The following is a 70,681-nucleotide window of genomic DNA, read 5'->3' on the forward strand; positions in this document are numbered from 1 at the left end:
GGAGTAGTTTGTGGCAGAGGTGAAGAAGGTTTTCGATGCTCCATTGTCCGGGAGAGAGGCTGCCCAAAAGTTATCCAGCTTTGGCAAGACTCCCGCAGTGTGGCATTGTGGATTTCCGCACATTGGCAGCTGAGAGTGCCTGGAACCCGGAATCACTGTTCGACACGTTCCTGCACGGAGTATCAGAGGAAGTTCAGGATGATCTAGCAGCCTGGGAACTACCGACGGATCTCGACTCGCTCATCGCCTTGACCATCCGGATCGATGGGCGGCTACGGGAACGTAGGAAGGAGAGAAGATCCGATTCTTCTCGCCCGCCCAAGGATTCCACCTCGCCTCCGAGGCATCCCGGAAGTCCCCGACGTCTCTGTTGCCGAGAGAACCCGAGGCTGCCCGAGTTTCCCAGAGAGTCTCCGAAGTCTGCCGATTCACCTCTTCCCGAGCCAATGCAAATAGACAGAGCTAGGCTGTCCCTTGCCGAACGTCTACACAGGCTTCACACGAAGATTTGCCTGTATTGCGGGACTACTGGTCATTTTGTGTCCACCTGTCCACTAAAAGACCAGTACTCTGGTGGGCCATACAGATAACTTTTCTTCTCCCTTACTCACACCCCTTTCCATGCCATCTTGCTGTGGGGGAACCAGTTGAAATCTCTCCGGGTACTCATCGACTCTGGGGCCGATGAGAGTTTTATGGACGCTACCCTGGCGTCCGAGCTGGGCATCCCCACTCAGCCCCTCTCCATGGCCTATAGAGTGCTGGACGGGTGCTCTATAGGCCGGGTCACCCACAATACCACCCCCATCAACCTACGAGTGTCAGGGAACAACAGCGAGGCTTCCCAATTCATGCTAATCAAGTCTCCTCAGGTTCCCGTGGTATTGGGATTCTCTTGGCTCCAGTGACACAATCCCTCATTGACTGGACTGCTGGTGCCATCATGGGCTGGAGCCCGTTCTGCCACGCCCATTGCCTGAACTCAGCGCAGCCTGCCCCGGGACGTCTTCCTGGGGGCTCAGAAGTTGCCCCGGACCTCTCCGCCATTCCCGCGGAGTACCAGGACCTTCGGGAGGTTTTCAATAAGGCCCGGGCCACTTCGCTTTCTCCGCACCGACCCTAAGACTGTCACACCCTGATCTGTTTCACCTGTCTTCAACTGTTTTTACCATTCTGCCTGCCCTGACCCTGAGCCTGCCTGCCGTTCTGTACCTTTTGGACTCTGTTCTGGATTACTGACCTCTGCCTGCCCTTGACCTGTCGTTTGCTTCGAAACGGTCTGCATCTGGGGCTTCTCCTGAGCCGTGATAGGAGCATATAAATGCCCACATCAGATTCAAGCTTCTGGGAAAAAGCCACATCGCTCATGGCGAAGGGATACATATTCAAACTGCGCAACAACCAACCAGAAACTAAGAAGAAACCGGGATGTTCTCAAGCGTTTTATCAACACCACTGTGTTTTTGGGCATGCAAGAATAGGCTTTTAGAGGACAGACTAACAAGTGCAACTACAAGGAGCTTGCAGTGGTAATTGCACGTTACGATGCTTTACTTGCTGATCTAACGGAACTTTCTACTGTCTGGGATTTCGAAATCAATTCAGAATTATTTGATAGCTTCCATCGCATCATCCATTAAAAGTTAGATTAAAGAGAGAGGTTGACGCAGCGCATTTTTTCGCGCATGCTCAAGTAGGCTTTTCACTTTCCCCCGGTATTTATTTAGCAAAGATGACAACACATAATCATTCAGGACAGACACAAGCAAAAACTCATGACATAAATGTTGCAGCAGCCTAGGCTACACCTAAACATCAGAGATCTGACATGCTGTATGGGATGAAAACAATACTATTTTTCACTCTGATCAACTGCAGGCTACAAATAAGAGCAGATGCATACAGCCTATGTGCCCTGTCCATCTGGTCAGGGTAAACTAATTGGTAACGTTATGTATTTATAGTCCATTTGTGTGTCAGGAGAAAATGTGAATGTGATCAAACATGGTTTATATTCTGAATTGAGCTGGCTAGGCTGCCTATACGTTTTCAATCCAAAACGGTTAACTGGAATTAATCAGTCAACATAATAGTGATGACAGATATGAGTTCATGTTTTTATAAGGTCTACAGTTGCAGAGGCCTGCGTGAAGCAAACATGCATAAATCAAGCTCAGCCCTGTGAGTTCTATTGTCTATCAGTTGTTGTCTCTGTGTCTGGGTAGAGGAAATCCCCCTCCTAATCCAGTCTAAATATAATCCATATGAACAAGTATAAGGTTGCTGCAGTTTGACAGGGCCCCTCCCAGGGCCAGGAGTTGAGTTTTATAAAACCATGTGACCTGATTAGGAAAAACTGGTCCCATCATAGCCCTTATAAAACCTTTTTACAACTGATTAATCACTGTCATACCTTCTAGGGTCCAGAGTTTTCCTGGTTAGGTTAACACATAAGGAAAAACTCCGGGCCCCAGGGGGTAAAAATTGCCCCCTCCCCCCCACTCTGGGACCTATGGTTCCACCAGTCTGCTTGCAGTTGTCAGCTATCGTCAGGTAGGTGGATGATCAGGGCTTTATTCTTGGGTTACTTTGATGTGTCAAGTGGGCGAGATGTGCAGTCTGTGTTTAACTTCATGGAGAAACTTGTTGTTCAAACCTACGATGGTGCAGCTGTAATGGAATGCATCTGCTATTTGTATTTCCAGATAAGTCCCTTCATGTTCCCTGAATAAGAGGTGATGACAGCTCCACTCCACTGTCAACTCTCTCCTGACATGAACTGAAGCCACGTCTCATGTGCCCGCTCATCCACTGGCACATTGAATGTTTCCTCTCCAAGCACTTTTGAGTACCCCTATCAATTTTCTCTCATTACTGTATGTAGAGTCAATCACATACACAATCACATTATTACACATCAATGATTTTACTCCTTGCTTGGACTTCCTCATTCTTAGCTCAGTCCTGTGTAGCTCAGTTGGTAGAGCATGGCGCTTGCAACGCCAGGGTTGTGGGTTCGATTCCCACAGGGGACCAGTATGAAAAAAAAGGTATGCACTCACTAACTGTAAGTCGCTCTGGATAAGAGCGTCTGCTAAAATGTGAATGTAGCTCTTTTGTCTAACTGTGTTGTGTTATTGTTTTTTGTCTTCCCAGTCAAATCCTGTCCTGCACTGAAGTCAAGCCTCTGAACACCTCAACTCATGCCTCATACCCTCATTCAATCACTGCTGTGATCCCTTCCCAACAACTGTGTAAGTAGCCCTCTCATTCCCATTCCCCATAATATTGTACTATAAATGTCTAGCTAGCTAAAGCATTTACTGCACATTGTAATGTACAATTTTGTAAGCTTGCCTTGCTGATATTTCCCATGCAATGCAGCTGAAGTAACGTAGCTAGCTAACTATTTTCTTGCTTATTGTGTAGTGGAGGATAAAAATACCTCTTTGCCTGTGGATGTGTAGCTAGCTATGTAGCCGATCTGTGCATGGACCCTAAAACGTTGGGTATAAATATTAGTTCAGAACCTAGCTATGAACTTCAGCTATCATAGCCGGTTGTTTCGTCTTCAAAATAGTCCGAATGGCTAATAATGAAGCCTATGGATTGAGTAAAATATAATATAACTGTATTGTGGCAAGGATGCAAGTCGTATATACATGTAGTTATGACCATGCATGAGATCCCCACATAGTAGCCTGTACATACAATATATTCACTGATCATGTATTCTACATTGGCAAATAAAGGTGCAGTTCAGGTATGAATGTCTGTGAGATTCTTTGAATGATGCTGTGTCTGCATGTATGTATTACAATTATACACTTCAACAGTGTTTACCAATCCTGGTCCTGGGACATCAATGGTTACACATTGTAACTATGCAATAGACTAGAAACAGGATTTCCTTCATCTGCACTGATCTGAGGACACAGGATAGGTGTAGTATTTTAATCAAATGAGAGACCTAATTTCAACCACTAGAGAATGTGAAACGCTTTATTGAAAGAAGTTAATTATCGAAGTGTTATAAATAAATACACAATACATGCAGTATAAACATCAAATGGCCATCCGGACTATTTACATTGACCCCCCACCCACCCACGCTGCTGCTACTCGCTGTTTATTATGTCTGCATAGTCACTTTACCCCTACCTACATGTACATATTATAATAATAATAATATGCCATTTGGCAGACGCTTTTATCCAAAGCGACTTACAGTCATACGTGCATACATTTTTGTGTATGGGGTGGTCCCGGGGATCGAACCCACTACCCTGGCGTTACAAGTGCCGTGCTCTACCAGCTGAGCTACAGAGGACGACATATTTCCTCAATTACCTCGACTAACCTGTACCGCCGCACATTGACTCGGTACCGGTACCCCCTGTATATAGCCTCATTATTGTTATGTAATTTTATTGTGTTTCTTTTTATTAAATGTTTTACTTTAGTTTATTTAGTAAATATTTTCTTAACTCTATTTCTTGAACTGCATTGTTGGTTAAGGGCTTGCAAGTAAGCATTTCACGGAAAGGTCTACACCTGTTGTATTCGGCGCATGTGACAAATAAAATGTCATTTGATTTTGATTTGATTAATACTGTTATTGCCCTTCCCTTATTGACATGGTGAATATAGGAAGACTATGCTTTCATTTTCAATTAAGACACAATGAAGACATTGTTAGAGATGTAATGTATAATTTTATATGGTTTGTATCTCTGTATTATAGCAAGTCAACTAAATATTTGTGCAAACTGGAAGTGAGACTTCTTTCCCAATGATTTCCTACGGCGGAGGTATTTTGTCAGTTACCAGTTAGTCCATGCCAAGGTTAGATGGGGCTGAATGACAACACCACACACAACTGCAATGCAACTAACTAGATGGTAACTTTAGAAGTAAAGTTGTGGGGCTTGCTAATGCTTTTAAACATTTTTTCTTTTGTGGTAGTGAAAAAAGTTTAAAAAGTTGTACTTTGATTATATTATTCAAATATTGAAATCATTTTTAATTTCCATCGATAGTAGATTTGGTCAGAAGTTCTGGTCAGTAGTAGTGGTCTAAAGGTATGTGGTTGTGGTCACTAGATGTGGTCAATAGTTTGGTTTGATATTATAAATACAAGTTCAATCTGTACTTCAATGCAAATCTGGTGTGTATAAAAACAGAGGAAGAAAGAGAAGGTGGGGACAGAGGTGTGAGAAAGAGGAGGTGGGGGGAGCGGTGTGAGAAAGAGGAGGTGGGGAGAGCGGTGTGAGAAAGAGGAAGTGGGGAGAGCGGTGTGAGAAAGAGGAGCTGAAATACAAAACTGACCTTGGATCATTAACTCTGACACTACTACATCTCTATCTGTATTTCAATGTAAAGCATCTCTTTAATAATACTTCCTGATGACCCGAACAAGTGACCTCTCACCTCTGATCATGCTGTGCCTTCTATGTAGCCAGTTCAGATGCGGGAGGGGTTCAACGACACAGCTGATACAGTGGCTTGCGAAAGTATTCACCCCCCTTGGCATTTTCCCTATTTTGTTGCCTACAACCTGGAAATAAAATGGATTTTGGGGGGGGTTGTATCATTTGATTTACACAACATGCCTACCACTTTGAAGATGCAAACTATTTTTTTGGGTGAAACAAACAAGAAATAAAACAAAAAAACAGAACTTGAGTGTGCATAACTATTCACCCCCCCAAAGTCAATACTTTGTAGAGCCACCTTTCACAGCAATTACAGCTGCAAGTTTCTTGGGGTATGTCTCTATAAGCTTGGCACATCTAGCCACTGGGATTTCTGCCCATTCTTCAAGGCAAAACTGCTCCAGCTCCTTCAAGTTGGATGGGTTCTGCTGGTGTACAGCAATCTTTAAGTCATACCACAGATTCTCAATTGGATTGAGGTCTGGTCTTTGACTAGGCCATTCCAAGACATTTAAATGTTTCCCCTTAAACCACTTGAGTGTTGCTTTAGCAGTATGCTTAGGGTCATTGTCCTGCTGGAAGGTGAACCTCCGTCCCAGTCTCAAATCTCTGGAAGACTGAAACAGGTTTCCCTCAAGAATTTCCTTGTATTTAGCGCCATCCATCATTCCTTCAATTCTGACCAGTTTCCCAGTCCCTGCCGATGAAAAACTTCCCCACAGCATGATGCTGCCACCACCGTGCTGGATGGTGTTCTCGGGGTGATGAGAGGTGTTGGGTTTGCGCCAGACATAGCGACAAAGCTCAATTTTTGTCTCATCTGACCAGAGTACCTTCTTCCATATGTTTGGGGAGTCTCCCACATGCTTTTGGCGAACACAAAACGTGTTTGCTTATTTTTTTCTTTAAGCAAAGCTTTTTTCTGGCCACTATTCCGTAAAGCCCAGCTCTGTGGAGTGTACGGCTTAAAGTGGTCCTATGGACAGATACTCCAATCTCCGCTGTGTAGCTTTGAAGCTCCTTCAGGGTTATCTTTGGTCTCTGTTGCCTCTCTGATTAATGCCCTCCTTGCCTGGTCTTCATGGTGCCGCTTGCCTGGTGGTGACACTTGCTTAGTGGTGTTGCTGACTCTGGGGCCTTTCAGAACAGGTGTATATATACTGAGATCATGTGACAGATCATGTGACACTTAGATTGCACACAGGTGGACTTTATTTAACTAATTATGTGACTTCTGAAGGTAATTGGTTGCACCATATCTTATTTAGGGGCTTCATAGCAAAGGGGGTGAATACATATGCACGCACCACTTTTCCGTTATTTATTTTTTAGAATTGTTTTCATTTCACTTCACCAATTTTGACTATTTTGTGCATGTCCATTACATTAAATCCAAATAAAAATCAATTTCAATTACAGGTTGTAATGCAACAAAATAGGAGAAACACCAAGGGGGATGAATACTTTTGCAAGGTACTGTATAACCTATAGGATTTAGGGAGAAGGGGGGAGAGGGAAGAAGCTCCCATTTTGAGCGCGTCACTTGTCTCCGTGCTGCTATGCTGTTAGTTGCTAATTGGCTACCTGCCAAACTTGACGGTTTTGACCATTTCCTAACAAAATCTTCATTTAACACCAACGTCTTAGTTTTATTTTATTTTTTCGCTCGACTTTTTTCATTAAACCTTTTCACCCCGGACGCTTTATCTGGACATGGTTCTACAGGACCTCCACCAGCCCAAGCTAAGTAGTAACATTAACACTATGCCATCTAATTGCAGTCGCTGTACTCATAATATACAGTAAAACTATCGCCTTATGGTGAGGATAGCCGTGTTGCAAGCCCAGCTTCAGATGCAATCGTTAGGCAAGGACAATGTAAGTGTAGGAAAGGATGAAACAGCGTCTGTGCCACCAGTAAATACAGATAGTAGTATAAATCCCCTCGCACAGTCCCCACAGCCGGACAATTTTCTCAAGGCTTCTGGAAAGAAATGCTGTCGGCATGCTCAACCGGTGTCGCTCATTCAGCCGACAGAAACTTTCAACCGGTTCTCCCCATTAAGCAATGAGTTGGAGTCAGAGGCCGAGCCTTCTCAGGTCTCTCCTCCACCCGTTACGGGGTCTGAGTCTGAGGCTGAGCCTTCTCAGGTCTCTCCTCCACCCGTTACGGGGTCTGAGCCGCCGAAGCCTCCCAACATTAGCTCTGACAAATTGAAAACCCTAGTCGTTGGCGACTCCATTACCCGCAATATTAGACTTAAAAAGAATCATCCAGCGATCATACACTGTTTACCAGGGGGCAGGGCTACCAACGTAAAGGCTCATCTGAAGAGGGTGCTTGCTAAGGCTAAAATCGGGGAGCGTAGAGAGTATAGGGAAACAGTCAGAGGTCACCAAGCGCAACATAGATTCAGCGTGTAAATTAGCTAGAAAGATGTGTCTGCATCGAGTAATTGTCTCTGGCCCCTCCCAGTTAGGGGGAGTGATGAGCTCTACAGCAGAGTCTCACAACTCAATCACTGTTTTCTGCCCCTCCCAAAAGATAGAAGTTGTAGATAATTTGACTTCTTTCTGGGACTCACCCACAAACAGTACCAAGCCTGGCCTGCTGAGGAGTGACGGACTCCATCCTAGCTGGAGGGGTGCTCTCAACGTATCTATCAACATAGACAGGGCTCTAACTCCTCTAGCTCCACAATGAGATAGGGTACAGGCCAGGCAGCAGGCTGTTAGCCAGCCCAATAAGACAGGGTGCAGGCCAGGCAGCAGGCTGTTAGCCAGCCCAATGAGACAGGGTGCAGGCCAGGCAGCAGGCTGTTAGCCAGCCCAATGAGACAGGGTGCAGGCCAGGCAGCAGGCTGTTAGCCAGCCCAATGAGACAGGGTGCAGGCCAGGCAGCAGGCTGTTAGCCAGCCCAATGAGACAGGGTGCAGGCCAGGCAGCAGGCTGTTAGCCAGCCCAATGAGACAGGGTGCAGGCCAGGCAGCAGGCTGTTAGCCAGCCCAATGAGACAGGGTGCAGGCCAGGCAGCAGGCTGTTAGCCAGCCCAATGAGACAGGGTGCAGGCCAGGCAGCAGGCTGTTAGCCAGCCTGCCAGCTTAGTGGAGTCTGCCACTAGCACAGTCAGTGTAGTCAGCTCAGCTATCCCCATTGAGACCATGTCTGTGCCTTGATCTAGGTTGAGCAAAACAAAACATGTTGGTGTTTGCCTTAGCAATCTCACTGGAATAAAGACCTCCTCCATTCCAGTCATTATTGAAAGAGATTGTGATGTCTCACATCTCAAAATAGGGCTACTTAATGTTAGATCCTCACTTCCAAGGCAGTTATAGTCAATTAACTAATCACTGATCATAATCTTGATGTGATTGGCCTGACTGAAACATGGCTTAAGCGTGATGAATTTACTGTGTTAAATGAGGCCTCTCCTCCTGGTTACACTAGTGACCATATCCGTCACGCATCCCGCAAAGGCGGAGGTGTTGCTAACATTTATGACAGCAAATGTCAATAAAATAATTGTTTTGAAGATTGCTTTTCATCTTTTGAGCTTCTAGTCATGAAATCTATGCAGCCTACTCAATCACTTTTTATAGCTACTGTTTACAGGCCTCCTGGGCCATATACAGAGTTCCTCACTGAGTTCCCTGAATTCCTATCGGACCTTGTAGTCATGGCAGATAATATTCAAATTTGTGTGCAAGTACAGGCAATGTTCTTTCAATGCTTCTGTTATGTCACAGACTCTGAGACCTCTGTAGTCAAAGTCACGGGAAGCTTAATGTAGGAATGCTATAGACAACAAGTCCTCTTCTTTGTACACCTTGTGGTGTCATTTGATAGTCCGCGTAAAAGCTGTTTGTGCAAGAACTAGCAGGTTTGACATTTTAAGTCTCCATGCAGGCAATCACACGTTGCCCCCAAGGCCTTGTCAGTGACTCAACAGGAGCTTACATCCTCAAATGAACTAAGACAAGCATGCAAGTGTGAGAACAGGGGAAAGATTGTGACCGACATCTTGATTGTTCTATGAAATTATTCGTGACAAACATACAGTATGTTATCTTATACACTTGTACGATGTCACATCAATTGTCACGATCGTCGTTAAGAGAGGAGGACCAAGGCGCAGCGTGATGAACGAACATGTTTATTTATCACGCTGCGCCTTGGTCCTCCTCTCTTAACGACGATCGTGACAGAAGAACCCACCATACAAGGACCAAGCAGCGTGTCCAGGAGCAGGCAGACTGGACATGGGAGGAAGCGCCGGGAAAGGAGATGGAGAGGTTGGCGATGGCCCAGGTGGGCAAATCGTGGTCCTGGGAGGACATGCTCGGGGGCAAAGGGCCATGGGCTAGGATTAAGGCCCTGGCGAGAGAGGAGCAGCGGCGTCAGCAGTGTCATCGTCGGACGGACGAGAGGCAACCCCAAACATTTTTTAGGGGGGGGCACACGGCATGGGCGGCTGGGCAGCAGGAGGCTGCCACAGGGCGATTTGGAGAGGAGGCCACCGGGTTTGGGGGGCCAGAAGGCAGGTTGGCGGAGCCTGGATGGAGAGCGGAACCAACTTCCCGTACTCAGGCATGGCAGCATGGGACTGGGCAGGTTCCGCGGTATGCGGAGCGGCGTTCTGTGCCACGAGTGGTCCGGCATAGTCCTGTACGTCCTGTGCGAGCACCCCGCACGTGTCGTGCGAAGGTGGGTATGCAGCCAGGACGGAGTGTGCCGGCTCAACGCTCGTGGTCTCCAATGCCTCTCCGCGGTCCCGGATATCCTGCGCCAGTGTCACGTGCTGTTATGCCAGTACGGGTACACAGCCCTGTACATCCTGTGCTGATGCCTCACACAGAGTGTGTGAAGGTAGGCATTCAGCCAGGACGGGTTGTGGCAGCTCTTCACTCCAGGTCTCCTATCCGTCTCCACAGCCCGGCCCGGCCTGTCCCTGCTCCTCGCACCAAGCCTACGGTGTGCGTCGCCAGCCCGGTCCGGCCTGTTCCTGCTCCTCGCACCAAGCCTACGGTGTGCGTCGCCAGCCCGGTCCGGCCTGTCCCTGCTCCTCGCACCAAGCCTACGGTGTGCGTCGCCAGCCCGGTCCGGCCTGTTCCTACTCCACGCACCAAGCCAGGGGTGCACATCGTCAGCCCGGTCCGGCCCGTTCCTACTCCACGCACCAAGCCAGGGGTGCGCATCGTCAGCCCAGTCCGGCCCGTTCCTACTCCACGCACCAAACCAGGGGTGCGCATCGTCAGCCCGGTTCGGCCCGTTCCTACTCCACGCACCAAGCCAGGGGTGCGAGTCGTCAGCCCGGTCCGGCCCGTTCCGGCTCCACGCACCAAGCCAGGGGTGCGCGTCGTTAGTCCAGCACAACCCGTGCCTGGGTCACCGGTGCCTGGTAAGGTACCGGTCAACTGCTCCACAACGGAGCTGAAGCTAACCGCTCCTGCTACGTCCAGTTCAGCTCCAGCCAGCGGGGCCAGACCGGACCAGGGGCGCTATGGGGGGATTATTGGAGGGTGGTGGGCAAGGCCGGAGCCAGAACCGCCGCCGAGGAGGAATGCCCACCCAGCCCTCCCCTGTTTTGCTCTAGTTGAGGCGCGGTCGCAGTCCGCGCCTTTAGGGGGGGGTACTGTAACACCCTGGCTCTGGGACTCTATATGTTGAGCCAGGGTGTGTTCTTTCTATGTGTTATATTTCTATGTTGGGAGTTCTAGTTTTGTTTATTTCTATGTTGGCTAGAGTGACTCCCAATCAGAGGCAACGAGTGTCAGCTGGGGCTGGTTGTCTCTGATTGGGAGCCATATTTATACTGTCTGTTTTTCCCTTTGTGGTTGTGGGTTCTTGTTCCGTGTTGGTCTATGTTACCTAGGACGTTACGAGTCGTTTGTTGTTTTTGTTTACTGTCCGTGTTTATCGCTAATGATAAATAAACATGTTCGTTCATCACGCTGCGCCTTGGTCCTCCTCTCTTAACGACGATCGTGACATCAATGCAGGTGAAAACCTGGAAATTACCATTAGTTATTTATTTAGTCAGTTTATCGTATATGTTATTATCAAACATGGACAGTAGCAGGATAGTAGTATGATAGTATCATAGTAGGATGATTCATTTAAATTGTTATTTAGGTAAAAATAAAAAAAGGCTAAAAGTTTCAGAAATACAAGACAAGCTTTAGACGTTCCACCTCATTTTATGTGACCAGTTTTTGTTTAGGGAGGAGGCCAGCGATAAGCGGAGCACATTTTAATCAAATAGCCTATTACATTTTAAAACATGCAGAACAAGTTTATGGTACATGAGTATGGTTGTGAGCATTGTAGTCCTGGCAACATCAGGTAACCATGCAATAAATACAACATTACAAAAGTATTAACTTTCTGTGTTTGTGTGTTTTTTTTTTCTCCCATGGCATTTTCTCTAAAATGCAAATCATTAAAATGCCCTCAGGAGAGTGAGTCAAGTCTTGCTGAAGGAAAAAAAAAAAAGATTAGCCCATGCAGGTGAGCAAAAATATGCCTAGAATAACATCTGCTGCCTAATGTGATATATTTCACAGGATCAAACGACTGACTGTAGCCCAACTAGTACCCAGTGGGTAGGCCTTCACTGGATTATTAGCATTTTACAACCTGTATTTTTATTCCCAAGTTTACACATTTAAATAGCCTATCCTACACAGTATTTATATAGCCTATCCAATTCAGCAACAAACAGTAGTTGTGGCATTTGCCCTTTTCAAGTCTTGTGAACCTATTCTCTCTTTCAGTATTTTCAGAAGAATGACTAAACAAGATTTGCCACTAGCCTATCCAATGGAAAGCTATGGTCAGTGGCGGCTCCTGAAAAAATTCTCAGGGGGGGCAATTTTTCTGATGATTTAGGTGACCTACACACATTTTGTAGGACACATGTCCAGCAACAACATGAAGACAGGGGCAGCATATAAGTCAATACCAGAAGCATTTATTGACTGATCTCAAAAGTGTTGGCTTACAAAAGCAAAATAAGTTATCACAGTAAAAATAATCAAGGGTGTTCTTTCACATTCCTCAACACTGCATAAACAATATGCATTTCCATAAAACACCTCATCTAATTGTGCCACAAAGTTGACAAGTCCAAGAAAAATACCAGGGTTGGTGGAGCCCTCAGTTTCATCTTTGCCTCGCAAAGCTAACTCAAACACTCCGCAAAACTTCACACACTGGATTAGCCGGCTGAGGATGTGGCGGTTCTTGCTAACCTCATCGTTGTGGCGGCGGACAGCTAGCCTGTATCCCTCATCCAGTTGAGTGGCAATGTTCACTCTCCCCAAAGCAGACAATCTCAAACAGCTATCCTTGTGGGTCTTTGACAGCTCATGTTTCTTAATCTTTTCTGAAAGATGGTGCATGTCCGTTACACCAGTCGCTGTCCAAGCGGTGCTGTCTGCCGTGCCGCCTTCAGGGTGAAAGAGTAAGCAGGGGTAGCAGAAGACTGCATTAGCTACATCACAGCCTGCTAGCCAGGTTTTTCGTTCGTACCAATTTTTGGAAAATCCTCGGGTGTAGGACTTTCCCCCTTTAGTAGAAACATGTTGAATTATTAAATTTGGTCTGGAAGGTCCTAATTGTTTCGTTGCCAATTTATCTTGATTTGTTCGCCGACAAAAAGGAACTTCTTTCAAAGAGACAATCGAGTTGCACTGAACGTTAGCCATCTTGACAGTAGTACGTGAATTGATTGACGCTGCTACCCGCTCTTTTCTTAGTTACGTTCATGGTTATGTTACGTATGACGAAAGCGCGTAAGTGCAAGCCCTCCCGGAACCCATAGAGATTGTATTGAAAGCTCTGATATTTGAAAAAAAAAAGATTTTACATGAGAGTCTATGAGAGACTTCTGGGGCGATTTTCAACCTGACTGAAATCGCCCCAAAAGGGGCGGGGCCATTTGAAGCACGACTTTAGCCTGATTGGACATTTAGTGGCAGATCAGACGTCTAGATTAGAACACTGTTAACTACTGTTGCCGTGATATAATTGATTAGAAAAAAAATCCCTTCCTTTTCCCGTTTGGCAGTGTGTCGCCCATATCGCCCTAATGAACACACCGCCCCTGGCTATGGTAATATGAGAAGCAGTGTGTAGACCTACTGTGGGCGTGGCGTATCCACAACATATTCAGTAGCCTACAGTACAGTACAATACGTCAGCAATCTCTGGAGCCTTCAGGTATATAAGATGACGATGACCTGAATTAGTTTCTAAATGATTGAAACCTTGAATACAACACCCATTCCTGCGATATTCTGAGGTGAGACACTTTAACTGACTCTGATTTGTAGCCAGTGTTATTAATGGCTTGTTTAGGCTACAGGTGTCTGAAACAGACATGTTCATGTTTCGTTTTGCCATGGCTTTATGTATTCATGTGATCTCTGAGTGACTCAAACATTACAACAAAATCCACCAGAGGAAAAATATTTTCTTAATCTCTGATGAAATATGGAGATCTCAATGTTGTATTATTTAGTGATCACTTATATCTGAACTGTTTCTCCTGATGCCCCTTTAGCAGCAAGGAGGAGATGAAAAAAAAATATATATATATATATTGAGACTTTCATGAGACAAATGAGCTTGGATTGAAAGGAAAGGGAAAGGGGGTCAGTTGTAAGGAAAGGGAAAGGGGACAAACCTAGCCAGTTGGACAACTGAATACATTCAGCTGAAATGTGTCTTCCTCATTTATATTGAGACTTACATTTGAGAAATATGAGAAATGGATGAGATCTTATCATTTTATCCTCATGAGCATATTCATGCCTTATCTATTATAAATTAGACATTTCTGTATTTCAATTTCAATACATTTGCAAAAAAAATGTTTCCTTTGTCGTTATGGAGTATTGTGTGTAGATGGGTAAAAAATATATATATATAAATATTTAATATATTTTGTAACACAACAAAATGTGGAATACATCAAGGGGTAGGGCTACTTTCTGAAGGCACTGTACATTTAGAATGTCGTTGCATTCATGCATTGTTAAGCCTCCAACCAGTAGTGTAGTGGAGGGAAGCTACAGTGCCTTCGGAAAGTATTCAGACCCCTAGACTTTTTCCTCATTTTGGCACGTTACTGCCTTATTCTAAAAAGTATCAAATATAATTTTTTCCTCAACAATCTACACACAATACCCCATAATGACAAAGCGAAAACAGGTTTTTAATAATTTTGCAAACGTGTTAAAATAAAAAACAGAAATACCTTATTTACATAAGTATTCAGACCCTTTTCTATGATACTCACAATTGAGCTCAGGTTCATCCTGTTTCCATTGATCATCTTTGAGATGTTTCTACAACTTGATTGGAATCCACCTGTGGTAAATTCAATTGATTGGACATGATTTGGAAAGGCATACACCTGTCTATATAAGGTCCCACAGTTGACAGTGCACGTCAAGAGCAAAAACCAAGCCATAAGGTCGAAGGAATTGTCCGTGGAGCTCCGACACAGGATTGTGTCGGGGCACAGATCTGGCGAAGGGTACCAAAACATTTCTGCAGCATAGAAGGTCCCCAACAACACAGTGGCCTCCATCATTCTTAAATGGAATAAGTTTGGAACCACCAAGACTCTTCCTAGAGCTGGCCGCCTGGCCAAACAGAGCAATCAGGGAGGTGACCAAGAACCCAATGGTCACTCTGACAGAGCTCCAGAGTTCGTCTGTGGAGATGGGAGAACCTCCCAGAAGGACAACCATCTCTGCAGCACTTCACCAATCAGGCCTTTATGGTAGAGTGGCAAGATGGAATCCACTCCTCAGTAAAAGGCACATGACAGCCCGCTTAGAGTTTGCTAAAAGGCATCTAAAGACTCTCAGACAATAAGAAACAAGATTCTCTGGTCTGATGAAACCAAGATTGAACTCTTTGGCCTGAATGCCAACCTGGCACCGTGGTCCTCTGTAGCTCAACTGGTAGAGCACGGCGCTTGTAACGCCAAGGTAGTGGGTTCGATCCCCGGGACCACCCATACACAAAAAAAATGTATGCACGCATGACTGTAAGTCGCTTTGGATAAAAGCGTCTGCTAAATGGCATATTATATTATATTATATTATATATATTATTATATATATTATATCCCCACGGTGAAGCATGGTGGTGGCAGCATCATACTGTGGAGATGTTTTTCAGCGGCAGGGACTGGGAGACTAGTCAGGATCGAGGCAAAGATGAACAGAGAAAAGTACAGAGAGATCCTTGATGAAAATCTGCTCCAGAGCGCTCAGGACCTCAGACAGGGGTGAAGGTTCACCTTCCAACAGGACAACGACCCTAAGCACACAGCCAGGACAACGCAGGAGTGGCTTCGGGACAAGTCTCTGAATGTCCTTGAGTGGCCCAGCCAGAGCCCGGACTTGAACCCGATCGAACATCTCTGGAGAGATCTGAAAATAGCTGAGCAGCAACGCTCCCCATCCAACCTGACAGAGCTTGAGAGGATCTGCAGAGAGGAATGGGAGAAACTCCCCAGATACAGGTGTGCCAAGCTTGTAGCCTCATACCCAAGAAGACTCAAGGCTGTAATTGCTGCCAAAGGTGCTTCATCAAAGTACTGTGTAAAGGGTCTGAATACTTATATAAATGTGATATTTCAGTTTTTTATTTTAAATAAATTTGCAAAACTTTCTAAAAATCTGTTTTTGCTTTGTCATTAAGGGGTATTATGTGTAGATTATTGAAGGAAAAAAACAATTTCATCCATTTTAGAATAAGGCTGTAACGTAACAAAATGTGGAAAAAGTCAAGGGGTGTGAATACTTTCCGAAGGCACTGTATACTAATTTTTCAGTGGGCATTGCGTATACTAAATCCCCACAAAAGTAGCGTAGGTCTTCTGGTAGAAGGAAAGGCTTTCCCAAAAACATTATCAATTAAGTGTTAACTAGCTACAAAGTAGCCTATGCCTACCTGGCAGAATTGTATCATGATTATTTGTATCAATCCGGTGGCCATTTGTTTTGCTAACTCCATCTCATATGCTAGGCTACAGAAACACACAACAGTGCTAGGTGCCTATGAACTTGAATTATAGGGTAACTACACTCAAAAATATAAAAATATAAGATTTTTCCCAAACCTCAAAAGTGGTATTTTGATGTGGTTTATGCATTGTTATGGACTTAGAACAACCAATTTTGTTATTGTTCTATTAAAATAGTGTGACTTTGAGAGCAAAAACCTGAAAAAATTGGAAATATCTGAAACCTGTGAATTTCTGCCTCAGTTGACAGCCAAATGTATCTGTTTCAATAGTAGGACTACTAATAGCCTACTTGCACAATACAGCTTGGGCCTGACTGCGAAAGACCAATATAGGATTTATAATTTTAGGTAATTCAGAGCTTATGTCACTGTTTCACATATCGTCTTTCACAAAGGGCACTTTCCTTCGCTGGGCAGGCAATTTGGCAAATTTGGGGCAAATTAGAGTACAACTACACCACTGCGTTACCTAATGTTACCTCTGGCATACTGTAGCTAGCTAGCTAAACGCGCCTCAGCTGCTGTCAAAACAGTGGCAACACCACACTCTAGTTAGCTAGCTAATGTTAGCTGTGTGTAGCTAGCTAGCTAGTATACCACTATTTTCAACCCGCTAGTTATGATTTAGATAACTAGCTGCATTATTTTATTTTTATGTTAGTTAGGTAGATTCTTCAGCTCGCCCCGACTAACATTAGCTATATCTAAACTCTGTTAGCATGTGTAGCTAGCTAATGTTAGATAACTGGCTACTCAGTTTGATTTAGCAAGTTAGCAGGCAACCTAGCTGGTAAGAAATAGTTGCTAACAAAAATAATGCAGCAGTGAGACTATGTGAAAACTGAGCCATGTTTGAGAAGGTGCATCCAAATCCTTGGAGTCATAATACAGTCATTTCGAGTATTATTTGAGATGTAATTTCATTGTCTCATGCATGGAGACGTATACAGGAGAGTTCAATTAGACCTATTTAAGATAATTTAGAGATTTCTTATTTTGATCCGAATAAGACAAATATGAGCTTCTATGTGGTTGTTTCTCCTGAGCAGAATTAGAGAAATATGAGAAAATGCAATCTTATTTTGGTGTTAAAGAGGAACAAAGGGGGGAAAGATGAGATCTCTTGGATTTTGCTTTCCTATGGGAATGGTCAAAAAGCAAACTAGCAAAAAACGTTAACTGACATAGGCTAGTTGATCTAGACATTTCTGACAATATATAAATAGATCTCTAAGGTCTGCAATGAGTGACATGACAAGAGGAAAACTGCTGATGCACCACCCAATTTCGAAATTGCACCTTGTGCATTCTACTATTACAACTTTCAAGAGTAAGTTGAAAGCCCGACCGAGTTCCTTAAAAAAACAAAAAAACACTGTGATAAAGGATAATCTAGATAGCATTTGGAATCGTGCTGCAGCGCGCAGCACAGACAAATACACTACATGGCCAAAAGTATGCGGACACCTGCTGGTCAAACATCTCATTCCAAAATCATGGACATTAATATGGAGTTAGTCCCCTTTGCTGCTATAACAACCTCCACTCTTCTGGGAAGGCTAGGTGTATCGATTAGGCCTGGCTTGCAGTCTGCGCACCAATTCATCCTAAAGGTGTTCGATGGGGTTGAGGTAAACGCTCTGTGCAGGCCAGTCAAGTTCTTCCACACCGATCTCGACAAACCATTTCTGTATGGACCTCACTTTGTGCACGAGAGCATTGTCATGCTGAAACAGGAAAGGGCCTTCCCCAAAGCACTGAATAGTCTAGAATGTAATTGTATGCTGTAGCGTAATTTTTTTGGACAAACTGACTTGTTGGAAAAGTGGCATCCTATGATAGTGACACGTTGAAAGTCACTGAGCTTTTCAGTAAGGCCATTCTATTGTCAATGTTTGTCTATGGAGATTGCATGGCTGTGTGCTCAATTTTATACACCTGTCAGCAACGGGTGTGGCTGAAATAGCTGAATCGACTAATTTGAAGGGGTGTCCACAGTGTATAAAATCGGTGCAATAGGCAAATATTTGACATGTCATTGTCAACATTGACTTCATTGTCTGTGAAACCATTCCTAAGTTTGTATTTGTTAAATATAGAGTATTACACTTTTAAATACACAGCTGAACTTGCTGTATGCTATTCCTTCTTGCATTTTTTAGGGGCTTTTCATTTGATACATTGGATGTAGGCTAAATATTATGAATAAGATCTTTAAAATATAAAACAATATCTATAAAAGCGCTTTTTCAAAAATACTGAATGTACAATATGCTGAAGGAAATACTTTTTTAATACTACTGTTGAATAGTAGTTTTGCATATCTGTTATGTTGTCAGCACTTAATAATGCACTATGCTATTTATATTTCGGCTCCACCTATTAGTATTTCATCATTTCACCCTGCTAACAGATCCTGCATACAGTACAACAATGCCTCCTCCCGGTGTGTGCGTGAGTATAATGCAGGAGCGCCACAAGAAAGAGGGTGTTGGGAGCCTTGCCAACCCAGAGAAACACAGCAACCAAGACTTCCAGCGGCTGAAGCAATACTGTTTGGTCAGGGGGGTAAGGTATATCGATGAGATGTTCCCCCCAGACCACAACTCCATTGGTGATGGGCTACTTTCCCCTGATGACATGGGCAGGGTGGTGTGGTTGAGACCAGCGGTATGTTCAAGTCTTCATTCAGATCTGCACACATTACAACACAGGGTATTAACTGATTTTATTTGTAATTATGAATAGAAATTATAAATATTATTAATAGTTTTAACGTGTGTATTCACTCTTCCAGAAAATTGTACGGAATCCAGATTTTATTGTTGATGGAATTTCAAGGTTTGACTTTGGGCAAGGAATAGTTGGTAAGTGGATTTGGTTGTAAACAAGCGTCAACATATACCACACCGTGCCCCTTGCATTATAAATGTCATGATGTACAACATTTCTTTTAGGAGATTGCTGGTTTCTTGCTTCCATTGGGGCTTTGACGTTCCAGAATCACATCCTGGAGCAAGTAGTGCCCCTAAACCAAAGCTTTAAAGATGACTACTGCGGAATATTCCACTTCCGGGTAAATAACCTTGGGCTAAATAACTTATTAAAATAACTATCATCCTTTGAGGGTTAGTAATGTATTGACACAGAATATATTGCATTGAAAAGGTTCTGAGATGTATTGAGAACTATTGAATTGTAATGAATGATGACTGCTTATGCTGCGCATTTCTCAAGCCCCATAGAGAATGTTCTCTGTAGGAATCATTGTCCTCTCCTCCTATCTTTCAGTTCTGGAGGTTTGGGAGGTGGGTGGATGTTGTGATCGATGACAAGCTACCAACAGTTGACGGCAGGCTCATTTTCGTTCATTCAAAAACTCCCAATGAGTTTTGGCCCGCCTTGCTGGAGAAAGCCTACGCCAAGTATGTGAGCCACATCAGTTGGTTATATAAGGCACCTTCTGATATACACTAACACCACCTTAATTGTAGGACTTATTGACCTGTTTCTTCTGGCAGGGTGTGTGGCTCCTTCGCAGACATGAATTTAGGGACCACTTCAGAGGCTATGATGGACTTCACTGGAGGGGTTCACATCACGTTCAAGCTCACTGACGCTCCACCAAATCTGTGGGACCTCCTGTTCAGAGCTGCCAAGTCAAAATCTCTGATTGGATGTGGCACACCTCAAGGGGTAGCTTTGATGAAGCTTTGAACAAAACCGTTAGTAGGGCAGTGAGAAATGCATGTGTCAACTTACCGCAAATCATCCATTGATGTCAATAAAATATCTGCAGGGTAATATGAGTCATGTGGCGTAGTTGAAGTTAAAAGATATGTCCTGTAACTTTTAAACACAAAAGAGATGAAGGTTGTGTTCATATTGTTCATATTCAGCCATGTCCTATTTTGTGACTGAAACTTCTGTTATGTTATGGTCCGATTAGTTTACTTATGATACCTAATAACCTGTGTCTGTTGTAACGTAGGAAACATCAGCGAACACGGTGGCACCCAACGGATTAGTGAGGGGACATGCCTACACCGTCACAGGAGTTAGCCAGGTACTGTATGGAACTAACTATGTGAGGGAAATGCTTTGTCAATATCTGGTTCTTCCTGGAGGGAAATGGGAGCGTTTGTGTGGTTTGTGTGGTATGATTTTTTGCCCAACCCTAAATGAACCCTCTCCTCGTGTTCATTCTGGTTTCTTCCACAGATCATGAGCCAAGGCATGCCAGTGAATCTGATCCGCCTCTTCAACCCCTGGGGCCAGGGAGAGTGGATTGGAGACTGGAGCGATAAGTAAGGACTATACAGTATATTCTGATGGCGACATGTAATGACAGCAATTGTCTTCAACAGGTCTTTATGAAATGTCAGCTAATCTCCCTTACCTTTTACATTGCATTCAGAAGTCACTCACAAGCAGCCAAAGCATTAAAGATTTTGCATTGTTGTCTCTTGTTTTGTGTCTTTAACTTTAAATGTTAACCTTAAATGTTTTTAACCAACTGCGGAGAGAAACATTCCTAGTTTCCCTAAAGCTAATTTAATCCCCCCCTATTCATGAAAAACAAGTTGTTCTGTCAAAAGAGTGATAATCCAGTCTAACCTTTACATTTTCACTCAGCTGACCTTTGTGTAATGGTACTGTATGTAATGATATGTAATGGTACTATGTAATGGTATGCTACGTCATGTAAATGGTATGTAATGGTATGTAATGGTATGCTACGTCATGTAAATGGTATGTAATTGTACTGTATGTAATAGTATGTTCTGTCGTGTGAGGTCATAAAAGTCTGCCAAATATTTGCAAACAGCAAGGTTGATGGTGTTGCCGTCCCTCTTGCGCTTCTTACAACATGATCTTCCTGTCTGTGGCCAACAGCATAACATTTTAAAACTACTTAGACTTTTCTCAGGAGCCTTATCCCCAGTTCACCTATTGATGTTTGTTTTCCTGTCAGTTCCTCCCTGTGGCAAACAGTGAGTCCTGACGATCAGAAGATGTTTCTGTCAGTGGAAGAGAATGGGGAATTCTGGTAAACCATATTTGCTGAAATGTGTTTGTAGACCATGTTAATAAGTGGAACTGACACATGCAGTGTTTCAAGTACTGATATTTCAACACCTTATCATTCACAATTTGGTTGTCTTCTCAGGATGACAATGAAACATTTCTGTGAGAATTTCGCAGAAGTGGATATCTGCAGTCTGTGCCCTGATTTTCTCGATGGCAACCCCACTTGTCATTGGACCCCCTCATTCCACGTTGGCAGATGGGTTGCAGGAACCACTGCTGGTGGTTGCATGAATTTCCCAAGTAAATCTTATCTTGATTGACACGGAATGATATGCAGTTCATGATGACTACAACATTTCATGAATCTACAGTCAAAATATGTTTTGTCTTGTCTCCCAGACAGTTTCTGGACCAATCCCCAGTATCGGGTGAAGATTGGGGGATTGGGCGGGGACTGCTCTGAGACACAGGGGGACAACAACATGTTGGTGTCTCTGATGCAGAAGCCTGATAAAAGAAACAGACGCCTGGTCAAAAGTCTCCACATTGGCTTCTCCGTCTTTGAGGTCAGTGCCCTTCTTTGGTGCATAAGCCGTATAACACTTCTCACATACGACCCCTAATAATAAACCGTATAACACTTCCCACATACGACCAAGATGCACTGCATTTGCAGCTGAAAATGTGTATTTCTACCAAACCAATTAAATGACTAGACTTTAATCTAAACCAAGTAAAACAAGTTTATCTAAACTTTTATCCACAAATTTTTTTTTTTTATCATTAAAACATTTGCAAATATGATCCAGACCCAACTACATGTACAGTATGATGTCATCCCAGAAGAAGAAATTCAACAGCCCAGATATGCTATTGTTCCTGCAATTGAATTGTATTTGTTTTACTTTCTAACAGGTGCCTGCCCAAGTAAGTAACTTTTATACATCATTTTCACAAATACAGTTATACAAGAACTAATGAAATACGCTGTTGTCTAGATAGGCCTACGCATACTCCTTGGTCTGTAGTTCCTGTTGTACAATGTTTGTGCAACCTGGTCTCAGAGCATTTCGTATTATTCTGTATGTAAATCCGAGAAAACCATTTAGTATGATATGTTACGTTTGGTATGGTTACATACCAAGGTTGGCAAACGAAAGGAGGGTGGTTGGGTAGGCATATAACTTGAACGTCTAGCAACGGTTGTGTGTTCGAAACTCCTCAAGGACAATTTTAGATAATTAGCAACTTTTCAACTACTTACTACTTTTTAGCTACTTTGCAACTACTTAGCATGTTAGCTAAACCTTCCCCTAACCCTAACCTTAACCCTTTAACCTAACTCCTAACCCCTAACCCCTAGCCTAGCTAACGTTAGAGAGCTAGATAGTGGTAGCCACCTAGCCACCTAGCTAGAATTCGTAACATATTGTACGTTTTGCAAATTCGTAAAATATAATATTAATTGTAATTCTGTCACACCCTGATCTGTTTCACCTGTCTTTGTGATTGTCTTCACCCCCTCCAGATGTCGCCCATCTTCCCCATTAGTGTTCTCTGTTTGTCTGTTGCCAGTTCGTTTTGTTTCGTCAAGCTCCTGTCTTTTTCAAGTTCCTGTTTTCTGCCTGCCGTTCTGTACCTTGACACGCCACCTTGGACTATTGACCTCTGCCTGCCCTGACCCTGAGACTGCCTGCCGTTCTGTACCTTTTGGACTCTGATCTGGATTACTGACCTCTGCCTGACCTTGACCTGTCGTTTACCTGCCCCCTGTTTTTGTAATAAACTTTTGTACTTTGACACTGACTGCATCTAGGTCTTCTCCTGACACGTGATAAATTCGTAACATATCATACGAAATTGTCAAGAGTTCCTCCAAAGCTGCCTCCTCTCCTTGTTCCGGCAGGCTTCGGCGTTCGTCGTCACCGGCCTTCTAGCCACTGCCGCTCCTCATCTCATCATTCCATTTGTTTTGTCTTGTTTATTACACACACCTGGTTTCAATTCTCCTCATCAGTACCTGTATAAGTGTTCCCTCTGCCCCATTGTCTTTGTATGTGATTGTTTATTGTGGAGGTTATATGAGCTCGGTGGAGCTCCTTGTACTTTTATATCGACATATATACGGAATAAAACTTTATTCTGTGATTTACCCTCCTGCGCCTGACTCCGTCCAAATCACACACCACAGAATCACACACCTGCCATGGAGTCAGCAGGAGAATAGCCCATGCCTCGAGTTTTGGCACGGGTCCACTAGCATTCCAGGATTCTAGCCAGCTTGGGAGAAGCGATGGATCAGGGTCTGCAGGTCGTCCAACGCCTGGAGAGGAGAGGACCCGACCCGTCGGGACCAGCTGAGCGACCGGATCCGGCCACCCACACTCCAGCACCCCAAGGGATTAATCTATCCCGACCGAGGGAGTTTGACGGGACGGCTGCCCGCTGTCAGGGATTCCTCCTGCAGCTGGACCTCTACTTCGTGAACATCATCCCTGCTTTCTCCTGCCTCTCAGGGAAAGCCCAGGAGTGGGCCAACGCGGTCTGGAGAGAAGGAGGAACCGCGTTGGACAACTACGGGGAGTTCGACCACCCGCCCGAAGGACAAGAGGCGGGCGAGTGTCTAGTCCAACTGAGGCAGGGGACGAGGACCGCGCAGGACTTCGTCCTGGAGTTTCGGACCCTAGCAGCTTGGTGCGGGAGGAACGAGCGGGCCCTGATCGACGGATACCGGTGCAGCCTGCGAGAGGACGTCCGATGGGAGCTAGCCTGCCGGGATGCCATGTTAACCTTCGACCAGCTGGTGGACATGGCCATCCGGTTGGACAACCTGCTGGCTGCTAGAGGACGTCCTGGGAGTGGTTTTCCCATTTCACCCCCGCCCCCCCCAACTCAGAGTCCGTTCCGATGGAGCTAGGTGGGGCAGCGATCCGGGAGAACGGAGGAGGACAGCTTCAGTGTCACGCTGTTGTCAGGGTTCTTCCGGGTCTGGAGGCGGCAGGCAGGGAACTCTCGCATCACCCCAGGAAGCGCGAACCCACACTCAGTCAGAGCCTTCTACTGCACACTGCACCATACACGTCACCTTCCCTGCTACCCCGTAGTTTCCCATTGTAAGGCGCTGATCGATTCAGGCGCAGCTGGGAACTTTATGGACAGGTCGTTAGCTCTAAGTCTAGGTATTCCATTGGTTCCCCTATCCACTCCACTGCCCATCAAAGCACTTGACAGTCGACCATTAGGGTCAGGGTTCGTTAGTGAAGTTACAGCATCAGTCACAATGGTTACCCAAAGGACCCATAGAGAGCACGTCACATTTTGTATTATTTTGTCACCCGATTTCCCTGTTGTGTTGGGTCTTCCCTGGTTAGCACTACACAACCCCACCTTTTCATGAATGCAGAGTTTTCTCACGGGGTGGTCGCGAGAGTGTCAGGGTAGGTGACTAGCTGTTTCCGTTGGTGCAACCATGGTGAAAAGTCCAGACACTTCCCCCCCGAATACCTTGATTTGGCGCACACGTTTTCCAAAACACAAGCGACCAAATACGACCAAATTACCACCTCATCGGGGCCGGGGGGATTGCGCGATAAACCTACGGGTAGACGCTGTGCCTCCCAGGAGTCATGTATATCCCCTGTCGCAGGCTGAAACGGAGGCAATGGAGACGTACGTCTCCGAGTCCCAGCGCCAGGGGTTCATACGTTCCTCCACTTCGCCCGCCACCTCAAGTTTATTTTTTGTGAAGAGGAAAGACGGAGGTCTAAGCCCGTGCATTGATTACCGAGCATTGAACAAGGGGACATTAAATTAAATAGTACCCGCAGAACACCAGTCTCAACGTCAACAGTGAAGAGGCGACTCCGGGATGCTGACCTTCTAGGCAGAGTTGCAAAGAAAAAGCCATATCTCAGACTGCCCATCTTAATCTTTTATTTTTATTGGCCAGTGTAGTATACGTCAATCGTAGGTGTTACCATTAATTAAAGAGTCTGCTCATACTGAACGTCGATCATAAGGTTTATTCAGATCACAAGCTTCAGCATGAGTAACAGGTGACATGACACCCGGAGAGACGCCTCAGAATGGCTGCTTGCTCTAACCTCTCCGTCATTTCCCCCCCTATTTATAAACAATGATGCCCCCTCTTCTGGCCAATCACCAGTCTCCCCTGTCTACAACCCACCTGTCTGTGGTATGTGGTATTACACCTAAAACATTGCCTTCTGATACTAACCTAAACAACATTCCTTGTTCCTCCAAAATAGTCATAATCTCAATACACGACATATTCCCCCCTTCGAGACGAACTAAACGTCTCGAAACCAAACAGAATAGGATTATGACTAGTAACCATTTATCTCATTGAGTATCTTTAACATTAAACCAAACCCATTCTCCTCTTGAGTGTAAATACCTTTCTATGAAATACCTGTTTATGGAGTGTAAATACATTGCTATGACATATGAACAACTATTTATGAAGTATGAACACATTACTATGAATTATGAACAACTGTTTCTGAAGTATGAACACATTACTATGAATTATGAAGAAATCTCTATGGAGTGTGAGAGCGAAAAACTGTCCAGCAGCCATCCATCCATATCAATCAAGACAGTAAAATTCTCTCACCGTCCCTCTGCCCCAGGCAACCACCGTCGGTACTCCAGATAACCTCATAACTCATGTAAATGCATTTGAAACTATGATGTAATTAAATACCCATGTAAACAAAATCCTATCCATAAATATCCACTCTCAGGCTGGTCAACCCATAGGACCTGAAAGGGAATCTCTCCCTGCGTAACCCTCTGTCCCTAACCCCATCGAAATAAACAAAAGCATCTACGATCCTCATCTGCATTCAATAACATCAAACATAATTCTACTAAAATCAATACCTAAGAATATGACACAATTATGTATTACACATGTCTATATTTCATTGCAGACACTGGAATGTAGTCCACTACACTTCCTCTTCCTATAGTGTCCTCTTCCAATGGACTTGTTGATGATGGAATCAGCCACACCATCCTTGTTTCCTCTCCTCCAGTCATATTGTCTTTGTTTGAGTATTCCAATCTCCACATGCTTCTCCCACATGCTTCTAGAATGACAAGAAAATAAACGACCAAACAGTATCCTTTGCAAAACAACCACTTTCAAATTAAACCTCCATTTCACCTAAGAATTTAAAAAATGATACATAAATGATGCATGAATCACATTATCCATTCCCCCCTTTGATTCATAAATCATACTAAAAATCATACTAATATTGAAAAAACAATTTGAAAAATCATCAAATAATCCAAAATGATATTTATCCCTCAGTTCCACTTGTCCATCTTTATCCAGATCAGGAACAGTCCACACCGGCATCTGAGTGTTGTCTCCAGGCACCACTTCTCCAACCTATCTCAATCTCATAACTTTCTCAAAAGTCAGTACAAACATCACACAGTGTTATCAAAGCTTAAACTAGAATCTGACCCATCACTGCCCCTACTGGCCTAATTGATCTTGCAACCAAATCCTTTCAAATGCTTCCCTTATAATGCATCTATAACCCCAGTGATATTATCTGAACTATCTGGACTCACAGTAATACACTAATATTTATCAATATTATCTTCCCAAATGTTACACCATACCATGAATGAAGTCCCCCCTTCTCCCTTAAACTTATTCTTCAATGATAGGCTTGAAGACTATGACATGTCGCCATGTGTCTGCTAAATGACCAAAATGTAAATGCAATGTCACCCTTTTAACCCTAGATTTAGCTGTGTCCAATGCTATCCCTCTTATAATGGTAAAACCTCATATGGAAGCTTCAACGTTGACCTGTAACAACATCCTATCCCCATAGGGTAAGAATATACTCTATCATAATTTCCCCTTATCCTCTAAAATTCCCATAGTCACATTGTCAGTCAAAAGCTAATCTTTTAACCATCAAAGTCCTGCTCTTCTTACTACCTGATATATAAAAAGTAACCTATTATTTGTCATTACTACCCTTAAGGTCATGCTTATCCAAAGTTATCATCTAACATCCCAATCTGATCTTTCCATAAACATACCCCTTACCTCATATGTTTTATTAGAACAAACACAACTTTTAGCCCTCAATATTTCACCTGAATACTTAAGGTTTCCACTGTTACCTGACTTTACATCTAACAATTCCCATAGGGTAATCCATTTACCCAAGAACACTTAAACCCTACTGTTTTGACAACAACATTATTTTATCTGTCAATGACTGTTGCCAATTCCACAGTTATGACAAAGCTCAAAACTGATCCACACCTGACAGAGGCTGCGCAACCGTCTAACAGGTCCTGGATGGAATTCTCAACAGACATGGACCCTCAAGATTCCTCACTGATTCTTACAGAATGAGTTAATCTATCTCTAATTTTCACAACAGAGGAACGAGCAGCACTGATCAGATGCCCCCCCCCTCTGTCATCAAAATCAAAAGACCCCATACTGTAGCTTCCATGACGAATCTCTATTCTCCATTTCAGATTAATCTATATTGTTTCTATTAATATCGGCTCTCCTTTTATAACCCTATTCGTAATAACCTAAACCCCTGAGTCTCTCTTGCTGCCTCCTTCAATTTCAGAAAAGTTGTTGTCATCCTTCCTACATTTGCTATTACCATCGTATCATTAATCCCTTCCAAAGTTACCATTAAAGTAGTTGATTTAGCTGCTGTATTAACCCTAATTACTTCTAATGCAAAATTTCCCATATCCTATGTGTATTATTCACTGTTGGAGTGACTACTGTCCATTCAGTTCTACTCCTCCTGAACTCCCTCAATGACTGTGAAAACTTCTACAGACTTCAAATCTTCCATTATAAGCGTTACTTTATGAATTACATTGCCCTTTAACCATGAATTACATTGCCCTTTAACCAATAATTCCTAACTGAAATAAATTCTAATGCTTGCCCTAAATAAGTACTTTCTCTATAATATTACGCAACATAAGTGAACAGTCACTCCTAACCCTCTTCTAAACTATACCTCCTTTTACTCCTGGTCCTGATAACAATACTTATTCTCCATAATTATCTCTCCACATGAGAGAAACATCCCCAGCCTAAACCCTAATAAGTGTTTTCCCCTCAAATTGGTGCTGTATTGGTTCCCTTATAATCAAATGCGATATATTTATGACTTTAATACCTATCAATGTTGAAAGAGTTAAATTGCTTCTCCCTGTTGTTCTAATAAACTGAAGTGTTAATGTCCTTATTTACTCCTAGTTTTCCCATAAGACTTTGAACTCCTTCCTTGTACTTCCATCCATCCCCACTAGTGTCACTTTTTCCCCCTTTCAGTTCTACCTCTAAACTTTAAACCTCCTGATTATAACAAAATACACCTATAATGACCTTGATCTCCCTACTGGACAGTGTCATTCATTACTGTTCTCTCTCACTACTAACTTTAAAACTTAGCTTACTGTCTCAGAGTTCCTTCACCCCTAGTTCTCCTAACCTATTTTAATCTAATCTTTTCTCTCATAACATTTAAAACCTTTTCCCCTGACTTATTGACAAAATCTCTTACCACCAAATTTCAGAATATGTGATTGGGAAAGTTCCCCACCTGCTTCTGACTCATTACACACAGACTTGGCAAAACCGACTAAACACCTTTTAGCCTAACCTCAAATCTCTTAGTGTAAGAATGTAACCCAAAATAACAGTCACCCCTATTAAGTTTTTTCCCAGACAGATGGTCTAACAGGCAATCTAATACATTATCATCCTTCCTATGATATTATCTTTTAAGCAAATGGTTCCCAAAAAACCCTACTTCTTAAAATATTCTACCAGACAGTCAGTATGCCTCTGATTGAACACTTAAATTTACACCATGCATCTCTTCCCAACACTGCCATAACAGCATCTTCTAATATTAGTATGTCTCTTTTACTTCCTCTTTGACTTTTATAGCAGAGCTCAATTGATTCCCTAAGAGTAATTAAACTATTTTACTACTTCCAATCCCTATCCTAACCTAATTAGTTTATTTTACAGAGTGATATGTTTAACCTTTTTAGACTGAACCCCGATAAGTTTTTCCCCTATTCACTATCACTTCTAATGGTCAGTTGTTTCAACTGTTAGCTATTTCCTCTTCTTCTCTAATCGATGCTCTCAGCAATGCACCCCTTCCGGATATTCTCGGCACTCTAGAATATTTAGTGTTCACCTGAAGCACCGGTGATCTTCACTTGCTCGTTGATCTTCCTCTGTTTCTTCTTCTCCAATTCTGTGTCTGTCCAGAAACTGACAGTCTATATGGAACATCTGGTCCCCCCTTGGTTGGTACAATTGCCTTTGATATTGTTCAGTTGAAGCTGTAACAGTGATTGTTGATTTGATTCACTCTGATTCTTCATAACCAACACTTATTTTCTTCTTCTCCACCACCAGTTATAAGTTGTATTTGCTTGAGTTTTCTTCGTCCGGTTCTTCTCATCGTTGACATATCAGTATTCTTCAACCTTAGTTCCAAGTTCTGTCCTCGAAATATCATCTTCCATCATCTTCTTACTAGTGGGCTCTTCTTGACCTCAATGTGTTCTTCTTCAATTCTTGGGATTAAAAATGTTCTCCGCAGGTTTTCTCCTTGTCTCTTCTATATCTTCAGCGTCTCGAGCTGTTCCTCTAGCTCCCTTACCTCTCCCAAAGTCGTCTCTTCCTCCAGGCCTGATACGCCTCGGTCTATATCTCCTATTTCTTCTTTGCCAGTCATTGTAGGATAAAATCCTCTTGAACATACAACACCTTTAATCTCCAAATCTTCATCACTTTCTTCATCAGAACTCGAATCTCTTGTCTCCTTCGTTCAACTTTCATCAGAGATCAAGTCTCCAGTATCCTTCTTTCCTCTCTTGCCACTTCCTTCTGATCAGAGTCATATCCCCCCATGACCTCTCTCAATCACTCATCTTCATCCTCCTCATCTCCTTAAGTTCCCAGACATCCCATTTTCTTCCGTCTTCTGAATTCATCTTCATCGTTGTTTCTGCTCGTATTCGTCTTCATCTCTGATGCCATAATCACCCTGCTAGATGATCATTATAAGCTGAGAATAAACATCCCTAAGCTCTACTTTTTAAACCTATCTTATCGCTGACATATTTTATCAATTTTTGTTTGAGAATGAAGGGCAACTTTTGTTTCACTTGCCGGATAACCTAGCAACACTTTAATTAAAGGATTACCCCTATTTCCACCCGTGAAATGACTCTCATAGTCCTGATATCTTTTTCCCCATTGTAACACCCTTTTATATTCCTTTATTGTGAACTATCTTATTCTAGACTGTATAAGTTATATAGGCTTCCCCCCTTAAATTATTAATATAACCCTAACAACCTTCAAAAAAAAATAAAAATAAAAATAAAATTTTTTTTTTTTTTTTTTTTTCCCTCCTCCCAAAAAAAAATTAAATAAAATAAAATATGAATATTAAAAACATTCAATTAAATGCCTTATTCAAAAACCCTTTAATTAAAAATAAAACCCATTAAAAACTCAATTAAAAATTATGAATAAGTTAAAACCAATTTTTTATTCCTATATCACCAATTTATCAATTAGTGTTGAGTATATTACCACAACCCATCAAATGCAAGTAAATGCAAGTTAGTAATCTTCAGACTAAAATACCCATAAACAAAGCCTTTAACCCCTTGCTCTATAACCCCTAATTATCATAAATTTAAAGAATAATCCTCAATCCATCCTTGATTCTCAACACATCTGTAATCAAACCCCAGTGATGCACATAGCCTCCAAAATGCAATTTTTAATGAAATAGTATTTGCCAAGCCGATGTAAAATTGTCATAACATCACATATCTGGTTAGGATGATTTTGTGTACTAGCCTGATCCGATCCTCTCCTGCATCATGTGATGTCACGTCATGTGACGTCACCCCTCCTCTCTCTCGTCTCGCCATTCCATGTTCCTCTCATATTTCAAAAAACATAGAAACACACAAGATTTCAGCAGTTTATGCAATTAATCAAGTTATCCACATTCAATGCATTATACTTCGTCAACATATATTTAATTTATAAATTTAATAGGTCCCAAAACAAGTTTCATCTTAACCCACCGCCGTTTATAAACTTATAAGATTCGTGTTAAACTCTCCCTGGGCCTATTTGTTCCGTCGTCTGGGTTCCTCTGTCTCCCCCTGCAGTTTAACCAATGTGTTGTTTTACAGAAATCCCACGCATGCGCAAATATCCTTTATTACATAGATCGCTCCAAAACATTTCATTTAATTTTAATAGTCTTATTTTAATTAATTATACTCCGTCAACATATATTTGATCTATAAATGTACTACATCTCGCCAAATAGTTTAACGTTCACATAACAGTTACTTTAACGATTTTAAAAGAGTCGTGTTCACCTCTCTCTTCCGGTAGCCCTTAAACCCCTGAACAAGAAACCCCAAACAAACATATGACCTTACGCCACCATTTTGTTTCGTCGACCGCATGTCGTAGATTTAGTGCCATAAACCAAAACGTGTCCTAATCTCGTGTCATAAACTCCCCCTTTCTGTAGTGTAGTGTCGCAAAATTAAACGCATGCGCATAACCATTCAAAAATACTTTTCACCGTGGAAGAAAGATTCTCTCTTCTCTCTCCCCAAACATAATAACAGTCCAGCTGTAATTCCCATTTCCCCCTTATAATCAAACAACATTTACCAGCGCTCACAAAACATATAACCTGACTTACAAACACATAAACAAGTTTAAGAGACTTTCACCCGTCGCAACGGAATCTCTAAGGATATCCGTTAGCATATAGCCCGCAACACAATTAGCATTCAACCTTAGCAGTTAGCTTAGCCTACGGTACATCGTGACACAAAACACAATTAGCACTAGCATCCAGCCACCATGATGTAGCATGATTCACACTTTAGCCTTACAAAAATTAGCCTTTAGCCTCAAGCCTTAGCATTTAGCATTTCGCCACGATGTACCACGTGACCCGAACCATACAATCAAGCCTTAGCAACGAGGCACCACGTGGCCTGAAACAATCCAGCATTAACACCAACCTCCAGCTAACTGCAGCCTACTAGCTATACCAATGAACACCCCGCACCGCGGCCCAATCATTTTCCATGATTATCAATAATATCTCCTTCTAACTTTATGCTGCCTTGAAAGATGAATCTCATATCAAGCGGTTATCCCCAAACCAATTTCCCGTCGACCAGAGGCGGAGTATAACATAAATACACCAATTCACTTCATAATTCCCGCTTAAGAAATCAACCTGATTCAGTCTAACTAAGCCCAGGATTTGTAGCCCACTTAATAATAATAATAATAATTATTACAAGTCGCCTCGTTTCGAGGTCTTTTCCAGATTCACGGTGCCCTAAAAAGGCATACGTATTCCAACATTATTCTCTACCAATCCATTTGTACAATCCATTGTTGTAAACAGCGTTTACACATCAACCAAATTTAGAATATTTTCGTTCAGACTCCCAGTTAACAGCAACACCATACCTCAATAACGACCCAAGTACTTTTAACTGTACACCGTCAAAGCCCTCTCCCCAATCAACGAAATGACTAGTGTCCAAAGTTTGTGAATAATCTCACCTTTAGCCGGCTTGAACAATAGTCAACTCACGAATCCAGGAAAGGGACCAATAACGATGCAATCAATATCTCAGCGGAGCCTCCATTTGTAGTATACGTCAATCGTAGGTGTTACCATTAATTAAAGAGTCTGCTCATACTGAACGTCGATCATAAGGTTTATTCAGATCACAAGCTTCAGCATGAGTAACAGGTGACATGACACCCGGAGAGACGCCTCAGAATGGCTGCTTGCTCTAACCTCTCCGTCATTTTCCCCCCTATTTATAAACAATGATGCCCCCTCTTCTGGCCAATCACCAGTCTCCCCTGTCTACAACCCACCTGTCTGTGGTATGTGGTATTACACCTAAAACATTGCCTTCTGATACTAACCTAAACAACATTCCTTGTTCCTCCAAAATAGTCATAATCTCAATACACGACACCAGTCTGAGATATGGCTTTTTCTTTGCAACTCTGCCTAGAAGGTCAGCATCCCGGAGTCGCCTCATGACGTTGAGACTGGTGTTTTGCGGGTACTATTTAATGAAGCTGCCAGTTGAGGACCTGTGAGGCGTCTGTTTCTCAAACTAGACACTCTAATGTAATTGTCCTCTTGCTCAGTTGTGCACCGGGGCCTCCCACTCCTCTTTCTATTCTGGTTAGAGCCAATTTGCGCTGTTCTGTGAAGGGAGTAGTACACAGCGTTTGTACGAGATCTTCAGTTTCTTGGCAATTTCTCGCATGGAATAGCCTTCATTTCTCAGAACAAGAATAGACTGACGAGTTTCAGAAGAAAGTTATTTGTTTCTGGCCATTTTGAGTCTGTAATCGAACCCACAATTGCTGATGCTCCAGATACTCAACTAGTCTCAAGAAGGCCAGTTGTATTGCTTCTTTAATCAGCACAACAGTTTTCAGCTGTGCTAACATAATTGCAAAAGGGTTTTCTAATGATCAATTAGCCTTTTAAAATGATTATTATTATTATTATTATTATTATTTTTATTTTATTTTTTATTATAAACTTGGATTAGCAAACACAACGTGCCATTGGAACACAGGACTGATGGTTGCTGATAATGGGCCTTTGAACGCCTATGTAGATATTCCATTAAAAATCAGCCGTTTCCAGCTACAATAGCCATTTACAACATTAACAATGTCTACACTGTATTTCTAATCAATTTGATGTTATTTTAATGGACAAAAAAATAAATGCTTTTCTTTCGAAAACAAGGAAATGTCTAAATGACCCCAAACATTTGAACGGTAGTGTATATACGGAATAAACCTTTATTCTGTGATTTACCCTCCTGCGCCTGACGTCCAAATCACACGCCACAGAAATGGGTGATGGACCTCGACAAATTAACACATACCATACCAAACGTAACATATCATACTAAATGGAGTGTCTCGGATTTACTTACAGCAAAATACGAAATGCTCTGAGACCAGGTTGGGTTGTTGCACAACCATTATATAACATATAGGACAAAGTAGCTTTGTTGAATTGTTGCATTAGTGTTCAAAAGTAACGTTTTATAAAGACATATTTTTAGCAAAGCCTTTTGTATATATATATATTTTTTTTGTGTGATCTCAGTTCAAAAGCCAGAAGGGGAAGTTTCCTGCCTTCTTCTTCAACAACAATGTGCCTGTCGCCCAATCCAAGAACTACCTGAACGCTCGGGAAGTGATGGAGTTCTTCAGGTTGAAACCTGGTGAATACCTGATCGTGCCATCAACCTTCAAACCAAATGAAACCGCCTCCTTCATCCTGTCCATCGTCTCCAAGGTGAAGCCCCAAATCCAGTAAGCACAGCCCCCTCTCATTAATATTAAAGTAGTCATAATTTTTTCTATATATATATATCTATATATATATATATATATATATATTATATAGTCTGTGATCATAGCTAACATTAGGTCTCACTATAATGAATGTATTCCTAACAGAAACAAATCAGTCCGTTTTTTTCCTCAGTGAAAATTCCAATGACCAAGATATGGAGGAAATCCTGTTTTCCCCAAAAACCCCAACGGTATTTAAGGCAAAAAGTGTTTCATCCCTCATATTTATGTATTTCAATGCAACACTAATATTTCTTTGCTTCCACCTCCTTTATAACTCATCAAAACACTATTTTCATTTTTTAGCTCACACCTACAGTCGATCTAGAACACAAGGGAGGAGATGTGGACAGCAAAAAAACTCTGTTTCAGAAGTATTCTGATGAGGCAAGTTCAGAGTATTTTTCTTTTCAACTCAATATTAGGAAGGTGTTCCTAATGTTTTGTACACTCAGTGTACGTGGATTCATGCGGCATTCCGGCAACTTTGGGTAACAAACGACTTTGTTGTGCCTGTTGTTCACACTCGTATCTGCCCTGTTATTGGTTAGAATGGTCCCACCTGATCTTGCCTGCCTTCAATCATTGAGGACATGTATTTCCATTGTTAGAGCAGTCATTTGGTTATCTTGTCAATATAATAAATCATCTTTGGTTTTATATATATTTCCACACTATGATGTTGGAATAATACTGTGAAATTGTGAAAATTAATATAATGCTCTTTTAGTGTAAGAGCTGTTTAAAAAGTATCCCTGAAATGTTTGCCTGTTTTGGTGGGATGGAGTTTTGGCCTATGTTGACATCACCAGGCGTACAAATAGACCAATAAGAATGAGACTTCCAAGCCTCTCTGCCAATAATAGCTAGTTTTCAGTTTTTGTTTCTTTTTGACCATTTTAATTTAAAACAATCACACTAAGGTACTTAATTGTTACACAGAAATGATTTGATGTTCAGATAAAAACTGCTGCATTGTCCCTTTTAAGATCTTTGATAGGCTGACGCGGAATTTGTTACAGGAAAGAATCACTCCCACCTGGCGAAATTAGCATATGGCTAAATGTGCCAGATTATGAAATGGGAACAGCTAACATGTAGCCTTTGAACTACTTCAACGATTTTAATTAGCTGATGCTTAAACTTGAACTAAAGCTTAAACTTTTTCTAATGTTTGGAGGTATGGCCGAATTGTTTTTAACTAATCGTAAAAAAAATTATAATAACACCAGTGGTGGAAAAAGTATCCAATTGTCATACTTGAGTAAAAGTATAAACACCTTCATAGAAAGTTACTCTCGTAAAAGTAAAAATCACCCAGTGGTCTAAGGCACTGCGTCAAAGTGCTAGCTGTGCCACTAGAGATCCTGGTTTGAATCCAGGCTCTGTCGTAGCCGGCTACGACTGGGAGACCCATGGGGCGGCGCACAATTGGCCCAGGGTAGCGGAGGGAATGGCCGGCAGGGATGTAGCTCAGTTGGTAGAGCATGGTGTTTGCAACACCAGGGTTGTGGTGGTCGATTCCCACGGGTGGCCAGTATGAAAAAATAATGTATGCACTCACTAACTGTAAGTCGCTCTGGATAAGAGCGTCTGCTAAATGACTAAAATGTAAATACTACTTGAGTAAAAGTCTAAAAAATATTTGGTTCTAAATATACTTAAGTATCAAAAGTAAATGTAATTGCTAAAATATACTTAAGTATCAAAAGCAAAAGTATAAATCATTTCAAGTTCCTTCTATTAAGCAAAGCAGGCGGCAACATTTTCTTGTTTTTTAAAATGTATGGATAGCCAGGGGCACACTACAACACTCAGACATCATTTACAAAATATGTGTTTGTGTTTAGTCCACCAGATCAGAGGCAGAAGGGATGACCACGTGTTCTCTTGATAAGTGTGTGAATTTGACAATTTTCCTGTCCTGCTAAGCATTCAAAATGTAACGAGTACTTTTGGGTGTCAGGGAAAATGTATGGAGTAAAAAGTACAATATTTTCTTTAGGAATTTAGTGAAGTAAAAGTTGTCAAAATATAAATAGTAAAGTACAGCTACCCCAAAAAACTACATAAGTAGTACTTTGAAGTATTTTTTACTTAAGAATTTTACTCCACTGAATAACACTATAATTGTATTTTTACAAAAAAGTTTGAGGAGGTGGATGCTGAACAGCTTCAGAGGACTCTGAATGAAAATCTGATCCAAGGTATGTAAAGAGAAAATCTATTGTAATTTATAGTGTTGGGGCACTGATATTGAAAATCTATATCGATATCAGTAGCATTTTCTTCTAACCAAAATCAATATCATAACGGTTTGAAAAAATAACAATGCAACTTCCACGGCTTTGTGAAGTTCAGACAACTGCTTGCTGATTGCCTATTGGGCCAGGTGTGAATGTTCTGCGGGCCTAAACTACCCAACCAGTTTGAATACAATAGGAAGCCCATTGATGGACCATCAGCAGGCAGTGAAGTATGCTATAAGTTGAGAGCCTGTGAGAAGGTTTTGTGCATGCAGGAACAGTCATGTCATGCTCTTTTACATAATGTGGGTTAACAGCAAGGATAAACCGACATCACGTTATGCCTTGCTCATATCGATATCAAACAATATCAATATCATATTGAATTATCAATCTTGATACCCACCACTAGTTATGAACAAAATCAGGAGTTTGAACACAGAAAATGTTTTAACAAGATCTGTATGATTTTTTTTATGTGCCACCTTTTCACATTTTACGCAGGAAATGCAAAGAAAACACAAGGCTTCAGCTTGGAGTCCTGTCAAAGCATGGTGGCCTTAATGGATGTATCCTTCATGAGCTAAGTGACAGAAACACCTTGAACAGTACTTTACAAGAGTAAAGCGTTAAACACTCCCACGTAACAGTTAAAACTGTGAATGAATGTAGGAGTCTCTATGGTATAGACTAGAGAGAGAGAGAATGAGTTTCATGTTTCATCTTCATGTCATCTGCATCGCAGTGCATCGCAGTGCTAGCTGTGCCACTAGATATTCTGGTTCGAATCCAGGCTCTGTCGTAGCCGGCCGCGACCGGGAGACCCATGGGGCGGCGCACAATTGGCCCAGCGTCATCCAGGGTAGGGGAGGGAATGGCCGGCAGGGATGTAGCTCAGTTGGTAGAGCATGGCGCTTTGCAACGCCAGGGTTGTGGGTTCGATTCCCAAGGGGGGCCAGTATGAAAAATAAAACGAACTGTAAGTCGCTCTGGATAAGAGCGTCTGCTAAATGACTAAAATGTAAATGTAATCTGAACACCAGTTTACAAACCCAGCAGCTGAATCAGAATGGGAAAGGAGAGTAAATATAGTTCAACCAATGTAAAACAGACCACATAACTAAACAAACAGCGTTATCCCATAACAGGTCAAAATGTAAACCATTTTTTATCTGCCTTTGGAGATTCCCTTAACCCAGGGGTTCCCAAACTTGTTTGGCCCACAACCCCCATTTTAATATCTGAAAATTCTCGTGACCCCAGCCATGTGAAAAAAAGTATGTAATTAACAGCCAATGTCAACTTTTTTATTTGGGGCTATGGCAGTCAAATGAAAAACATTCTAACAGTATTTCTGATTGTCTTCTCAACTCACCATCACATACTTTTAATGTGGGGCTGTGACAGTCAACTACAAATCAATCTGACATAATGACTCTTATCTCACCTCCACTAATGAGATGCTTGATGCATGTCGTGTCGGAGCTTCTCAAAGTCAGGGGGCGTGGTTCACAGTGCGCACCTCATCTCTGCTGCCACATCCAACATCGATTGATAATTGGTTTTAATGTAGACGAGAGCACTGATTCCAGCTTCACACAGATACTGTATGAGCTGGCGAAGGGTACCATGAGTTTTATGGTGCTTTAAAGACAACTGGGAACTCAGAAAAATAAGAGGTCCAATCATGACGTCAGTGATCTTCAGGTCGGAAAGTTGGAGCGCTAGAAAGAGGCCAGAGTTCCCGAGTTGGAATTCCATCCTCCCTCATCTTAAATGGCACCGACCGCCACTGCCGTAAATGCACTCGGTCACATGACAGCTTGATCAGCTGTTCATTTGGCACGTCAATTGAGCCAGGATCACAGTCAAACGGATTGGGAAGTAGGTCACAAAGTGCTCTTCCAAGCATTGGAGGTGAGCAGTCATCACTCGTGTGGGACACTTACTGATGCTGTTTTCTGTTAGAAACATGCACAGCCGAGGGAAGGGGGCATGGTTAGCTTTTGAAAGACGCTCTCTCCAATAAGAATGATTTCCTCTGAATCCACTGATTCGGTCACTCATCTGGCCTTAATGGCCATGTATTCTTAAAATCTCCACCTGGCACAGCCAGAAGAGGACAGACCACTCCTCAGAGTCTGGTTCCTCTCTAGGTCTCTTCCTAGGTTCCTGCCTTTCTAGGGAGTTTTTCCTAGCCACCGTGCTTCTACATCTGCATTGCTTGCTGTTTGGGGGGTTTTAGGCTGGATTTCTGTATAAGCACTTTGTGACATCTGCTGATGTAAAAAGGGCTTTATGAATACATTTGATTGATACAATGTTTTTGTATTTCCCCTGCATGCTTGAGTTCAGTTCGTTCAGTTTCCCAAATATTTCTGTTACATAGGCAAGGACAAACATTATCTTTTCGTTACATAGAAAGTCAACCAAGTCAGTTTTTTTTTTTTACATCCATTGTGAATGACAACAGTTCCTCTCTCAATGCGAAAAATCTTTCCAACACTCCCCCTCGATAATCACCAAGCCTCGGTATGAAATAGAACATTGTCATGCTCTGATCCCATATCTCCACATGGTTTTGCGAACAGGAGTGCACGTAGTGGATGTGGTTTGATGTTGTTTACAATCAAAGTTACCTGCTGCGGTATATCTCTGAGTTCTGTGCTCAACTCTTTTGCCGGCCAGTTGCTTTCGGTGTGTCATACAATGCGTCCATATGGCGGAGGGAGACACATTCATAGCTAGAGTGCAGAGGCCTGCCCGCCGTCCAGCCATACATGGAGCCCCATCTGTGCAAAAGTCCACGATTCGATCACATGGAATCTGTTTTTCGTCGACATAGTCACGCAGCACACTGAACATCCCCTGTACCCTTTCATGCTCTGGAATCATGAGACAGAACAATATGTCCTCGTGAATAGCATCCCCCGACATGCATAGCGAACAAAAGTCGATACATGGGCATCTCGGACCACACAGCTAACGTCCATTTGGTGAGCATAAGCTGGGGAGTTTTTGAGTCATTGTCAGTTTCCTCTTGATTGCTTGCAATAGCATACATTCTTTGTTTAACAGTGTTATCTGACAAAGGTATTGATGTGAGTTTCTGTGCCTCTGCCTCCCCACACATTGTTTTCACCATATCAATTTTGGCCAGAAATATCAAAGTCTCTGCAATAGTTTGTGGTTTCATAGCGCTGCGGGCCTTTCACAGTGGGAATGATTCAAGTGCAACGGTCAAGTGTGGCATTTTCCCATGAGCTAAGGGTTGCTCTCTAGTTTAATTTTATCTTTTAGATTTGAATAATTTTCATTAGGTTTTAAGGTTAACCACATTACAATGATTTTGAGATACAAAGATGATATTACAATATATTTTTTGGTATATACAGTACCAGTCAAAAGTTTGGACACACCTACTGATCCAAGGGTTTTTCTTTATTTTTACTATTGTCTACATTGTAGAATAATAGTGAAAACATCAAAACTATGAAATAACACATATGGAATCATGTAGTAACCAAAAAAGTGTTAAACAAATCAGAATATATTTTATATTTGAGATTCTTCAAGTAGCCACCCTTTGCCTTGATGACAGCTTTGCACACTCTTGGCATTCTCTTAATCAGCTTCATGAGGAATGCTTTTCAAACAGTCTTGAAGGAGCTCCCACATATGCTGAGCACTTGTTGGCCGCTTTTCCTTCACACTGAGGTCCAACTCATCCCAAACCATCTCAATTGGGTTGGGGTCGGGTGATTGTGGAGGCCAAGTCATCTGATGCAGCACTCCATCAATCTCCTTGGTCAAATAGCCCTTACACAGCCTGGAGGTGTGTTTTGGGTCATTGTCCTGTTGAAAAACGAATGATAGTCCCACTAAGCGCAAAGCAGATGAGATGGCGTTTGCAGCAAATCAACCATGAAGGTCTGATTCACGCAGTCTCCTCTGAACAGTTGATGTTGAGATGTGTCTGTTACTTGAACTCTGTAAAGCATATATTTGGGCTGCAATCTGCGTTGCAGTTAACTCGACTGAACTTATCCTCTGCAGCAGAGGTAACTCTGGGTCTTTCTTTCCTGTGGTGGTCCTCATGACAGCCAGTTTCATCATAGCGCTTGATGGTTTTTGCGACTGCACTTGAAGAAACTTTCAAAGTTCTTCAGATTTCCGGATTGACTGACCTTCATGTCTTAAAGTAATGATGGACTGTCGTTTCTCTTTGCTTATTTGAGCTGTTCTTGCCATAATATGGACTTAGTCTTTTACCAAGTAGGGCTATCTTCTGTATACCACCCCTACCTTGTCACAACACAACTGATTGTCTCAAACGCATTAAGAAGGAAAGAAATTCCACAAATTAACTTTTAACAAGGCACACCTGTTAATTGAAATGCATTCCAGGTGACTACCTCATGAAGCTGGTTGAGAGAATGCCAAGAGTGTGCAAAGCTGTCATCAAGGCAATGGGTGGCTACTTTAAAGAATCTCAACTATAAAATATATTTTGATTTGTTTAACACTTTCTTGGTTACTACATGATTCCATATGTGTTATTTCATAGTTTTGATGTCTTCACTATTATTCTACAATGTAGAAAATAGTTAAAATAAAGAAAAATCATTGAATGATTAGGTGTGTCCAAACTTTTGACTGGTACTGTATATATATTTTTTGGGGGGGATTTAGGAAATTCTCCAGCGACCCCATTTTTATATCAGGAAACCCCTAGTTTGGGAACCGCTGCCTTAACCATTCCTTCTCCAGACATCAATCACTGGAAAACTGAACGTTGCTGAATTTCTACGTCTATGGAGAAAAGTTGCCAAGTACAAGGTAAATGAATTAGCAGGTCTGTGGCAAAACCTGTATTGGGTTATAACTAATTACTTCTTCAGATTTTTCAAGTACAATTTACCTGAAAGTATAATTTTTTTCTTACATTGTCAAGGACATCTTCTTCCGCACAGATGTGGACCGTTCTGGAATGTTGTCATTGAGTGAACTGAGAAACGCAATCATGGCTTCAGGTAACTCCGACTTGACAAACAAACAACAACAAAACAGATTTTTGGGGCCAGCAAAACTTGACATCAGTGCATGATTTACGCGCAAGTCTGAGTTAGGGTAATCAGGTTAGCAGCCAGTCCTTACGTTTGAATTAAGCCAAACAGATGGGATAGGCTATACAGTAGCTCAAACTAGAGGCCTTCACGGGTCCAAAAAGTTTGACCTGTTCTGAAATGGACCTGGGGCTTTCCCATCCGGACCCGATGTACAGTGGGGAGAACAAGTATTTGATACACTGCCGATTTTGCAGGTTTTCCTACTTACAAAGCATGTAGAGGTCTGTAATTTTTATCATAGGTACACTTCAACTGTGAGAGACGGAATCTAAAACAAATATCCAGAAAATCACATTGTATGATTTTTAAGTAATTAATTTGCATTGTATTGCATGACATAAGTATTTGATCACCTACCAACCAGTAAGAATTCCGGCTCTCACAGACCTGTTAGTTTTTCTTTAAGAAGCCCTCCTGTTCTCCACTCATTACCTGTATTAACTGCACCTGTTTGAACTCGTTACCTGTATAAAAGACACCTGTCCACACACTCAAACAGACTCCAACCTCTCCACAATGGCCAAGACCAGAGAGCTGTGTAAGTACATCAGGGATCAAATTGTAGACCTGCACAAGGCTGGGATGGGCTACGGGGACAATAGGCAAGCAGCTTGGTGAGAAGGAAACAACTGTTGGCGCTATTATTAGAAAATTGAAGAAGTTCAAGATGATGGTCAATCACCCTCGGTCTGTGGCTCCATGCAAGATCTCACCTTGTGGGGCATCAATGATCATGAGGAAGGTGAGGGATCAGCCCAGAACTACACGGCAGGACCTGGTCAATGACCTGAAGAGAGCTGGGAACACAGTCTCAAAGAAAACCATTAGTAACACACTACGCAGTTATGGATTAAAATCCTGCAGCGCACGCAAGGTCCCCCTGCTCAAGCCAGCGCATGTCCAGGCCCGTCTGAAGTTTGCCAATGACCATCTGGATGATCCAGAGGAGGAATGGGAGAAGGTCATGTGGTCTGATGAGACAAAAATAGAGCTTTTTGGTCTAAACTCCACTCACTGTGTTTGGAGGAAGAAGAAGGATGAGTACAACCCCAAGAACACCATCCCAACCATGAAGCATGGAGGTGGAAACATCATTCTTTGGGAATGCTTTTCTGCAAAGGGGACAGGACGACTGCACTGTATTGAGGGGAGGATGGATGGGGCCATGTATCGCGAGATCTTGGCCAACAACCTCCTTCCCTCAGTAAGAGCATTGAAGATGGGTCGTGGCTGGGGCTTCCAGCATGACAACGACCCGAAACACACAGCCAGGGCAACTAAGGAGTGGCTCCGTAAGAAGCATCTCAAGGTCCTGGAGTGGCCTAGCCAGTCTCCAGACCTGAACCCAATAGAAAATCTTTGGAGGGAGCTGAAAGTCTGTATTGCCCAGCGACAGCCCCGAAATCTGAAGGATCTGGAGAAGGTCTGTATGGAGGAGTGGGCCAAAATCCCTGCTGCAGTGTGTGCAAACCTGGTCAAGACCTACAGGAAACGTATGATCTCTGTAATTGCAAACAAAGGTTTCTGTACCAAATATTAAGTTCTGCTTTTCTGATGTGTCAAATACTTATGTCATGCAATAAAATGCAAATGAATTACTACAATGTGATTTTCTGGATTTTTTAGATTCCGTCTCTCACAGTTGAAGTGTACCTATGATACAAATTACAGACCTCTACATGCTTTGTAAGTAGGAAAACCTGCAAAATCGGCAGTGTATCAAATACTTGTTCTCCCCACTGTACAGTTTCTCCTAACTTTTGCCACATACGGAGGCTCTATGATTGTGGCCTATTGCCTCTTTGATTACTTATGATTGGCCAACAACAAGCTGCAGGCACCACTCTTGTGAAAAGCAAGAGCAGCAGCATAAATTATTCTCTCTCTCTTGTGTTCGGATCTGTACGGGTCCTTCCGGACAAGTCAGTTAAAACTACACATACCCATGACATTATATAGAATTCTGGATCCAGACCCTCTCGGGTATCCGGGTACCGGTGCATCCGTGAAGACCTCTAGCTTCAACGGACTCATACTATACACATATTCAGAACCACGTGTAGTAGGTTTGAAGCCTGTCGTCTCACACAAAATGTACATTACAGATTTTAGGCACTTAAGGCTGATTATGGTTTTTAAGCTTTTGCTAAGAATGTCTTCCCATAATAATGTTAGGGAGCTTAGATGTTATTTTAGGAAGTTGAATTTTCCCGTTGCAGCAATTACAGCTGCAAGTCTCTTGGCGTATGTCTCTATAAGCTTGGCACATCTTTAAGGCAAAACCGCTCCAGCTCCTTCAAGTTGGATGGGTTCCGCTGGTGTACAGCAATCTTTAAGTCATACCACAGATTCTCAATTGGATTGAGGTCTGGGCTTTGACTAGGCCATTCCAAGACATTTAAATGTTTCCCCTTAAACCACTCAAGTGTTGCTTTAGCAGTATGCTTAGGGTCATTGTCCTGCTGAAAGGTGAACCTCCGTCCCAGTCTCAAATCTCTGGAAGACTGAAACATGTTTCCCTCAAGAATTTCCCTGTATTTAGCGACATCCATCAGTCCTTCAATTCTAACCAGTTTCCCAGTCCCTGCCGATTAAAAACATCCCCACAGCATGATGCTGCCACCACCATGCTTCACTGTGAGGATGGTGTTCTAGGGGTGATGAGAAGTGTTGGGTTTGCGCCAGACATTGTGTTTTCCTTGATGGCCAAAAAGCTCAATTTTAGTCTCATCTGACCAGAGTACCTTCTTCCATATGTTTGGGGAGTCTCCCACATGCCTTTTGGCAAACACCAAACGTGTTTGCCTATTTCTTTCTTTAAGCAATGGCTTTTTTCTGGCCACTCTTCCGTAAAGCCCAGCTCTGTGGAGTGTACATTTTCAAGTGGTCCTATGGACAGATACTCCAACCTCCGCTGTGGAGCTTTGCAGCTCCTTCAGGGTTATCTTTGATCTCTTTGTTGCCCTCCCTTAGCAGGTTTGTTGTGGTGCCATATTCTTTCAATTTTTTTATAATGGATTTAATGGTGCTCCATGGGATGTTCAAAGTTTCGGATATTTCTTTATAACCCAACCCTGATCTGTACTTCTCCACAACTTTGTCCCTGACCTGTTTGGAGAGCTCATTGGTCTTCATGGTGCCGCTTGCTTGGTGGTGCACCTTGCTTAGTGGTGTTGCAGACTCTGGGGCCTTTCAGAACAGGTGTGTGTATATATATACTGAGATCATGTGACAGATCATGTGACACTTAGATTGCACACAGGTGGACTTTATTTAACTAATTATGTGACTTCAGAAGGTTATTGGTTGCACCAGATCTTATTTAGGGGCTTCATAGCAAAGGGGGTGAATACATATGCACGCACCACTTTTCCGTTATTAATTTTTTTGAATTTCTTAAAACAAGTTATTTTTTTTCATTTCACTCATGTTAAATACTGTTGAAGTAATATGGCTATAGGTTCACCTGCCTCAACTAAAGCCCATTTTGGTGGGAAGCTGCTATAGACCACCAAGTGCTAACAGTCAGTATCTGGATAACATGTGTGAAATGCTTGATAATATATGTGATATCAATAGAGAGGTATACTTTCTGGGTGATTTAAATATTGACTGGCTTTCATCAGGCTGCCCACTCAAGAGAAAGCTTCAAACTGCAACTAGTGCCTTTAACCTGGTTCAGGTTATCAATCAACCTACCAGGGTAGTTACAAACAGTACAGGATTGAAATAATCAATGTGTATTGATCACATCTTTACTAATGCTGCAGAAATTTGTTTGAAAGCGGTATCCAAATTCATCGGATGTAGTGATCACAATATAGTAGCCATATCTAGGAAAACCAAAGTTCCAAAGGCTGGGCCTAATATTGTGTATAAGAGGTCATACAATACGTTTTGTAGTGATTCCTATGTTGTTGTAAAGAATATTTGTTGGTTCGTGGTGTGTAATGACGAGCAACCAGATGCTGCACTTGACACATTTATGAAATTGCTTATCCCAGTTACTAATAAGCATGCACCCATTAAGAAATTGACTGTAAAAACGGTTAAATCCCCATGGCTTGATGAGGAATTTAACAATTGTATGGTTGAGAGGGATGAGGCAAAAGAGATGGCAAATAGGTCTGGCTGTACAACCGATTGGCAAACATACTGCAAATTGAGAAATCATGTGACTAAACTGAATAAAAAGAAGAAGAAACTACACTATGAAACAAAGATAAATAACATAAAGAATGATAGTAAAAAGCTTTGGAGCACCTTAAATGAAATTTTAGGCAAAAAGACAAACTCCGCTCCATCATTCATTGAATCAGATGGCTCATTCATCACAAAACCCATTGATATTGCCAACCACTTTAATGATTTATTAATTGGCAAGATTAGCAAACTTAGACATGACATGCCGGCAACAGACACTAACACTACACATCCAAGTGAGTCTGACCAAATTATGAAAGTCAAGCAATGTAACTTTGAATTCCTTAAAGTGAGTGTGGAAGAGGTAAACAAAGTATTATTGTCGATCAACAATGACACGCCACCGCGGTCTGACAACTTGGATGGAAAATTACTGAAGATAATAGCGGACGATATTTGCCATATCTAAGTGTGTGCCCTCAGGCCTGGAGGGATGCAGAAGTTATTCCCCTACCTAAGAATAGTAAAGCCCTCTTAACTGGCTCAAATAGCCGACCAATCAGCCTGTTACCAACCCTTAATAAACTTTTGGAAAACATTTAGTTTGACCAGATAAAATGCTATTTTACAGTAAACAAATTGACAACAGACTTTCATCACACTTATAGGGAAGGACATTCAACAAGCACAGCACTTACACAAATGACTGATGATTGGCTGAGCGAAATTGATGATAAAAAGATTCCGGGGGCTTTTTTGTTAGACTTCAGTGCGGCTTTTGACATTATCGATCATAGTCTGTTGCTGGAAAAAAACTATGTGTTTAATGGAAACCTCTCCAACAAAATCCAGGTAGAATCAGGAATTCCCCAGGGCAGCTGTCTAGGCCCCTTCCTTTTTTCAATCTTTACTAACGGCATGCCACTGGCTTTGAGTAAAGCCAGTGTGTCTATGTATGCGGATAACTCAACACTATACACGTCAGCCACCACAGTGACTGAAATGAAAGCAACACTTAACAAAGAGTTGCAGTTAGTTTCCGAATGGGTGGCAAGGAATAAGTTAGTCCTAAATATTTCTAAAACTAAAAGCATTGTATTTGGGACAAATCATTCACTAAACCCTAAACCTCAACTAAATATTGTAATCAATAATGTGGAAATTGAGTGAGTTGAGGTGACTAAACTGCTTGGAGTAACCCTGGATTGTACACTGTCATGGTCAAAACATATTTATACAACAGTAGCTAGGATGGGGAGAAGTCTGTCTATAATAAAGCGCTGCTCTGCATTCTTAACAGCACTATCAACAAGGCAGGTCCTACAGGCCCTAGTTTTGTCGCACCTGGACTACTGTTCAGTCGTGTGGTCAGGTACCACAAAGACGGACTTGCAATTGGTTCAGAACAGGGCAGCATGGCTGGCACTTGGATGTACACAGAGAGCTAACATTAATAATATGCATGTCAATCTCTCCTGGTTCAAAGTGGAGGAGAGATTGACTTCATCACTACTTGTATTTGTGAGAGGTATTGACATGTTGAATGCACCGAGCTGTCTGTTTGAACTACTGGCACACAGCTCGGACACCCCATGCATACCCCACATGACATGCCACCAGAGGTCTCTTCACAGTCCCCAAGTCCAGCACAGACTATGGGAGGCACACAGTACTACATAGAGCCATGACTACATGGAACTCTATTCCACACCAAGTAACTCATGCCAGCAGTAAAATTAAATTTAAAAAACAGATACAATTACACATTATGGAACAGCGGGGACTGTGAAGCAACACAAACATAGACACATGCATACAAACACACGATAACATACACACTATACACACGTACACATGGATTTTGTACTGTAGCTATGTGGTAGTAGAGTAGAGGCCTGAGGGCACACACTTATTATGTTGTGACATCTGTCATCTTGTTTTTAAAATGTATAATGTTGTGGAAAATAACAACTATACTTTATTACAAATAAGGTCTTACAGAGTTTTCGTTGCATCAAGAAATGACTTTATTAAAGTTTCAACAAAGCCGATACCAGTCTGCAGAGTGGCACACCCCCTTACGGTCTCCCTCCAACTTATATAGTCCTCTTCCGTTTTCCCGCTCTTTTATTGCTCCGCCCACTTCCTTTGTCTCTGAGAGCGGCTAAACTAAACTTTCATTAAGTTCAGAGTACTACAATCAATCAATCCTTATCTTGCAAAAACACTCATGTTTAGTTTAAACTCAGTTCAACCCTGGCTCTTTTCACTGTGTTTGAAGACAAAAACAAACGGCCCAAGCCAGTTTCAGTCTTTGATATGACAAGACAACCATGGATCTAAGTAAGAGTAAGCAATCTGACCCTAGGGCAGGTTCCCTCTCTACTCACCCACACAGTGAAATTAAATGACCCAATACAATTATTGGCCCAGTAACAAATAATTCTAACTTTATGCTCTTGATTAACCCAGTTCTACCTCATAGTCCATTAAACTCTACAGTTCATTAATAATAATTCACCACAATAACTGCCTGAATTTTGCTGGACCCCAGGAAGAGTAGTTAAAATCAAATCAAATCAAATTTTATTTGCCACATGCGCCGAATACAAGAGGTGTAGACATTACCGTGAAATGCTTACTTACAGCCCTTAACCAACAATATTTTTAATTTTTAATAAAACAACAACAAAAAAGTGTTGAGAAAAAAAGAGCAGAAGTGAAATAAAATAACAGTAGGGAGGCTATATACAGGGGGGTACCGGTGCAGAGTCAATGTGCGGGGGCACCGGCTAGTTGAGGTAGTTGAGGTAATATGTACATGTGGGTAGAGTTAAAATGACTATGCATAAATAATTAACATAGTAGCAGCAGCGTAAAAAGATGGGGTGGGGGTGGGGGGGCAGTGCAAATAGTCCAGGTAGCCATGATTAGCTGTTCAGGAGTCTTATGGCTTGGGGGTAGAAGCTGTTGAGAAGCCTTTTGAACCTAGACTTGGCGCTCCGGTACCGCTTGCCGTGCGGTACCGTAGCAGAGAGAACAGTCTATGACTAGGGTGGCTGAAGTCTTTGACAATTATGAGGGCCTTCCTCTGACACCGCCTGGTATAGAGGTCCTGGATGGCAGGAAGCTTGGCCCCAGTGATGTACTGGGCCGTACGTACTACCCTCTGTAGTGCCTTGCGGTCGGAGGCCGAGCAGTTGTCATACCAGGCTGTGATGCAACCAGTCAGGATGCTCTCGATGGTGCAGCTGTATAACTTTTTGAATATCTGAGGACCCATGCCAAATCTTTTCAGTCTCCTGAGGGGGAATAGGCTTTGTCGTGCCCTCTTCAAGACTGTCTTGGTGTGTTTGGACCATGATAGTTTGTTGGTGATGTGGACACCAAGGAACTTGAAGCTCTCAACCTGTTCCACTACAGCCCCGTCGATGAGAATGGTGGTCTGCTTGAAACATGTTGGTATTACAGACTCATTCAGGGACATGTTGAAAATGTCGGTGAAGAACCTTGCCAGTTGGTCAGCACATGCTCGGAGTACATGTCCTGGTAATCTGTCTGGCCCTGCGGCCTTGTGAATGTTGACCTGCTTAAAAGTCTTACTCACATCGGCTACGGAGAGCGTGATCACATAGTAATCCGGAACAGCTGGTGCTCTCATGCATGCTTCAGTGTTGCTTGCCTTGAAGCGAGCATAGAAGTGGTTTAGCTCGTCTGGTAGGCTTGTGTCACTGGGCAGCTCGCGGCTGTGCTTCCCTTTGTAGTCTGTAATAGTTTTCAAGCCCTGCCACATCCGACGAGCATCAGAGCCAGTGTAGTACGATTCAATCTTAGTCCTGTATTGACTCTTTGCCTGTTTGATGGTTCATCTGAGGGCATAGCGGGATTTCTTATAAGCGTCCGGGTTAGAGATCCACTCCTTGAAAGCGGCAGCTCTAGCCTTTAGCTCAGTGCTGATGTTGCCTGTAATCCATGGCTTCTGGTTGGGGTATGTACGTACGGTCACTGTGGGGACGACGTCATCAATGCACTTATTGATGAAGCCAGTGACTGATGTGGTGTACTCCTCAATGCTATCCTAAGAATCCCGGAACATGTTCCAGTCTGTACTAGCAAAACAGTCTTGTAGCTTAGCATCTGCGTCATCTGACCACTTTTTTATTAACCGAGTCACTGGTGCTTCCTGCTTTGGTTTTTGCTTATAAGCAGGAATCTGGAGGATAGAGTTATGGTCAGATTTGCCAATTGGAGGGCGAGGGAGAGCTTTGTATGCATCTCTGTGTGTGGAGTAAAGGTGGTCTAGAGTTTTTTTTCCTCTGGGTTGCACATTTCACATGCTGGTAGAAATGAGGTAGAACGGATTTAAGTTTCCCTGCATTAAAGTCCCCAGCCACTAGGAGCGCTGCCTCTGGATGAGCGTTTTCCTGTTTAGTTATGGCCTTATACAGCTCATTGAGTGCAATCTTAGTTGCTGCCTTGGCAGCAGCTAATGGGGATCCATAATAAATACAAATACAACATGTGTCTTTTTACGGAGGCTAGTTTGTTCTTTGAACCCCCCCACACTTGTGGCATTTAATTAAATAAGTTGCCTCATTCCTGTCACAACACCCATCATAATATAACTCACTGCAGATACCTCTACTATTAGGGTACGACTAAACATTAGGCCATTTACATGATAGCTGATGCGTAATACGTCTTACACAGTGAACTAAAGGTGTGAGATGTGAACCCAGTCTGCCTCTCCTCTCCTCTTCAGGGATCAGGGTGGGTGATGACATGCTAAACCTGATGGCTCTGCGCTACGGTGGATGTTCTGGAAACATCAGCCTGGAGAGTTTCATCAGCCTAGTCCTACGCATGGACTGCATGACCAGTAAGTCCACATCTGAATAGTTCACAATACATCTTTGCACACGAGACACATTCCTCATTATAGCTGTCATGGCACTCACAGGATGATCCTAGTTAGTTTGCTAGATCAGGGTTTCCAAAACTCGGTCCTGCCCCCCGGGTGCACATTTTGGTTTTTGCCATAGCACTACACAGCTGATTCAAATAATCATAGCTTGATAATGAGTTGGTTATTTAAATCAGCTTTGTAGTTCTAGGGCAAAAAACTAAACGGGGGGGGCAGGACCGACTTTGGGAAACCCTGTGCTAGATGAGGGTTTGAAGCCATGGCCTTTGTACTGTTTATCTACATTGTAAATAATGTCATTCATGCCCTTCTCAACAGAAATATTCAGACAACTCAATAATGGAGGGGCCATATCTCTTCAAGAGAATGAGGTAATGAACAGTTAATACATTTACTCATCACCAGGGGTTTTCAACTCCAGTCCTGCAGTACTGGGTGTCCAGGCTATCTCTCCAGTCCTGCAGTACTGGGTGTCCAGGCTATCTCTCCAGTCCTGCAGTACTGGGTGTCCAGGCTATCTCTCCAGTCCTGCAGTACTGGGTGTCCAGGCTATCTCTCCAGTCCTGCAGTACTGGGTGTCCAGGCTATCTCTCCAGTCCTGCAGTACTGGGTGTCCAGGCTATCTCTCCAGTCCTGCAGTACTGGGTGTCCAGGCTATCTCTCCAGTCCTGCAGTACTGGGTGTCCAGGCTATCTCTCCAGTCCTGCAGTACTACGTATGCTTTTGCTCCAACCATGCATTAACACACCTGATTCAGTTAATCATGGTCCAGACTGAAGACTATGATTGATTGAATATTTTAATCAGGCGTGTCAGTGCTGTGCTGGAATGAAGCCTACAAGCCTTGGTTCAATTGGTCTCAATCGCAGCAAACCTTTCCATGATTGTATGTTATGAAACAACATAAAGCTCTATGTTATTCAAAGGTCACATATGCGTGCAGACAGTATTCATTTCCATTCAATCCAAGATACTTCATCCACATAAACATTGCCATGGCGGTTGCAATTCAATCCAGGCCTAAGTCTTCCTAAAACAGAGATTCAATCAGATCTGATACAGCCATATTTCACCTTAGCAATTCGTTTTGACCTTTGAGTTTATCCAACGTTATGAGCCGGCACACCTTTTTAATTGTCTACCTTTAGCTCTCAGACAATAGAGAACAACTGGAGATTTATTGGATTTCATTTGGGGACATTTCTTATTGGAAGAGGTCCATTCAGAGGCCAAACTTAACCTCATACTATTATATACAATATTACATGATGTTTCTTGAATATTTTTTTCAGTGGATGTACATTTCCATGTATACATAAGCTGCAGACCAAATAGGATGGACAGAAGACTTCATTTGGAATCGTGAGATTTGAAAAAGTGCTGAGGGTGGTTCTTTGCTGGACAAACCATTCATTTGTGAAGCAGCAATTTCAGGGTGATTTGTTACACTTCGAGATGTGAAGCCTAGGGCGGCAGGTAGCTTAGTGGTTAAGAGCGTTGTGCCAGTAACCGAAAGGTCGCTGGTTCTAATCCCCGAGCCGACTAGGTGAAAAATCTGTCGATGTGCCCTTGAGCAAGGCACTTAACCCTAATTGCTCCTGTAAGTCGCTCTGGATAAGAGCGTCTGCTAAATGACAAAAAAAAAAAGCCTCTGCAGTTTAAAGAGAGCACTCAAGATGGGTGCTTAGTAAATGACGGTGCTCTTGAAATTGAAGGGTTCATAGGCTATAAAACATAATGGGTTACAATCTGGTACATTATATTTTATATCTGGTAATGTGATAAAGTTTTATTTTTGTTTCTGGCTATAATGTATAGGTTATTAATTCCTAACTGTGTGTGTGTGTGTGTGTGTCGGGCAGGGTTCTCCATCTCCAATGGTTCTGGAGAGCTACTAATGTATGCGTGCCGGCTTTAGTTCCAGCCCTGCACTAACACAACTGATTAGACTGACGGCGGTTTATTTGAAACAGGGGTGATAGTGCAGGGCTGGAACTAAAAACACTGAGTAACTAGACTGTAAACTATTCAAAACTCAAACTTTCTTTCTATACTATCGACTAACAAGGTTGGATTCTATTTTCATTGTGATGTCTAGTAATGTATTCGCTGCATATTTAGAATGTCTACTACCTTTCATTATCCATGTAACTGTACTGATATATTGGTTGTTGGGTTTTATATTAGGGTTTTTTGTTAAATAGAAATGCGGTCACACAACTTCTCCTGTGATCATGTGTTGGTCATGGTTTGAAGCAATGGGGCCAGTGTTCTACTGTCTACACAAGTATTGGATTAGACTTGCGAATAAAAAACGAAGCAAAAAACTCCTTGTTCCACCTTGTTTGCTCTTTATAACACCTTCGTTGTATTACAGTGTATTCATAAAACGGGGTTGCTCGCTATTAAAGGATTATGCTGTCATCCAATGAGTTTCTAAAAGGGACGCAAGCTTTGACAACCAACAGCCCTTATTGAAATGGTCCATGCTCCGCTTTGTTGCGCGAAGAGGCAAAGCGAGAGTTTTCACTAAATTCACCAAATACGTGCCCAAAATCTGTCCAGATCATTAATCATTACTGAGTGGCTATGGTTCCCGATTTTCTGGAACCTGACTTGCCCTGACTTGCCGTGGCTATTGATATGGTGAATTATGCGCAATGTGCAGGAGATACAGTCTTCATGTTGCAGGCTACACTAAATATATAGTCTTCATGTTGTAAGCTACACTAAAGACATAGTCTTCATGTTGCAGGCTACACTAAAGATATAGTCTTCATGTTGCAGGCTACACTAAATATATAGTCTTCATGTTGCAGGCTACACTAAATATATAGTCTTTATGTTGTAGGCTACCCTAAAGATATAGTCTTCATGTTGCAGGCTACACTAAATATATAGTCTTCATGTTGCAGGCTACACTAAATATATAGTCTTTATGTTGTAGGCTACACTAAAGATATAGTATTCATGTTGCAGGCTACACTAAAGATATAGTCTTCATGTTGCAGGCTACACTAAAGATACAGTCTTCATGTTGCAGGCTACACTAAAGATATAGTCTTCATGTTGTAGGCTACACTAAATATATAGTCTTCATGTTGCAGGCTACACTAAATATACAGTCTTCATGTTGCAGGCTACACTAAATATATAGTCTTCATGTTGCAGGCTACACTAAAGATATAGTCTTCATGTTGCAGGCTACACTAAAGATATAGTCTTCATGTTGCAGGCTACACTAAAGATATAGTCTTTATGTTGTAGGCTACACTAAAGATAAAGTCTTCATGTTCGAACTATCCATGCCTCAAGCGCGATTTCATGTCATTTTTTCATGTTGTAGCCTATACAAAAGTGTACAAACGTTGTTGTCTGTTGTGACAGTATATTTAGGCATGCATATCAAACTTGAGCCGCTGCTATGAGCCATTCTGGAGCGCACATGCCAAGGCTTGTGCAAGGCTTCTTATATCAAACACAAGGAAGACACATCCAGGCAGTCAAAATGGGGATTGTTTTCTCATTATCATTGCAAAGACAAGTTATTTTTTCAGCAACTCTCGCTACGATACGGCAGTATAACTATGAAGATTATCATCACAGATAGTAGGCAGTCTAAAGCAGTAGTTAACTATGAAGATTATCATCACAGATAGTAGGCAGTCTAAAGCAGTAGTTAACTATGAAGATTATCATCACAGATAGTAGGCAGTCTAAAGCAGTAGTTGACAAATTATATAAAGAATAATAGCGCGCCGTAATATTATTATTATTTATTATTATTATTATGTGGTGAGATAATAGAGCCATATGATGATAGGACCGCTTACTTTATAGCGCTCCATAAGCCCCAGTGGGCAGAACTTGTCATGTTGTACTGGGACAGTTTTAATAGGAGAAAAAAAACTCTGATTTTTACAATGGGTCCACCGTGGTTCTGTGTAGCCTAGTTATGCTAATATATTTTAGACCAGTGTATTGCAGTTAATTTAGTCTTTGACTTAATAAGTCAAATATTATGAATGGTATACATAAAAACAACCATGAGTCCAGACAGTTTGCAATACGCAATAGAACATACCAGAGGGCATCCTTTACTACCTACATTATTGGGATCATCTGGTTAGCACCAGTGTTTGGAATACATTAGAAATACAAACAGAGGTATAATTAAATTGTGTTTTCTTTTAAAAGATGGGCCTGGCTGAGACTAGAACTGTCAAGGGGTGCTGAAGGTGGGTGTGGTGCATGAATCAAGCGCAGGACGCAGAAGCTCAGTCCAAAAGACTTTAGTGCAATATTCACGTGGAAAATAAGCACAATAAGCCCGAAGGCGAAATCACGGCGCACACAGGCGTCAAACAAACGGCGCACTAACATGTGCAAAAAACCTCTCCAAAACACTGGAGGGAAGTACGTAGCTCCAACACGAAAACAGAAGAGCAATCACACACAAAGACAAACACAACCAACGAGAACTAAATAGGACACTAACGAGGACTAACAAGACACAGGTGTACAACATAAAGACAAAACCAAACGAACATGAAACATAGATCGATGGTAGCTAGTACTCCGGGGACGACGACCGCCGAAGCCTGCCCGAACCAGGAGGAGGAGCAGCCTCGGCCGAAACCGTGACAAGAACATTCAGTTTTCTGCCTGAGTGTGGCACTGTTTACTGCAAATTTCTAGATTATCTTGTGATCAGAACAAAACTACATATTTTACTCAACTAGAGACTGAATTAAATGGTGTTTCTTTGAAAAAATGGGCCTGGCTGACATGAAAAATACATTAAGGGGAAATGATCCACAGGCACAGAGGTTGATTATCTTTCTGCACATCTCTTTATTTACAATGCTGGTTGCCATGGCTAACACAAATGCAGGACGTTGAATGCTACCTGACTCAGAAAAGTTACATAAGTAGGCCTACAGTATCACAGCAAGGTCAAACAGGTGTGTGTGTGTGTTAGTCAGATTATCCAGTGTCCACAGCAACACTGCTGAGAATAGAACATTCCGTTTTCTGCCTGAGTGTGGCGCTGTTTACCACAATCTTCTGGTTCATAATGAACTTATACAGCTCTGGATCCATTGTCCTACCTACCTACTGCAACAACTTGTCAATTATTTACCCTTTTATAGAATAACCCTTTTTACTAATGACTCAAAGGTGTGTGACCATTAACATTGGCTGCATATCCATTGTCCTTCTCCCAAAGTGTGGACTTACACATTTCTTCTCGTCTCAGGGATTTAACCATGGCTTAAAGTAGCTCAAACCAATGCTTCCACCTAGCCAATGCTTCCCCCTAGCCAATGCTTCCACCTAGCCAATACTTCCACCTAGCCAATGCTTCCACCTAGCCAATGCTTCCACCTAGCCAATGCTTCCACCTAGCCAATGCTTCCGCCTAGCCAATGCTTCCGCCTAGCCAATGCTTCCGCCTAGCCAATGCTTCCACCTAGCCAATGCTTCCCCTAACCAATGCTTCCCCTAACCAATGCTTCCGCCTAACCAATGCTTCCGCCTAACCAATGCTTCCGCCTAACCAATGCTTCCACCTAGCCAATGCTTCCACCTAGCCAATGCTTCCACCTAGCCAATGCTTCCCCTAACCAATGCTTCCCCTAACCAATGCTTCTGCCTAACCAATGCTTCCGCCTAACCAATGCTTCCGCCTAACCAATGCTTCCACCTAGCCAATGCTTCCCCCTAGCCAATGCTTCCACCTAGCCAATGCTTCCACCTAGCCAATGCTTCCACCTAGCCAATGCTTCCCCTAACCAATGCTTCCACCTAGCCAATGCTTCCCCTAACCAATGCTTCTGCCTAACCAATGCTTCCGCCTAACCAATGCTTCCGCCTAACCAATGCTTCCGCCTAACCAATGCTTCCACCTAGCCAATGCTTCCACCTAGCCAATGCTTCCCCTAACCAATGCTTCCACCTAGCCAATGCTTCCCCTAACCAATGCTTCCACCTAGCCAATGCTTCCCCTAACCAATGCTTCTGCCTAACCAATGCTTCCGCCTAACCAATGCTTCCGCCTAACCAATGCTTCCGCCTAACCAATGCTTCCACCTAGCCAATGCTTCCACCTAGCCAATGCCGCCTAACCAATGCTTCTGCCTAGCCAATGCTTCCCCCTAGTCAATGCTTCCACCTAGCCAATGCTTCCCCCTAGCCAATGCTTCCTCCTAGCCAATGCTTGGATATCCATGAGGAGAGGGATGGACAGCTGGTATGCAGCCTTTGATTTCAGATGGCTTCATCAACAGATGAAATGTGTCCCAAATGGCACCCTATTCCCTATACATAGTACACTAATGTTGACCAGGGCCCATAGAGTTCTCGTCAAAAGTACTGCAGGGATACAAACCATATAAAATCATACATTAAATCTCTAACAATGTCTTCATTGTGTCTTAATTGAAAATGAAAGCATAGTCTTCCTTTATTCACCATGTCAATAAGGGTAGGGCAATAACAGTATTAATCAAATCAAAATCAAATGACATTTTATTTGTCACATGCGCCGAATACAACAGTTGTAGACCTTTCCGTGAAATGCTTACTTACAAGCCCTTAACCAACAATGCAGTTTTAAGAAAAAATAAGAGTTAAGAAAATATTTACTAAATAAACTAAAGTAAAAAAGAAAGTAACACAATAAAATAACGAGGCTATATACAGTTGAAGTCGGAAGTTTACTTACACTTAGGTTGGAGTCATTAAAACTAGTTTTTCAACCACACCACCAATTTCTTGTTAACAAACTATAGTTTTGGCAAGTCGGTTAGGACATCTACTTTGTGCATGACACAAGTAATTTTTACAACAATTGTTTACAGACAGATTATTTCACTTATAATTCACTGTATCACAATTCCAGTGGGTCAGAAGTTTACATACACTAAGTTGACTGTGTCTTTAAACAGCTTGGAAAATTCCAGAAAATGATGTCATGGCTTTAAAAGCTTCAGATAGGCTAAATAACATCATTTGAGGTGTACATTTTAGCAGACACTCTTATCCAGAGTGACTTACTGGAGCAATTAGGGTTAAGTGCCTTGCTCAAGGGCACATCCACAGATTTTTCACCTAGTCGGCTCAGCGATTTGAACCAGCAACCTTTCAGTAACTGGCACAACGCTCTAAACCACTAAGCTACCTGTGGATGTATTTCAAGGCCTACATTCAAACTCAGTGCCTCTTTGCTTGACATCATGGGAAAATCAAAAGAAATCAGCCAAGACCTCAGAAATTGTAGACCTCCACAAGTCTGGTTCATCCTTGGGAGCAATTTCCAAACGCCTGAAGGTACCACGTTCATCTGTACAAACAATAGTACGCAAGTATAAACACCATGGGACCACGCAGCCATCATACCGCTCAGTAAGGAGACGCGTTCTGTCTCCTAGAGATGAACGTACTTTGGTGCCAAAAGTGCAAATCAATCCCAGAACAACAGCAAAAGACCTTGTGAAGATGCTGGAGGAAACAGGTACAAAGGTATCTATATCCACAGTAAAACTAGTCCTATATCGACATAACCTGAAATGCCACTCAGCAAGGAAGAAGCCACTGCTCCAAAACCGCCATAAAAAAGCCAGACTACGGTTTGCAACTGCACATGGGGACATAGAACGTACTTTTTGGAGAAATATCCTCCGGTCTGATGAAACAAAAATAGAACTGTTTGGCCATAATGACCATCGTTATGTTTGGAGGAAAACGGGGGATGCTTGCAAGCCGAAGAACACCATCCCAAAATTTTACATTTACATTTTTACATTTTAGTCATTTAGCAGACGCTCTTATCCAGAGCAGCTTACAGTTAGTGAATGCATACATGTTATTTTTTATTTTTGTTCATACTGGCCCCCCGTGGGAAACGAACCCACATCCCTGCCGGCCAAACCCTCCCCTACCTTGGACGACGCTGGACCAATTGTCCGCCGCCCATGGGCCTCCCGGTCGCGGCCGGCTGCGACAGAGCCTGGACTCTAACCAGGATCTCTAGTGGCACAGCTAGCACTGCGATGCAGTGCCTTAGACCACTGCGCAGGGGGGTGGCAGCATCATGCTGTGGGGGTGCTTTGTTGCAGGAGGGACTGGTGCACTTCACAAAATAGATGGCATCATGAGGAAGGAAAATTATGTGGATATATTTAATAACATCTCAAGACATCAGTCAGGAAGTTAAAGCTTGGTTGCAAATGGGTCTTCCAAATGGACAATGACCCCAAGCATACTTCCAAAGTTGTGGCAAAATGGCTTAAGGACAACAATGTCAAGGTATTGGAGTGGCCATCACAAAGCCCTGACCTCAATCCTATAGAAAATGTGTGGGCAGAACTGAAAAAGTGTGTGCGAGCAAGGAGGCCTACAAACCAGCTCTGTCAGGAGGAATGGGCCAAAATTCACCATACTTATTGTGGGAAGCTTGTGGAAGGCTACCCAAAATGTTTGACCCAAGTTAAACAATTTAAAGGCAATGCTACCAAATACTAATTGAGTGTATGTAAACTTCTGACCCACTGGGAATGTGATAAAAGAAATAAAACCTGAAATAAATCATTCTCTCTACTATTATTCTGACATTTCACATTCTTAAAATAAAGTGGTGATCCTAACTGACCTAAGACAGGAAATATTTACTAGGATTAAATGTCAGGAATTGTGAAAAACTGAGTTTAAATGTATTTGGCTAAGGTGTATGTAAACTTCCGACTTCAACTGTACATATTACCTCAATTACCTCGACTAACCGGTGCCCCCATCACATTGACTCAGTACCGGTACCCCTGTATATAGCTTCCCTACTGTTATTTTATTTTACTGCCGCTCTTTAACTAGACAGTTCTTGGAGCTTGCTCATGCACAGAGTAATTTACGACCTGATCTGTTAAGGTCTCAGCCTGGCAGATTCTCACACAAGGCTGGAGAGAGAAGGTGCCAATAATCTTGAACCTTTGTCAATCCATGTAATTAGTTTCTCTCTCTCTCCAAGAAGGGAATGTTTAAGTTTATATTTATATATTTATAGCCCTTTATAGACATGTAGTACAGTGCCTTGCAAAAGTATTCATCCCCCTTGGCGTTTTTCCTATTTTGTTACATTACAACCTGTACATTTCATGTCATGGACATACACAAAATAGTCCAAATTGGTGAATGGAAATGAAAAAAATTACTGGTTTCATAAAATTCTAAAAAATAAATAACGGAAAAGTGGTGTGTGCATATGTATTTTGCTATGGAGCCCCTAAATAAGATCTGATGCAACCAATTACCTTCAGTGGTCACATACTTAGTTAAATAAAGTCCACCTTTGTGCAATCTAAGTGTCACATGATATGTCACGTGATCTCAGTATATTTACACCTGTTCTGAAAGGCCCCAGAGTCTGCAACACCACTAAGCAAGGGGCACCACCAAGCAAGAGGCACCATGAAGACCAAGGAGCTCTCCAAACAGGTCAGGGACAAAGTTGTGGAGAAGTACAGATCAGGGTTGGTTTATAAAAAAAAATATCTGAAACTTTGAACATCCCACGGAGCACCATTAAATCAATTATTAAAAAAATGGAAAGAATATGGCACCACAACAAACCTGCCAAGAGTGGGCCGCCCACCAAAACTCACGGACCAGGCAAGGAGGGCAAATACTCAGAGAGGCAACACAGAGACCAAAGATAACCCTGAAGGAGCTGCAAAGCTCCACAGCGGAGAATGGAGTATCTGTCCATAGGACCACTTTAAGCCATACACTCCACAGAGCTGGGCTTTACGGAAGAGTGGCCAGAAAAAAGCCATTGCTTTAAGAACAAAATAAGCAAACATGTTTGGTGTTTGCCAAAAGGCATGTGGGACACTCCCGAAAGATATGGAAGAAGGTACTCTGGTCAGATTAGACTAAAATTGAGCTTTTTGACCATCAAGGAAAACGCTATGTCTGGCGCAAACCCAACACCTCTCATCACCCCGAGAACACCACAGTGAAGCATAGTGGTGGCAGCATCATGCTGTGGGGATGTGTTTCATCGGCAGGAACTGGGAAACTGGTCAGAATTGAAGGAATGATGGATGGCGCTAAATACAGGGAAATTCTTGAGGGAAACCTGTTTTAGTCTTCCAGAGATTTGTGACTGGGACAGAGGTTCACCTTCCAGCAGGACAATGACCCTAAGCATACTGCTAAAGCAACACTCGAGTGGTTTAAGGGAAAACATTTAAATGTCTTGGAATGGCCTAGTCAAAGACCAGACCTCAATCCAATTGAGAATCTGTGGTATGACTTAAAGATTGCAGTACACCAGCGGAACCCATCCAACTTGAAGGAGCTGGAACAGTTTTGCCTTGAAGAATGGGCAAAAATCCCAGTGCTAGATGTGCCAAGCTTATAGAGACATACCCCAAGAGACTTGCAGCTGTACTTTCTTCAAAAGGTGGCTCTACAAAGTATTGACTTTGGGGGGGGTGAATAGTTATGCACGCTCAAATGTTATGTTTTTTTGTCTTAGTTCTTGTTTGTTTCACAGGAAAAAACATTTTGCATCTTCAAAGTGGTAGGCATGTTGTGTAAATGAAATGATACAAACCACCCCAAAAATCTATTTTAATTCCAGTTTGTAAGGCAACAAAATAGGAAAAATGCCAAGTGGGGTGAATACTTTCGCAAGCCACTGTAAGTAAAATGCGATTTGCCATTTATTAATGTACATATACACTATCAGGCAAAAGTTTTAGAACACCTACTCATATTTTTCTTATTTTTTTTTACATTGTAGAATAATAGTGAAGACATCAAAACTATGAAATAACACATATGGAATTATGTAGTAACCAACAAAGTGTTAAACAATTCAAAATAGCCACCCATTGCCTTGATGACAGCTTTGCACACTCTTGGCATTCTCTCAACCAGCTTCATGAGGTAGTCACCTGGAATGCATTTCAATTAACAGGTGTGCCTTCTTAAATGTGAATTCGTGGAATTTCTTTCCTTCTTAATGCGTTTGAGCCAATTAGTTGTGTTGTGACAAGGTAGGGGGGGTATACAGAAGATTGTCCTATTTGGTAAAAGACCAAGTCCATATTATGGCAAGAACAGCTCAAATAAGCAAAGAGAAACGACAGTCCATCATTACTTTAAGACATGAAGGTCAGTCAATACGGAACATTTCAAGAACTTTGAAAGTTTCTTCAAGTGCAGTCGCATAAAAACAATAAAGCGCTATGATGAAACTGGCTCTCATGAGGACTGCCACAGGAATGGAAGACCATGAGTTACCTCTGCTGCAGAGGATGTTCATTAGAGTTATCAGCCTCAGAAATTGCAGCCCAAATAAATGCTTCACAGAGTTCAAGTAACAGACACATCTCAACATCAACTGTTCAGAGGGGACTGTGTGAATCAGGCCTTCATGGTCAAATTGCTGCAAAGAAACCACTGCTAAAGGACACCAATAAGAAGAAGAGACCTGCTTGGGCCAAGAAACAAGAGCAATGGACATTAGACCGGTGGAAATTTGTCCTTTGGTCTGGAGTCCAAATTTGAGATTTTTGGTTCCACCCACCGTGTCTTTGTGAGATGCGGTGTGGGTGAACGGATGATCTCCGCATGTTTTGTTCCCACTGTAAAGCATGGAGGATGAGGTGTTATGGTTTGGGAGTGCTTTGCTGGTGATACTGTCTGTTATTTATTTTAAATTCAAGGCACACTTAACCAGCGTTGCTACCACAGCATTCTGCATCGACATGCCATCCCATCTGGTTTGGGCTTAGTGGGACTATCATTTGTTTTTCAACAGGACAATGACCCAACATACCTCCAGGCTGTGTAAGGGCTATTTTACCATGAAGCAGAGTTTTGGAGTGCTGCATCAGATGACCTGGCCTCCACAATCCCCCAACCACAACCCAATTGAGATGGTTTGGGATGAGTCGGACCGCAGAGTGAAGCAGCCAACAATTGCAGTAAGCAGCCAACAATTGCTCAGCATATGTGGGAACTCCTTCCAGACTGTTGGAAAAGCATTCCAGGTGAAGCTGGTTGAGAGAATGCCAAGAGTGTGCAAAGCGGTCATCAAGGCAAAGGGTGGCTATTTGAAGAATCTCAAATATAAAATATATTTTGATTTGTTTAACACTTTTTTGGTTACTAGATGATTCCATATGTGTTATTTCATAGTTTTGATGTCTTCACTATTATTCTACAATGTAGAAAATAGTTTTAAAAAACTTTTGACTGGTACTGTATGTATATTGTATAGTTATAACCATTAACTGATACTGTTTACATGTGTGCATATCTTTGTCTTATAGAACCACAACAATAAGATTCCAAGTCATTCAGATTACCAAAATCATAAACACGTCTTCAAACGGAAACAGTTGTGTCTGTGTATGTGTGGTGGTGACTATCAAGAATACAGAGATGGGCCTCAACATCCTGTTCTAACCGGACAGCACTACAGAGGACAAAATCAAACCAGTCAGTTATAAGTATGTAGTGGGTGAGGGCGTTCACAGCCGACCTCTCGGACAGGGAAGGGCATACCAGCCAACCATTTTTACATGGTCCTTCTAGTGACTTGAGGTGGAGAAAGAACCAGTGGAGGCAGCAAACAGGTAGGTTCAGGTAGAGGGGGGACAAGGTGGGATTGGACCAGGCTCGTCCAGGTGTCAGGCCAGGGTGTCCTCAGTCACAGTCCAAGAGCCCCAGGCCCTCTGGAAGGGGAGACAGAGAAAGAGAAAATATCAGGGTTAATGAGAGCATGGCTAAGACCGTAGTTCACCACATGGACTGGGAGGTAGAGAATAATAAATAGCGTTGCTGTGGACACTGGATAATCTGACTAACACACACACACCTGTTTGACCTTGCTGTGATACTGTAGGACTACTTACGATACTTTTCTGAGTCAGGTAGCATTCAACGTCCTGCATTTGTGTTAGCCATGGCAACCAGCATTGTAAATAAAGAGATGTGCAGAAAGATAATCAACCTCTGTGCCTGTGGATCATTTCCCCTTAATGTATTTTTCATGTCAGCCAGGCCCATTTTTTTCAAAGAAACACAGTTTAATTCAGTCTCTTGTTGAGTAAAATATGTAGTTTTGTTCTGATCACAAGATAATCTAGAAAAATGCAGTAAACAGCGCCACACTCAGGCAGAAAACTGTTATATTCTCAGCCAGGCCCATCTTTTCAAAGAAAACAATTTAATTATATCTATATTTGAGCAAAAAAGGTAGTTTTGTTGTGATCACAAGATAATCTAGAAAAATGCAGTAAACAGTGCCACACTCAGGCAGAAAACTGTTATATTCTCAGCCAGGCCCATCTTTTCAAAGAAAACAATTTAATTATATCTATATTTGAGCAAAAAAGGTAGTTTTGTTGTGATCACAAGATAATCTAGAAAAATGCAGTAAACAGCGCCACACTCAGGCAGAAAACTGTTATATTCTCAGCCAGGCCCATCTTTTCAAAGAAAACAATTTAATTATATCTATATTTGAGCAAAAAAGGTACTTTTGTTGTGATCACAAGATAATCTAGAAAAATGCAGTAAACAGCGCCACACTCAGGCAGAAAACTGTTATATTCTCAGCCAGGCCCATCTTTTCAAAGAAAACAATTTAATTATATCTATATTTGGGCAAAAAAGGTACTTTTGTTGTGATCACAAGATAATCTAGAAAAATGCAGTAAACAGCGCCACACTCAGGCAGAAAACTGTTATATTCTCAGCCAGGCCCATCTTTTCAAAGAAAACAATTTAATTATATCTATATTTGAGCAAAAAAGGTACTTTTGTTGTGATCACAAGATAATCTAGAAAAATGCAGTAAACAGCGCCACACTCAGGCAGAAAACTGTTATATTCTCAGCCAGGCCCATCTTTTCAAAGAAAACAATTTAATTATATCTATATTTGAGCGAAAAAAGGTAGTTTTGTTGTGATCACAAGAATAATAATAATAATAATAATAATAATAATAATAATAATAATAATAATAATAATAATAATAATAATAATAATAATAATATGCCATTTAGCAGACATTTTTATCCAAAGCGACTTACAGTCATGCATGCATACATTTTTGTGTATGGGTGGTCCCGGGGATCGAACCCACTACCTTGGCGTTACAAGCGCCGTGCTCTACCAGCTGAGCTACAGGTAAAGAGCCCCGGTCAGGCAGAGAAATCTGAATGTTCTATCATAAAGGGAGAATAGTTAGTTCCCCTGGCTGATATATGACTGCTACTTACACTGAACACAAATAGAAACAAAACATGCAACAATTTCAAATATCTACTGAGTTCCAGTTCATATAAGGAAGTCAGCAAATTGAAATAAATGTATTAGGCCCTAATATATGGATTTCACATGACTGGGAATACAGCTTTGCATTTGTGGGTCACCAGATACCTTTGAAAAAAAGGTAGGGGCGTGGATCAGAAAACCAGTCAGTATCTGGTTTGACTGCCATTTGCCTCGTGCAGGCCCACACATCTCCTTCGCATAGTGTTGATCAGGCTGTTGATTGTGGACTGTTAAATGTTGTCCAACTTCTCTTCAGTGGCTGTGTGAAGTTACTGGATATTGGCGGGAACTGGAACACGCTGTCGTACACGTCGATCCAGAGCATTAGCCTACATCATCAGACAAAACACTGATTGCTTTTGCTCCAATGCAATGTGTAGGGACTGCGTCCTGCTTGTGCAACTTCAATATATGTTACAGAAAAGGTTGTGTAGCCTTAAATGAATATTATTGGGAATGTTTGTTAAAATCACCACATTCTTTTTTATTTCAGCTGTTCAGATACATGAGGCAGAGATAGTCTACATCAGGGGTTCCCAAAACCTTTTTGGCCCAAGACCCCATATTAATATCTGAAGATTCTCGCGACCCCCAACCATATGAGAAAAATTATGTAATTAACAGCCGAGGTTTACTTTTTAATTTGGGGCTATGGCAGTCAAATGAAAAACATTCTAACAGTATTTCTGATTGTCTTCTCAACTCACCATCACATACTTTTAATGTGGGGCTATGACAGTCAACTACAAATCAATCTGACATAATGACTCTTATCTCACCTCCACTAATGAGATGCTTGATGCATGTCGTGTTGGAGCTTCTCAAAGTCAGGGGGCGTGGTTCACGGTGCGCACCTCATCTCTGCCGTCACATCCAACCTGGATCGATATTTGGTTTTAATGCAGACGAGAGCATTGAATCCAGCTTCACACAAATATGAGCTGGCACTTTCTTCAACACAACTGGGAACTCTGAAATATACGAGGTCAAATCATGACCTTTAGTGATCTTCAGATCGGAAAGTCTGAGTTTTAGAAAGGGGCCCGAGTTGGAATTCAGATTAGGATGACCGTTCAAAACTATTTATCCCAGTTGGAGCTGCGATTTATCCTAATTCCGAGTTCCCAGTTATTTTGAATGCGGCATTAATGCTCAGAGGGAGACGGCAGGATATTCCCTCTGAGTCAGGAACCAAAACTCCTCCATAGTGACCCGTGAATGCACTCGGTCACATGACAGCTCGATCAGCTGTTCGATTTCACTTACCAGCATGTCAACTGAGCCAGGATGACTTCCAAGCGTTGGCAGGTGAGCAGTCATCACTCGTGTGGGACACTTACTGATGCTGTTTTCTGTTAGAAACATGCAAAGCCGAGGAAAGTGGGCATGGTTCGCTTTTGAAAGACTCTCTCTCTCTCTTGGTCACTCATCTGTAGAATGTTTTTGTATTTCCCCTGCATGCTTGCGTTCAGTTCGTTCAGTTTCCCAAGTACAGTATGTCTGTTACATAGGCAAGGAGACGTTTTCTTTTTATTACACAGAAAGTCAACCAGGTCAGTATTTTTTTCTTTTTTACATCCAATGTGAATGACAACAGTTCCTCTCACAATGCGAAAAAATCTTTCCAACACTTCCCCTCGATAACCACCAAGCTTCGGTGTGAAATATAACATCGTCATGCTCTGATCCCATATCTCCACATGGTTTTGCGAACAGGAGTACGCGTAGTGGATGAGGTTTGATGTAGTTTACAAACAAAGTCACCTGCTGCAGTACATCTCTGAGTAATGTGCTCAACTCTTTTGCCACCAGTTGCTTTCGGTGTGTCATACAATGCGTCCATATGGCCGAAGGGAGATACATTCATAGCTAGAGTGCAGAGGCCTGCCCGCCATCCCACCATAGATGGATCTGCGCAAAAAGCCCACCATTCGATCTCATGGAATCTGTTTTTCATCATTATAGCCACGCAGCACTTTGAACATCTCCTGTACCCTTTCATGCTCGAGAATCATGAGACAGAACAATATGTCCTGGTGAATATCATCCCCCGACATGTATAGCGAACAAAAGTCAATGCATGGGCATCTCTGCCCTCACAACGTCAATTTGGGGGGCATAAGCTGGGGAGTTTTTGAGTCGTTCAGTCAGAGTTTCCTCTTGATTGCTAACAATAGCATAAAGTATTCATTTAACAGTGTATCTGACAAAGGTATTGATGTGAGTTTCTGTGCCTCTGCCTCCCCACACATTGTTTTCACCATATCAATTCTGGCCGGTACAATGGAAGACTCTGCAATAGTGTGTGGTTTCATAGCATAGTGGGCCTAGCCATTCACAGTGGGAATGATTCAAGTGCAACGGTCAAGAGCAGCCTTTTCCCATGATCTAAGGGTGCTCTCTGGTTGAATTCTATCTTTTAGATTTGAATAATTTTCATTTAGATCTTTAAGGTTAACGACGTTACAATGGTTTTGAAATACAAAGACAATATTATAATATAAAAAAAATTTATACAACTTTTCCTTCTTCAGGATTTTGGAAGAAAATCTGAAGAAACCCCCCCCCCCCACCACCACCACCACACTCTAAGGCTGTTTGAGAAGGTTTGAATCATAAGGAACCTGCATATACATTGTTTGAAGTACAATAGACCAACATAGCTACTGTAGGAGGTCAAAGCTGTGATCTGGAAAACCTTGGTAGAGCATGGGTGGAGTAGGCATTGTGGTGCTCATGTGAATTTCCTTTCTTTTTTGTCTTCCGACCAATGCCTACTTCTCACTTAAACAGGTTTTTTTATTTTGTTTTTTTTATTTAGCAAAGTGCAGGTATGTATAGATTGTGTGTAGGCTGCCTTTATACAGATGTAGGATCTTAATTTGAGCCAGTTTGCTATAGCAGGAAAATAATCCTGCAGCAACAGGAAATGTGAATTATGGAATTATAATTAATGGACATTTTTGTAGGGGTTGATACATTTTTCAAGACTGTAATTTAAAAGTGGAAATTACAAACTTCAGAAGCCTTTTCAAACCTCAAATACACTACAAGTTAAACATTTCCTGCAACAGGGTGATCAGATTAAGATCCTACATCTGTATCGTTCACACTTGAACGCTCTCTTTGAGCCAGACTGGGTTTAAACGCCGTCCGTTGCATTTTCCTGTATTTATTTTAGCTTTTACTGCTCGAGGGTTATTGTTATTGCTTCTGTTGTGTATCTTGTCGATGCTGGTGCTCATTGCTGTCAAACAAAGGAGTCCTCTCATACTGAACCTTTGATCATAAGTTTTATTCATATCACAAGATTTCAGCATAAGTGACGGATGTCATGACACCCGGAGAACGGCGTCCCAGATTGCAATGGCCGTTCTAACCTCTTGTCGTTTTTACCCAGTATATATAATCTTCCCAAGATAGGGGTGGCTCCCTTTACTGTCCAATCCCCTGTCTACAACACACAGACTTCTCTGTCCTATCCGGGGTGTCACATTAAAACCATTCCCTCTGACACTAAAATAAACCTCCTTTCAGTTCCACTTAAAAACATTAACAAAGACATAATCCTAATACACTACACTTCGATAATCATATGTACTATTGTGTACTGATATTTTTCATTCTTTATGCTGGGTGCACTGAGCAGAACACCTGAAGAATTATCACTTCAAATTATTGTAATGTTTGTTTATGTGTCAATTAATCCTGTAAGGGACGGGTCGCCAAGTGGCGGTTTTACACAAAAATACAAATTCATTAATTAGTTCATTCATACAGCCACACCTAATTGCAGAGAAACTCATTGGTGTGGGAGTAAACAGGTGACTTGTAAAGTGGGTTAATTACTAGGTGCACTTACAAAGGTGCACCACAAGGCTGCGTGCTCTCTCCATTACTCTACACCCTCTGTACTAATGACTGCAGGGCACTAAAACAGTCACACCACTTCATCAAGTATGCCAGTCCACCATAGCCAGACTTCCCCAGAGGGTTTCACTAGAGAGGTCTCCCATTTCACCAGCTGATGTGAAGATACTCATCTGGAGATACATGTCAAGAAAACACAAGACAGGGTGATGAACTTCTAAAAAATGCAGCAGTGCCTCCATTTCATGAGGAAGTTGAACTCCATGTTTACCGGACCTTGATCATCCTGGTTTTACAGAGCTGTCCAGAGCATCCCCTCGTTCTGCCTCACATGTGTAGACCTATACAGCAACGTTCATGTCCTGGTCCTCTGTAGCTTCGTTGGTAGCACATGGTGCTTGCAACGCCATGATTGTGGGTTTGATTCTCAGGACCAGCCTTATGTAAAATGCATGAACGCATGACTGTAAGTCGCTTTAGATAAAAACGTATGCCAAATGGCTTATTATTAGTATTATTTCTTTATAAGAAGCAGGATAAAAATGTCAGACAAGCCAGCAGAATTACTGGCAGTGCCCAATTGTCTGTCTATGAGCTCTACACAAACCTGATGGATGATGCGAGCCACCCCGCCACGGAAGCCTTGTTTATACACTAAGAGGGGGAGCCGCAGTCTTCTGCGGCTCAAAATCCACACTCAAAGACATGGAAGTAATTTTAACCCAAAGACATGGAAGTCATTTTAACCAAAAGACGTGGAAGTCATTTTAATACAAGCACGCCCCCTCCCTGGCAGATCAGGAGCCACCTTGTTTTTCTTCTTGTGGCTGTGTGTAAGCAACGAGAAATTGAAACAATACAGGTCTATCTGTTCCTCAAGTTTATCTCTATCCCATGTCCTTGACCAGCTGCAGGGAGCTAAAGGGAACCATCCTTACGAAAAGCACAGCATTGGTAGTTAAGAAATGTCTCTA

At 42.2% G+C, this 70,681-nt stretch overlaps 1 protein-coding gene across 1 annotated transcript; it reads left to right on the forward strand.

Annotated features, from left to right (window-relative positions):
* Positions 1–13,629: 13,629 nt before the first annotated feature.
* Positions 13,630–51,460, forward strand: LOC311103012 (calpain-1 catalytic subunit-like; the record flags this gene model as incomplete). The annotated part of the gene is made up of 15 exons (XM_084144506.1): positions 13,630–13,737; positions 18,895–19,151; positions 19,279–19,348; positions 19,439–19,557; positions 19,773–19,906; positions 20,003–20,177; positions 20,473–20,547; positions 20,703–20,788; positions 21,457–21,531; positions 21,652–21,812; positions 21,912–22,078; positions 22,428–22,439; positions 34,793–34,984; positions 37,193–37,250; positions 51,324–51,460. Exons 2-15 carry the CDS (start codon positions 18,915–18,917, stop codon positions 51,458–51,460), a joined length of 1,698 nt encoding a protein of 565 aa, XP_084000632.1. The 5' UTR covers positions 13,630–13,737; positions 18,895–18,914.
* Between the last annotated feature and the right edge of the window lie 19,221 nt (positions 51,461–70,681).

The sequence above is a fragment of the Coregonus lavaretus genome (genome assembly GCF_964263955.1).
Source record: "Coregonus lavaretus genome assembly, chromosome: 27".
NCBI classification, from domain to species: Eukaryota; Metazoa; Chordata; class Actinopteri; order Salmoniformes; family Salmonidae; genus Coregonus; species Coregonus lavaretus.